We start from the raw sequence: 71,779 nt of genomic DNA, 5'->3' as shown, positions 1-71,779 counted from the left end.
GATTTATAAAGGAGTGCTAACACTTCACGTGATTTTGATTCTGTCCCTCGGTTTATACAACCAAGGAGACGTTAGCTCTTTTGGCCTCTGTTGGACTCCACTGCTTACTCCCCTCCATGTAGATGTAGTACCATTAACCATTGAGTCCAACGGTTACAAATCCATCTTCAATCCACCCCACAGTTTTCTACTTACCAAGAATTAGTTTGTGGTCTACTCTGTCGAATGCCTTGAGGAAGTCTAAATTATACTCTGTCCACAGCATTTCCCTTCAACTCCCAATGCCCCAGTAAGTGGGGCTGGCTGAGGAATTCTGGGAATTGAAGTCCACAAAAAGTTGCCAAGGTGGGTGACCACCTCTGGTCTACAGGGGTGCGAACACTGTGTGGCTTGTTGTCTATGGCTTGCAAAGTATCGTATACTCCAGCTGTCTGCAAGGAGTATAAATCCTTCCATTCTCCACATCCAGTCAGAGCTGATGAAGCTTCTTGGATGAGAAGTGAAACATCTTCAAAAGAAACACACAAAAAATTCCAGTTGCCTCCTGAAAAAGCACCTTTGGGACCACAAACTCTTTCGCGATGTGGTCTGCAGTGCACCAGTGGCGCATTCATAGAACAGCTTCCCAAGAGCTCTTGGAGAGGGGGCACCACTGATTAAGGGATGGACATCCACAGTTCTCACGAGGCATCAGTCAGTCTCTGCCTCCAGATGGTTCTTCTCTCTTTCAGGACAGCAGAAGTGTCAGCAACATGCAGGAGCTGAGCATAGCCATGGCAGAAGACATCCTTGATATCCCAGCCCTGGGCCGCCCCTTCAGCTGGGGATGCTGTACGACTGCCGCAAAGATGTCCTCATCCCAGGTAGGAGAGGGAGGAGAGGCCGATGGGTGGGCATCCGCTGAGGGATCTCGGAGAAATCTCTCTTGAGATCAATGTAGGCATAGCAATTCTCATTCCTCTCTACTCAGTGAAAACCTTTGGAGTTTGAGGGAGTTTGCAAAACTGGCCGGACAGAACAAATGAGGGAACCCTCCAAGGAAATTGACGTTCCAGCACCCTGGGGCTTCTCTATCCTGCTTGAGATTTTTTGAAGGTCTGTTTCGCCTTTACTGCCTATTTCCTTCTGTTCCATGCAGGAGTGACCCTTTGGGACTGCAGCTCTCCTCAGAAGGACCCGACCATCAAGCCACAGCCCACAACAGCCACTGAAAATCATTGCATCTGACAGCATAGATGACAAGGCCTCCGCCCTGGACATCTCAGCATCCCTCAAGGCCAGTTTCCTGGGACTGGTTGAAGTGGGAGGGTCAGCCGAATATCTTCATGACACCAAGAAGTCCAAGAAACAGGCCAGACTCACCCTTCAGTACAAAGCCACCACCAGGTATGAACATCTGACAATGAGCCACTAGGAATCCAGAATGTCTCTTACCCAGCCATCTTTGAGCAGGGCACAGCCACCCATGTGGTCATCGCCATCCTCTATGGAGCCCAGGCCTTTTTTGTCTTTGACCGAGAAGTTTCTCCAACGGAGACGGTGAAAGATATAGAAGGAAACCTCAAGTCTACACTCATAAAGGAAATATCTATTGGAGCAGAGGTCCAGCTGACTGAGGAGGAGAAAGCGAATGCTCTGAAGTTCAGATGCAAGATCCATGGAGACTTTTCTCTGGAAAGAAATCTAATCATTTCCAAGAACTATGAAAGTTTATGCAAGTCTACCAAAAATGTTAGGGAAAGAGAAGGCTGTTCCTATACGGGTCTGGCTCTCCCCACTGACCAGGTTGGACACCAGAGCAGCTAAGATGGTCCGTGAGATCAGTGTAGGGTTGGTCTTTGATGCTGAAAAGATCTTGGAGGATCTCAATGAAATAGAGATGCAAAGCAACGATCTAATCAACGATCCCATTGCTGAGACGTTCCCTGAATCAAGAGGAAGATCCAGAACTTCAAGGATCTGTGCAGGCAACACAGGAAGACTTTCCAGAAACAGCTGGCCACAGTGTTGCCTTCCATCCGGGAGGAGAGCTGGAGGAAGGACCCTGGTGACATCTTGAGGTCTGTCAACCAGATGCCCTTTAACAGTCAAAGGCTCCGTGAATTTCTGGACACCAAGAAAAGAGAAATTGAGATTGTCAGATCTTATCTGACTATTCTAAGTGAAATACCAGTTATCTCATCCAAGAAAAAGCTGGAAGAAATAGTTGTGCACCCCCAGAATGTATACGTGGTCTCCTTTGTATTCACCTCTTTACATGAAGAGGAGCCATTTCTGTTGACCTTAAAGGACTGTCTTCATGAGCGGTTCTTGCAACAATCTTCTAGCACTATTCCTGGGGTGAAGAAAGGCCTGGCCTGGTTTGAGAACAAGGAGACAACCCGTAATGCTTGCCACACTGTCAAATCCATGAAGGACTATTTCAGTATCAACCAACCCAATGAGAAGGTCCGCTTTGTTGTGGCTCACTCCCAGATGTGGACAACCCAGGAGCCTCAATATACCTTTATGAAAATGGAGAGCTGGTCAGCAAGAACTTTGAGTTGCCCTCAAAACCTCTTCCTCTCCTGATCAGTGAAATGACATGACAGCATTCGGCTGAGGTTTCAACCAGCGGAATATGGGAGGGCTGCCATCTCCAGCTATCTGATATGGTACAAGATTACAGGGGAAGAAAACTGGAAATCAGGAGGGTAGAAGGCACCAGGAAAACTTTCCTACTGAAAAATCTGGCTCCAAACACAGAGTACCAGTTCAAGTACACTGCTTGTTGCAAACTGGGCCTTAGTGAAACCAGTGACCTCAGCCTGCCCACAAAGACCCTTCCCACCAGCCCTCCTGAGAATTAAGAGAAATTGAGGCAACATCTTCTACCATCTCTCTGGCCTGGAACCGTCCCAGCATCGTTGCTTCCGGAGTTAAGGTCAAGGAGTACAAGGTGGAGTACAGAAGGGTGGAGGCTGATAATGAAAGTACCCATGGAGTGAAGTAAAGGCCCGTCATGTTAGGTATCCACTTGAAGGTCTGACGTACCAGACGGCATATAGAATACGGGTGTCAGCCGTGTGTAATAATGGAGTTCTGAGTGTCCCAGTGAGGAGGGACGATCTCCACATCACATTTTCTGAATTTTCAGCGGCTGTGGGATTGTTGTATCCTGTGATGCGGTAATGGTATCCTATTTTCTTCACTACATGTCAGCCTCTCTATCGCTAGCTTGCTATCGGCTGCCATAGTAACGGGGGAGGAGTTTTGGTATTTGGGAGGGGAAACGTGCTGGTGGAGATGTCTCTAAATGAAAAGGGAGTTTCGCTCTCTGCGCATGCTGAATGGGCTTGTTTAGGCCTGGTCAAGGTCAACCGTCTCTGCGTACCAGATGGGTGAAGCCACCTGGAGATGCACCCACGTGACACCATTGGGCGTTGGAGATTGGACATTCAGCTTGGGGTTGTTGGTGGGGGAGGGATTTGGGTAAACTTTTGATATGCAAAATGCACTCCTTAGCCTCAGACCTTGCTTTACTTTCGTTGCTATCAGTTCATATCCAGTAAAAGTACTTTTTCTCTAAAACCATGGAGTTGGCGGTTTCCTTTCTTGGGATTTGAAGGAGGCACATCTGACATTACCGCTTCGGTAGCAGGAACACAGCTAGGAACCTCCAGCAACCACAGCAGCATAAGTCACAGCTGATGAGTCATACACATTCCAATGGCTAACTGACTGGAGGAAGGGGAGGAGAGAAGTGGCCATCTTCCCTCTCCCCCACACCATCATCACTGTCCTTCCTCTTCCAGTTGTGAGCCTAAGCCAGGCTCCAGAGGAACAAAAACCCTGATTAGGTGGGGGAGCCTGAGACCTTTCTTGGGAAGGGGGGGCTGTGTGTACTCAGAAAAAGGAATCCAGACCTCGAAAGGATGGTTGGATTGGAAAGATGGATGGATGGATTAGAAAGAAGGAGGGAGGGAGGGTGATAGATGGATGTGAGTGGGCGGATTGAAAAGATGGATGAATGGATTAGAAAGAAGCAGGGAGGGAGGGATGATGGATGGATGGATGATGGTAGATTGAAAAGATGGATGAATGGATTAGAAAGAAGGAGGGAGGATGATGGTGGGTGGATTGAAAAGATGGATGATGGATTAGAAAGAAGGAGGGAGGGATGATAGATGGATGGATGAGTGGGTGGATTGGAAAGATGGATGAATGGATTAGAAAGAAGGAGGGAGGGAGGGATAATGGATGGATGGATGGATTGGAAAGATGGATGGGTGGAGGTTAGGAGGTCAGGAAGCAGAGAGGGATGGAGGGAGAGATGGAGAGAAAAAGATCAGGGAGTCCCAACATGCTGGCTGGAGAATTCTGGGAGTTGCAATCTTCAAGTCACAAAAGATGAGAAACACCCAGATGGATGGACAGATAGAGGGAGGGATGCGTGGATACACAAAGTGAGGCAGATCGGTGCTTCTCAACCTCCTGGCTGGGGCACACTGGGACTTGAAGTCCACCAACTTCCAAGCTGGAGAAACTCTGTCCTGGGGACTGTGAATCTGTGGGGTTCAGCCGGTTCGCACCTATTCGGGAGAACCAGTTGGTAACTTTCTAAGCAGTCCGGCTGTCATTAGGGCAGAGAACTAGTTGGTAAATTATTTGAATCCCACCACTGGACCCAGGTGTGTTGTGTGTGGGGAGAGGGGCCAGTGGGAATGGGGAGGGAGGAAGAAGGCCAGCTTTTCTGGAGGGTGGGGGGAGAGTTTTGTGGGAAGAGAGGAAGAGAGGATGGAGGGAGGGAGGAAGAAGAGAGGAAAAAGAAAGAAAAAAGGAAGGAAAGAGTGGAGGTGGATGGAAGAAAGAAGGGAGGAAGTAAAAAGAAAGGGGATAGGAGCGATGGAAGGAACACAGAGAAAAGAGAAAAAGGAAGAAAAAGGAAGGAAACAGGGCAAATGTGGAAGGAAAGAAAGAAGGAAATAGAAAGGGAGGGAGGATGCAAGGCAGAAGAAGGAAGGGAAGGAAGGAAGGAAGGAAGGAAGGAAGGAAGGAAGGAAAAAGAAAGGGGATGGAACAAGGAAAGAAAGAAGGACTGGGCAGTTTGGTGTTCTCTTGAGCTTGCTGGTTTCCTTCCAGAAATTTCATGACCTATCTAGGTAACATCATCAGTGCTAGAAAGGAGTCGAGTGTGTGGAGAGGAGGAGGAGGAGGAGGAGAGGAGGAGGAGGAGGAGGAGGAGGAGAAGGACGACGACTGTGGGGTCCTTGATGCTCTCTGAGCTTGGTTGTTTTCTTGCAGACATTTCATGACCCAACTATGTAACAACATCAGGGGTAGAAGATAGGGACGTTGTTTCCTACCTGGACATCGCACTAGCGCAGTGCTCCGTGAATTTTGAGAGGATTGAGAGTAGAGCCTGGTGCCTCCTCCACTGAGTGCTGTTGCAGAAGTGGTAGGGGGCCCAGGCCTACCTCCCGTCCCAGAATGAGTGATAAAAATCACCTGCTGGATAATGTGGAGGATGTGGGAGGGGTTATAGGGTCTTCGGTAGCGGGGATGGGCCGGAGCATTACGGTCACTATGGGGAGGAGCTGGTACGACGGGAACTTCAGGGCTAGCCATTACCGGGGAAGGAGGGTTCGCTACATCACAGAGATCCCTCCTTCCGGACCCGTTAGTTCCACTCCAGGGCCAGGTGGCGAGAATTGTCAGGGCCCTGGTCTCAGGCTGTTGTTGCTAAATGCCAGGTCTGTGGTTCACAAAGCTCCCCTTGTCTGGGACCTAATTTTAGACGAGGGGGCAGACCTGGCATGTATTACTGAACCTGGCTGGGCCCGGAAGGAGGAGTCCCCCTCACTGAAATGTGCCCAGAGGGTTTTCAGGTGCTTCATCAGCCACGACCCTGAAGGGGTGGGGGAGTGGCTGTCATCGTCCGAAGGTCTTTAGTTCCTCGTAGCATCCCTGCTCCGGAGCTTGTTGGGTGTAAGTCTCTGTTGATGAAGTTGGACCTTGGTGGTCAAGTGGGTTTGTTGCTAACGTACCTACCTCCCAACAGCGTTGCAATGGCCCTCCTTCGCTCCTCAAGTCAGTAGCCGAGTTGGTGGTAGAATTCCCCAGGCTTATGGTTCTGGGGGATTTCAACCTGCCTACACTTGGAGAACGTTCTGACGGGGCGCAGGAGTTCATGGCTTCCATGACAGCCATGGACTTGGCCCAAGTAATTCGGGGTTCGACTCATTCAGCTGGGCACACGCTTGACCTCGTATTTCTTTTGGAGTAGTGGAGATGTGATATAGAGTTGAAGGGCATTACAACCTTGCCCTTGTCATGGTCCGATCACTTCCTACTGAGGCTTGACTTTCGGAAACCAATCCCGCACTGTAGGGAGGAGGATCCGATTAGGTGGTTCCCCCAGGCACCTGATGGACCCTATGGGATTTCAGACGGCGCTTGGAGAAATACCTGACACTATCGTCCACAATCCGGTGGAGTCCTTGGTCGCTGCTTGGAATATAGCGGCGGCAGGGGCTCTAACCCGGATTGCGCCTTTGCGACCTCTCCGAGGCAGCGGATCCAGGAGGGCTCCTTGGTTTACTGAGGAACTCCGGGAGATGAAGTGACAAAAGACACCTAGAGCGCCGCTTGAGGGCCAGTAAATCTGAGTCAGACGAGCACTGATGAGAGCCGTTTCAGAGCCTATCTCGTGGCAATACAGGCGGCGAAATGTTCGCATTTGCCACCATTATTGCATCCGCTGAATCGTGCCCAGCCGCCTTGTTTAGAATAACCCGCTCCCTCTTGAAAGGGAGGGATGCAGATGACCCTTTACAAGGAAGAGCTGAGGAATTTGCTCAGTATTTGACGGATAAAGTCGCTCGGATTCGGACAAAACTGGACTCCAATTGCACGATACCGGGGGAAGGTCTTGAGCATACTTATGGATTGATTGAGTTTCAACGTGCTTCTTCTGAGGAAGTGGACAAGGCCATGGGAGCGGTGAGTGCCTCCACCTGTATACTGGACCCGTGTCCCTTCTGGCTGGTCTCGACCAGCAGGGAGGTGACACGCGGCTGGATCCAGACGATTGTTAACACCTCTCTTCGGGAGGGAACCTTCCCGCCCCTCCTAAAATGCGGGGTGAGACCCCTCCTGAAGAAACCGTCTCTGGACCCAGCCATTCTGAGCAACTATCGCCCAGTCTCCAACCTTCCCTTTGTTGGGAAGGTTGTTGAGAAAGTGGTGGTCTCTCAACTCCGACGGTCCTTGGATGAAGCCGATTATCTAGACTCCTTTCAGTCAGGCTTCAGGCCTGGCTACAGCACGGAAACTGCTTGGTCGCGCTGATCGATGATCTCTGGCGGGCCAGGGATAGGGTCACCCCTCTATCCTTGTGCTCCTTGACCTCTCAGCGGCCTTCGATACCATTGACCATGGTATCCTTCTGCGATGGTTGCAAGAGGTGGGAGTGGGAAGCACCGTCCTTCGGTGGTTCTCCTCCTACCTCTTGGACAGGTCGCAGTCGGTGTTGGTCGGAGGACAGAGATCGACCCCAAGGCCCCTCAACTACGGGGTGCCACAGGTTCGGTCCTCTCCCCCCTCCTATTTAACATCTACATGAAGCCGTTGGTGAGATCATATGCCAGCACGGGGTTAAGTACCACCAATATGCAGACGACACGCAGTTGTATCTGTCTGCCCGTGCCAACTCAGCGAAGCAGTAGAAGTGATGTGCCAGTGCCTGGAGGCTGTTAGGGTCTGGATGGGAGCAAACAAGTTGGCACTCAATCCAGACAAGACCGAGTGGCTTCTGATGTTCCCTCCCAATGATTGGCCAACTATTCCATCTCTCAGGCTGTGGGATGAAATTATACACCCCTCAGAGAGGGTTCGCAATTTGGGAGTCCTCCTGGATCCCCAGCTGACTTTAGAACACCATTTGTCTGCTGTGACCAGGGGGACCTTTGCCCAGGTTCACCTGGTGCACCAATTGCGACCCTACCTGGATCAGGAGGCCCTTCAGACAGTCACTCACGGCCTTGTGACCTCAAGACTGGATTATTGTAATGCGTTCTACATGGGGCTGCCCTTGAAGAGTGTTCGAAGACTTCAGTTAGTCCAGAACACAGCCACGCGAGCGATTGTGGGTGCACCCAGGTACACCCATGTCACACCAATCCTCCGTGATCTGCACTGGCTACCCATTAGTCTCCGAATCTGCTTCAAGGTGCTGGTCGCTACCTATAAAGCCCTACATGGCATCGGACCTGGGTACTGAGAAACTGCCTCCTGCCAATTACCTCCCATAGACTGATCAGATCTCACAGGTTAGGTCTCCTCCGGATTCCAATGTCGGCTGGTGACCCCCGGGGGAGCCTTCTCTGTCGCAGCTCCAGCCCTCTGGAATGATCTCCCTGTCGAGATCCGGACCCTTACGACCCTCCCGGCTTTCCGCAAAGCCACCAAGTCCTGGCTGCTCCAGCAGGCCGGGGGGCCTGTGAAACATCCAGCCCCGCGGAAATTGTGAATGTTGCGGTTTTGTTTTTAAAGTGTTGCCTTTGTCTAGTCTTTCCCTTTCCCTTGTCTATTGTGAGCCGCCCGGAGTCCTTCGGGAGTGGACGGCATACAAGACAAATAAATACTAAATACTAATACTGATCTGGAATGAGTTTAGTGGGCTCTGCTAATCTCAGTCTGAAGAGATGATGGGTATTGTAGTCAGACAGCCGGATTGGAACAGGCTGCCTTAACCTGAAAAGTTTCTCCAGCTGGCTGGTAAGGAGGGTGTTTTTCCTTTTTTGCAGGTACGTCGCTGTGGTCGTCCCGGATGTTACTCTCCATCGCAAATGCAACACCGGTTGACCAAGTAGAACCAGTGTGGGTTTCAATTTTTTTAGAACTATTCTGTAGGTGTGGCCTGTTTGTGGGAGTGGCTCAGCGGTCATGTGATCCATGTAGGCGTGGCCAATTTGAAAAATGTGCTGAAACTCACTTAACAACACTTTTGCTTAGTAACCAAAATTTTGGACTCAATTGTGGTCATAAGTCCTCTCTTTTTCTTTCTTTTTTCTTTTTCCTTTCTTTCTTTCTTCTTCTTTTCTTTTCTTTCTTTCTTTCTTTCTTCTTCTTTTCTTTCTTTCTCTCTCTCCTCTCTCTCTCTCTCTCTCGCTGTCTCTCTCTCCTTTCTTCCTTCTTCCTTTTTTTGTCTCTCTCTCTCTCCTTTTTCTTTCTTTCATCTCCCTCTCCCCACTTTCTTTTCTTTCTTTTTTCTTTCTCTTTCTTTCTCTCTCTCTGTCTCTCTCTCTCCCTTTCTTCCTTCCTTTGTGTCTCTCCCTCTCTCCCTTTATCTTTCTTTCATCTCCCTCTCCCACTTTCTTTTTCTTCTTTTCTTTCTCTCTCTCTCTCTTTCTCTCTCTCTCTCTGTATGTCTCTCACTCTGTGTGGCTCTTTGCCCACCAGACGACGCACCCGCCAGACAATGGCCACGTGACTGTGCCGAGTCAACCGTGCTGAGTCAGCAGCACTCAGCCAGATGCGCCAAGCTGGTCACACTTACCCAGTCACGCCCACTTGGCCGCCGCGAATCGTCCGCTTCCATTCCCTGCTAACCAACCCCACACCCGCCGTTTTGATCTTCCCTTCTGCAGATTGACGGTGCCGCTACTGAGGATGGCGAAGATGCTATTTGATGCGTGTCGATTCCGGCACACAAGTACGTCAAAGAGCCGAAGAGTGTAGAAGGGTTTCGGGATGGGTTTGCGGAGATTCAAAGGAGTTTCTTTTTATAAAAAAAGATACTAATTTGATTCAACGTTGAAATTGAAAAGGTAAAAGCTAATGCAAAATTTTTAAAATATGAAAAGAATACAAGGAAAAAACAGAAGGTGCGAGAGAGAAAAGAACAAATAGAGAAAGAAAGAGAGGAAGAAAGGAAATAGAAAAGAAAGAAACAAGACTATTGATTTATTGATTATATATTTGCTTTTATTGATTTTCTGATTTATTGATTTCCTGATTTATTGATTTTTGATTTATTGATTTACGGATTTATTGATTTACGATTTATTGATTTACTGATTTATTGATTTACAAATTTATTGATTTACAAATTATGATTTACGGATTATTGATTTACGGATTTACTGATATAGTTATAAATATATTGGCTGACCCTCTTACCTCAGAAAAAGCCTGGGCGGCTTACAACAATGAAAGATAAAAACTGAAGATAGTAAGGAAAATTGAAAAGAAATATATTTTTAAAAGTCTGTCTCTGTCTGTCTGTCTGTCTATGTATCTATGTATCTATGTGTCTATCTATCTATCTATCTATGTATCTATCTATCTATCTATCTATCTATCTAAACATCTATCTATCTATCAATCTATCATCTATATCTTCAGTAATTTATCATCCATTTAATCCATCTATATTTATCCATCCATCCATCATCTACCTCTCTCTCCTATCTACATGTCATATCTACAAATCACATCTATCTATCTATCTATCTATCTATCAATCTATCTATCTATCTATCTATCTATCTATCTTCGTCTGTTTGTCAAAATAACTTATCATCAATCATTTAATATCTATCCATCTATATTTATCCATCCATCTATCCATCATCCATGTCTATCTCTATCTGTCTGTCTGTCTGTCTGTCTGTCTGCTGTCTGTCTGTCTGTCTATCTATCTATCTATCTATCTATCTATCTATCTATCTATCTATCTGTCTGTCTGTCTGTCTGTCTGTCTGTCTGTCTGTCTGTCTGTCAGTCAGTCAGTCAGTCAGTCAGTCAATCATCAATCAATCAATCAATCATCTATCGGGATATGTTTGTATATAGATTATAGCAAAAGTGTAATTTTAGAGAATAACAGAGTTGGAAGGTACCTCAGAGGTCATCTAGATTCTAGCCCAACCCACTGCTCAAGTAGGAGACCCCAGACCAAGGGTGTCAAACTCAAGGCCTACATGGGGTGCTTAAATCTGGCCATGGGCCTGGCCTGCAAATATCAAGAGGAACCACCTGTGGTGCCTCTCCTGGCAAAATGGATGGCGGTGGCTGCGCAGTCTCTTTCTCGTGTGCTCCACAGACCCCAGTAACCACGATTTTGTAAAAGACTAATCATAAACACAGTCACACGCTAAACCAAGATCCTTGAAGGAAGCCTTGAATGTTGTGGGTTGTGAGTGGTCTGGATGAGGAAGAAACCCCTCCCCAACAGATAGACTATGCTTTGATCTGGCTGCTTTCAGGATCCCCCCCCCCCCCAGATCTTGACTGGTATCTTCCAACTTCTCCTTCCTTTTCCTGCAGGCTCTGGGCTCAAAGATCAGGACAAGGAATTCAACTCTGCTTCCCGAATTTTCTCCCAATAATCTGAGCTCATTCCCCATACAGGCAGTCCTCGACTTACAACAGTTCGCTTAGCAATGGCCCGAATGACGGGACCTGTGACCCCTTTCTCACCCTTACGACTTTACTCATGTGATTTGGATGCTTGGACAGCCGACTCACATTTATGACCCAGGGGTCACGCAACCCCCCCCCCCTTTTACAACTTTTCGACCAACAAAGTCAACAGGAATTCACTTAACGACTGGGTGACTTTCTTAACCACCGCTGGGATTCCCGGTGAGAAAAAATTCGGGAAAGGGATGAAATTCACTGAACCCGTTTCTCACTTAGCAACATGTGGGTGGGGCTCAACTGGGGTCATAAGTTGAGCACTAGCTGTATGGCGGAGTCTCCTCTTCCGGATATAAGCATGAAGACAAAAAAGAATCCGCATCTCAAATCAAGATTATGCTTTTTACAATCAAACAGTACTCAATGGACTGATTTCGCAAATAAAGAGTTGAAATTCTGAATTTTCACCCTTTCGCTTGTATCATTTACAAACATGGTTTAAATTTACTTCCTGTCCTGCTTAAATGAAGATTTCCAGAAAAACCTGTAGAAACTTTCTCTCTCTCTCTCTCGCCTCCCTCCCCGTCTCCCTCTCGCCATAATCCCTTCTGAGTATATTGAGGGCTTCCCTACATCTGGTATCTGAAATGGTCCACCTTTAGGTCTGGAGATAAAAGCAAATGAAGAAACCAAACCCGCTTTCTAGGTATAAGAGATCATGTTGACCATATTTGGGGTGAAGGGGTTAGCATCTTTCCATTCTTGAGGGCTGTCACAGAGAATAGGGGGTTTTCTCCGAAGCACTAGAAGGTAGAAGAAGAAGAAGCAATGGATGGAAACTCATTAAGGAGAGAAGCAACCTGGAATTAAGGAGGAATTTCTGGACAGGGAGGACCATTCACCAGTGGAACAGCTTGCCACCAGAAGTTGCAGGTGTTGCAACACTGAAGGTTTTCAAGAAGCGACTGAGCAATCATTTGTCTGGAATGGTATAAGGTGTCCTGCTCAATCGGGGGAGGGGGTTTGAGCTAAATGACGTCCAAGGTCCCTCTGTCAGACTAGAAGACCTCCAAGGTCCCTTTCAGCTCTTCCAATTCTGTAAGGGTTTCCTGCATGAGCTGTGGGTTGGACTAGATGACCTCAAGATTGTTTCCAACTCTATTATTCTATAATTCTGTAATTCGAGCAGGGGTTGGACTGGAAGACCTCCAAGGTCCCTTTCAAATCTATTATCTCTAATTCTGTAAAATTCTCCTGCTTCAGCAGGGGTCAGACTAGAAGACCTCTAAGGTTCCTTTCAGCTCTTCCAATTCTGAAAGGGTTTCCTGCATGAGCTGTGGGTTGGACTAGATGACAAGGTTCTTTCCAACTCTATTATTCTATAATTCTGTAATTCGAGCAGGGGTTGGACTAGAAGACCGCCGAGATCCCTTCCAGTTGTGTTCTGATGGAAGTGTTTGACAGGCAATAAAGGGCTGAATTTGACCCTGGAGGAGGGGGGAGGGGGCCATTGTAAAATAGCCAAGTCCTCTCTATGACCTCCCATCCTGCAGGGCGGCCATGGTGAGGGCAGCAGGGCAACCGTCCAATAATCCGGACCACCCAGTGCCAATGGAAGCGATGGAGACCTTACCGTTGGGTAGCCTCTCAGCTCTGGGCCGAGGGCTGATGAGTGTTTCGCCAGCAGGGAGTTAGCATGATAAACCTTATCAATTTGCCAATCAAAATTTCCCCCTGGCCTTCCCAACAGACTATCGAAAGCTTCTGAAAAAATCTGTTTCAAATTCTCCTGATGGTTTTCACACAAACCTCTTATTCTTAGTGCAGACTCCATTTGTCTATACTGTAACATAATAATTTCTTCTTCAGCATTTCCAACTTTTTGTTGCACCATGTCTATTTTCGATACCAAATTAGTATTGGCATCATTAAGGACATTGTGATTTACTTTACTACAAGAGACATGAGGAATATGATATTGCAAGTGTCCTATAAAACCAAGTTTCAAATTGGGGGTCAGGAAGTGATTGTTCTGAAAGAGATACCACCTCAAATGCTAAGATCCAGGAAAGACTATGCTTTTTTTGTTGAAGAGCTTAAACATCATCAGCTACAGTTCAGATGGGAGGCACCAGTTGGGCTAACATTCATCTTTGAAGGGCAAAGATACCGTCTTAAATCAGTTTGGGAAGCTCGAGATTTTTACCATAATATCCTGAAGGCTGGACATCCCGCCCCACCTGGACCTAGAGAAAGAGAACAAGAAGGACAAGATAGACAGCAAACTACGCAATTATCAACAAGGATGGATCATCTTTCTCCCTCAGAAGTACAAGGAGCCAAGGAACAAAGACAAACAGGGTGATTACCAGACGAATGGATCAACAATTAAAAAAACAACAATCTACTAATTCCCAATGATTTGTTTTCTAGGGTGAAGAAGATAAAGATATCTGCCAGAGTTTTATCAGATCATAATCTAGTTTGGATGGAGTTGGGATGGGTGACACAAGCAAGAAGGTCTTGGAGATTGAATGAAAATTTATTTAGACATGAGAAATATACTAACGAATGTAAAGATTGTTAGCAGAATACTTTGTTTTCAATATGAATAAGGGTACATCTATGGAATTGTATGGGATGCAAGTAAAGCGTATATGAGAGGAGCTTTGATAAATCTAAATAGATTACATAGACGTAAACAAGGGGGAAAGTGAACAGGACTGGAAGATGAAATTAGGATGATGCAAAAGTGTTTTTTTAAACTTTTAAAGTTTACTCCTCAGTTATTTTTGTTAGTGTATAATTACTGATTGTACAGCTGTAGAGATTAATTTGATTTTGCACTTAATAACTGCAGTTAGATTGTTGGGTGCGCCAATACTGGAGGAAGGAAGATTTGCCTACATTCAAGAATGGACACTGAAAGTCACAAATTTAGCCGAGATGGCTAAATATCTGCATATCTAAAACATCACTTAAACGAGAGATATAAGTGAGACTGGAAAAATGGATTGATTAATATACAAAATAAATAGGATAACGAGACGGGGAAAAATGGATTGATTCTATACAAAATAAATACGGGACTAGGAAATTCCAGATAGCTTATGATTAAGATCAGGAATGATATAAATTGTTTAAAGTTAGCTTAGCAAGGAGGAGCTAAGCTCAATGTAAAGGGTGAGGGAGGGAGTTTTGACGAGGGTGTTAGATTTAATGTAATATGATTGCACATGTATACTGTCTTCTCTATTTTTCTTTAAAACTAGGATATGTTAAGTATATTGTTATGGAAGTATAAATACCATCAACATAGATTGGAGTTTGCTCAGAAGCAGAAATACACCAATGAGAGGAAGAGTGGGAAACCGAAGGGAGACGAAAGACGGGAAGAGTCCTTTCCTAGGAGAGAGGGTAAGGGGGAAGATGAGGAGGATAAGGGAGTGGAATGTAGAGAGAGGAGAAGGAGAAAGGAAGGGGAAGTAGAGTAGGAAAGGATGATGGAGGGAAGAAAGGAGGTAGGAGAGAGGCAGAAGAAAGAGGTGTATGGAGACACAGAATAGCTAATAATGTTTTTAATATTTTGGTGTTGATGACAAGAAGAACTGATGTAATGCTATTAATGCAATAGGATACTGGCTATGTAATAGTATACATATGATTGTTTGTATGAAATGAAAATAAAAAAGTATATTTGAAGACCATGGTGAGGTGGGGCTGGGCTTCTATGGGGGCAACGCTGCTCCGCCCCACGGGTCTTCAGAGGGTGGCAACCTGGAGAACTGGTAGGGCGTGGATTTTGGGGTGGAACAGGGGATCAGGGATGGGTAGCTGGACTCCAAAGTTGCAGTTCTTGGACTGAAGGGGTCCTTGGGACGCTCTGAGCATGGTGTTTTCTTGCAGACATCTTGTGACCCAAATAGCTAACATCTCAGTGCTAAAAGGTGTGAGGGGTTTGCTCTTATTTTTCATATACCATCCACTCGGGTCCTCTCACTGTGGTTTGGGAATGGCGGCTCTCCGCTCTCAATCCTGTAGGACCCATGGAGCATCTCCTCCCCTGTCCTTTGGTCCCCAGAGTCCTCACAGGAGAAGAAGGCCCCCCCGCCAGGTGAGAGAAGCCAGTGCCAATGGACTCCCCCCCCTTCCTGTGCATTCTCAGACTCCAATTTTTGTAGTCTGAAGTAATGAATGAGGAGACCGGTCTACTAACAACGAAATGGTTTATTCAACAGAAACCTTAGTCAGTAACAGGCAACGAAAACCCCGCCTGACAGCTATTTATACAGCCAGCTGTCAGACGGGGAACCATGGGATACAGGGGTTTCTCCCACCAAGAGGGCAGGGCACGTCCTGGCCAATCAGAGGCGCCTTGCACAGCGCCATCTGCTGGCCAGGACACAACATCAATGACCCCACCCACAGCGGGCAAACAGGTGAAGCTTTCAGGCTTCCCCTGGGACTTTGGCTCATCAGACAGTCGCCAAACGGTCTCGCTGCGACCCCTGGCTATGACGGCTATAACCGTCATAAATATGTCTGTGGCAGAATCAAATTTTGATTACTTCACCAGGGGGGGGATTTTCGCAATGTTTTTAAGTGTGAAAAACAGTCATAAGGGGACTTTTTTTCAGTGCCATTGCAACTTCCAATGGTCAGTAAATGAACCGTTATAACTCGAGGACCAGCTGTCATCAATAATGCAGGCTTAATTTTGGCCAAGCTCTCGTGTCGCCTTAAACCATGGTTTGGCTTTCACTGCTGCAACGTCGTGAAAGTGGAAACTGATCCTGTCCCTTTTTTTCAGGGCTGCTGTAACTTCAAACAGTCACTAAATGAATATTGTAAGTCGAGGACTACCTATAAATCAACAACGCTGGGCGTAATCTTGGCAGCACTTGTGTTGCATTAAACCATGGCACGAAAGTTGCAAAAGGAGGCAAAACTCACTTAACAACTGTCTCAATTAGCCACACAAATTGTCAGTCGACTGGGGTCATAAGCCAAGGACTATCTGTGATCCTCTACAAGCAGCCCTCAACTTACGATGGTTCAGCTTAGTGACCATTTAAAGTTACAAACGGCCCTGAAAAAACTGACTTATACCTTTTTCACACTTACGACCATTGTGGCATCTCTGTGGCCGGGTGATCAAACTGAGATACTTGGCAACCAACTCGCATTTATGATGGTCGCAGCGTCCCGGAGTTCCACGATCCCATTTTGCGACCTTCCGATGAGCAAAATCAACAGGGAAGCCAGATTCACTTAATGACCATGTGTCTAACTTTAATAATTGTGGTGATTCACTTAATAATGGTGGTGAGAAACTCACTCAACAACCCAGACTAGAAGACCTCCAAGGGCCCTTCCCTTCTATGATTCTGTAAAGGTCTCTGCTCGAGCAGGGGGTTGGACTAGAGGACCTCCGAGGTCCCTTCCAGCTGTTATGATATGGTTCTCTAAGGTTCCTCTCTCCCTTGCATTTCTCTGATCCTTCTTCTTTGTCCTCAAAAGGAGCAACATTGTAGGTAGGAAAGTAGTAAGTGAATCAAGGCTTGGTGCGTCAGAGAAGTACGGAAGCAGATATCCAAGCAAACATCTCATTATCTCTTCACCTGAAGGGTGGGGTCCAGCAGGACATCCCTCCAAGTGGCTAATCATTGGCCAGAGACTGAAGGCCATTGCTCGGCCTTATGCTAACAATCCAGATGTGTCCACAATACCCCGTTAACGGGAAACCAGAAGACAAAGTCCAGCGACAGAGCGTAGACAACGCTGCGGGTTCTCAACTCAAGCGATCCTGCCTCGAATCTTGTGGAGACAGACGGCCATGAAGAAGCTTTGGTTGATCTCGGCCTTCCTCTTGGTTTGGTGGTTGAGACGGCGGTCAGCATTCCAGTGAGTCCACACTGCCCGTGGTTAACGGGGACGGCTGGGTGGGGTCCAGCTTAGAAGATTGTTCTTGTGGGTTAGGATTTAGGGTTAGGGGGCTCTTCCTCAGTGGTTTCCCTGCAAACGTTTCATGACCCAACTAGGAACAGCATCAGGGCTAGAAGGGAGTGGGGTTTGCGGAGAGGAGGAGGAGGAGGAGCAGGAGTAGGAAGAAGAGGAAAAAGACGCTGGGTTTTCCTCCTCTGTTTTCAACTGGCCAAGGGCTAGCAAAACAATCTGAAATCGAAACCAAAGGAGACACGTTTCCCCTTTGCATTTGAGCATGGAAGAAGGAGAAAGGGAAAGAAGAAAGACAAAGAAAACAGATGGGAAGAGAGCAAGGAAGGAAAATAAGGAGGGGGGGAAGGAAGAAGAAAGGAGGAGGGCAATGAAAGAGAGAGAGAGAATGCTTAGTGGGGGAAACTGAAAGTAAACCATCTAAGTCTGGCTCTCAGAGACTCCGCTTCAAGGCCGTTTTCCCCAGGAAAGGAATGGAGGCACAAGACAGCCTGCACTCAGAACGGCCGTTCCAAAAAGCATCTTCTTTGAACATGATTGGACAATGGAGTGGGGTGGAGGGAGCAATGATGGGATGTGCCTAAGACGGGAATGTTCCACCCAGGGATTTGCTGCCTGCGAACTTCAGTTCCGTCTTTGCTTTATCATGGTCCACTTGACCGTTAGTAGACTATAAACCTTTATCGACCAATGAAGTTAAGATCGTTTGGCTTAAAGGTTCAAGTTGGGGCAGGATTGACATCAGGCCTTGCCCAGCCTGTACAATGTTTATCTATTGTAAGAAAAAAATGCCTCCCGTTTTCATTTTATTTATAATTATTTATATTTTGCACTTCTTTTTACCGCCCACCTAGCTACTACTTAATGGCAGCGGGGTTCACTTAACAACTGGTGGCGAAAGAGGACGTAAAAATGAGGTACAGCTGAGTTTAGTTACCTAAAAATCCCGTCCCAATGGCTGCATACAGGTATGCAGCTATTCCTTGACTTATGACCAGAATTGAGCCCAACATTTCTGCTACTAAGCGAGACACTTGCTCAGTGCATTTTGCATTCTTTTACCCCCATTCCTGCCCCCGTTGTTAAACAAATCACTGCAGCCATTAAGCTGAAACACAGTTCTTAAGAAAATCTGGTTTCCTCACTGAGTTTGTTTGCCGGAAGGATTGAGTGACCCGGGGACACTTCAACCGTCATAAGTATGAGTCTGTTGCCAAGCATATGAATTTTGGTCCTGTGAACCCGGGTCACTGCGACCGTCATAAATACAAGTCCAGTTGCCAAGCGTTTATCATTGTGAAAAAGTCAAGGCCAAGTGAAGTAACACAAGAAGGGGCTTCGGAGCTCTGTGGTAGAGATAGTCCTTGATTACGGGTCACAATGGAGCCCCAACTTGATGTCATTAGGTGAGTCTTGCCCCGTTTTTACGACCTTTCTTGCCACGGTTGTTAAGTGAATCGCCACAGTTGATAAGTTAGTCAGCCGGTCACTAAGCAATCGAGCTCCCCCCCCCTTAACTGTGCTGGTCCGAAGGTCGCAAGAGAGGATCACACGATCCCCGGGAAATAGCAATGGTTGTAAAACCGAACCAGTGCCCAGGATTTGAATTTAAATCACAATGATCGGGATGTGAACGGATGTAAGTCGTAACTGTGAAAAATGGTCATAAGTCACCTTTTTTCTGGGCCGTTGCAACTTGGAACAGTCACTAAATGAACCATTGTATATGGCTCACTGGGGAAAGCTTTTCTGGAAGCTGTGGGAACTGGAGGTTTAAGAAGATGCACTTTTATAAAACGAGAATGAAGGAAGTTTGATGGACAAGGAAGCGGCCACACATCGAACGGAGGAATAACTTGGTTGACTCTTATCTTCGTCAGGAATGAGAACCAAAAGGCCAAACCAATATTTGAAGAAGCCACGACTTCCTTGAGAAGGTGGCAAAAACCAGAAGGTAGGATCGGATCAAGTTCAGGAGAACCTAAAAAAAAAAAGGACTTTCAAGAACATAACGCAGTTTACGAAGAGGTCCTGTAGATGTGGCATGGTTGGCCAGAAGTGCAACTGAGGGGCATGGCCGTAAAGTCAGAAGCCTTAATCGAATTCAAACTTCAGGGTAGAGTTGGAAGGGACCTCAGAGGTCTTCTAGTCCAGCCCCTGCTCAAGGAGGAGATCCTTAGAAGATCATAGAATTCACAGAGTTGAAAGGGAGCTTGGAGGACTTGCAGACTAGAAGACCTCCAAGGGGCCCTTCCCACTCTGTCCTTCTATGATTCTGTAAGGGTCCCTGCTCGAGCAGGGGTTGGACTAGAGGACCTCCGAGGTCCCTTCCAGCTGTTATGATATGGTTCTCTAAGGTTCCTCTCCTCCCTGCATTTCTCTGATCCTTCTTCTTTGTCCTCAAAAGGAGCAACATTGTATGTAGATAGGTAGGTAGTAAGTGAATCAAGGCTTGGTGCGTCCAGAGAGAAAGTACGGAAGCAGATATACCAAAGCAAACATCTCATTATCTCTTCACCTGAAGGTTTGGAGTCCAGCAGGACATCCCTCAAGTGGCTAATCATTGGCCAGAGACTGAAGGCCGTTGCTCGGCCTTATGCTAACAATCCAGATGTGTCCACAATACCCCGTTAACGGGAAACCAGAAGTCAAGTCCAGCGACGGAGCATAGACAACTCTGCGGGTTCTCAACTCAAGCGATCCTGCCTCGAATCTTGTGGACAAAGACGGCCATTGAAGAAGCTTTGGTTGATCTCGGCCTTCTCTTGGTTTTGGTGGTTGAGACGGCGGTCAGCATTCCAGTGAGTCCACACTGCCCGTGGTTAACGGGGACGGCTGGGTGGGTCAGCTTAGAAGATGTTTCTTGTGGGTTAGGATTTAGGGTAGGGGGCTCTTCCTCAGTGGTTTCCCTGCAGATGTTTTCATGACCCAACTAGGGAACAGCATCAGGGCTAGAAGGGAGTGGGGTTTGCGGAGAGGAGGAAGAGGAGGAGGAGCAGGAGGAGGAAGAGGAAAAAGACGCTGGTTTTCCTTCCTCTGTTTTCAACTGGCCGAGGGCTAGCAAAACAATCTGAAAGCAAAACCAAAGGAGAAACGTTTCCCTTTTGCATTTGAGCATGCAAGAAGGAGAAAGGGAAAGAAGAAAGACAAAGAAAAGATGGGAAGAGAGCAAGGAAGGAAAAATAAGGAGAGGGGGGGGGAGGAAGAAGAAAGGAGGAGGGAATGAAAAAGAGAGAGAATGCTTAGTGGGGGAAACTGAAAGTAACCAACCTAAGTCTGCCTCTCAGAGACTGCGCTTCAAGGCCATTTCCCCAGGAAAGGAATGGAGGCACAAGACAGCCTTTACTCAGAACGGCCGTTCCAAAAAGCATCTTCTTTGAACATGATTGGACAATGCAGTGGGGTGGAGGGAGCAATGATGGGATGTGCCTAAGACGGGAATGTTCCACCCAGGGATTTGCTGCCTGCGAACTTCAGTTCCGGCTTTGCTTTATCATAGTCCACTTGACCGTTAGTAGACTAAACCTTTATCGACCAATGAAGTTAAAGGTCAGTTTGGCTTAAAGGTTCAAGTTGGGGCAGGATTGACATCAGGCCTTGCCCAGCCTGTACAATGTTTATCTATTGTAAGAAAAAAAATGCCTCTCGTTTCATTTTATTTATAATTATTTATATTTTGCACTTCTTTTACCGCCCACCTAGCTACTTAATGGCAGCGGGGTTCACTTAACAACTGTGGCGAAAGAGGACGTAAATGAGGTACAGCTGAGTTTAGTTACCTAAAAATCCCGTCCCAATGGCTGCATACAGGTATGCAGCTATTCCTTGACTTATGACCAGAATTGAGCCCACATTTCTGCTACTAAGCGAGACACTTGCTCAGTGCATTTTGCATTCTTTACCCCCATTCCTGCCCCGTTGTTAAACAATCACTGCAGCCATTAAGCTGAAACACAGTTCTTAAGAAAATCTGGTTTCCTCACTGAGTTTGTTTGCCGAAGGATTGAGTGACCCGGGACACTTCAACCGTCATAAGTATGAGTCTGTTGCCAAGCATATGATTTTGGTCCTGTGACCCCGGGTCACTGCGACCGTCATAAATACAAGTCAGTTGCCAAGCGTTTATCATTGTGAAAAAGTCAAGGCCAAGTGAAGTAACACAAGAAGGGGCTTCGGAGCTCTGTGGTAGAGATAGTCCTTGATTACGGGTCACAATGGAGCCCCAACTTGATGTCATTAGGTGAGTCTTGCCCCGTTTTATGACCTTTCTTGCCACGGTTGTTAAGTGAATCGCCACAGTTGATGTTAGTCAGCCGGTCACTAAGCAAATCGAGCTCCCCCCCCTTAACTGTGCTGGTCCGAAGGTCGCAAGAGAGAATCACACGATTCCGGGAAATAGCAATGGTTGTAAAACCGAACCAGTGGCCCAGGATTTGAATTTAAATCACATGATCGCGAGTGAACGGATGTAAGTCGTAACTGTGAAAAATGGTCATAAGTCACCTTTTTTCTGGGCCGTTGCAACTTGGAACAGTCACTAAATGAACCATTGTATATGGGCTCACGGGGAAAGCTTTTCTGGAAGCTGTGGGAACTGGAGGTTTAAGAAGATGCACGTTTTATAAAACGAGGAATGAAGGAGTTTGATGGACAAGGAAGCGGCCACACATCGAACGGAGGAATAAACTGGTTGACTCTTATCTTCGTCAGGAATGAGAACCAAAAGGCCAAACAATATTTGAAGAAGCCACGACTTCCTTGAGAAGGTGGCAAAAACCAGAAGGTTAGGATCGGATCAAGTTCAGGAGAACCTCAAAAAAAAAAAAGGACTTTCAAGAACATAACCCAGTTTACGAAGAGGTCCTGTAGACGTGGCATGGTTTGCCAGAAGTGCAACTGAGGGGCATGGCATAAAGTCAGAAGCCTTAATCGAATTCAAACTTCAGGGTAGAGTTGGAAGGGACCTCAGAGGTCTTCTAGTCCAGCCCCCTGCTCAAGGAGGAGATCCTTAGAAGATCATAGAATTCACAGAGTTGAAAGGGAGCTTGGAGCACTAGCAGACTAGAAGACCTCCAAGGTCCCACTCTGTCCTTCTATGATTCTGTAAGGGTCTCTGCTCGAGCAGGGGGTTGGACTAGAGGACCTCCGAGGTCCCTTCCAGCTGTTATGATGTGGTTCTCTAAGGTTCCTCTCCTCCCTTGCATTTCTCTGATCCTTCTTCTTTGTCCTCAAAAGGAGCAACATTGTAGGTAGGAAAGTAGTAAGTGAATCAAGGCTTGGTGCGTCACAGAGAAAGTACGGAAGCAGATACCCAAAGCAAACATCTCATTATCTCTTCACCTGAAGGTGTGGGGTCCAGCTGGACATCCCTCCAAGTGGCTAATCATTGGCCAGAGACTGAAGGCCGTTGCTCGGCCTTATGCTAACAATCCAGATGTGTCCACAATACCCCGTTAACGGGAAACCAGAAGTCAAAGTCCAGCGACGGAGCGTAGACAACTCGGCAGGTTCTCAACTCAAGCGATCCTGCCTTGAATCTTGTGGACAAAGACGGCCATGAAGAAGCTTTGGTTGATCTTGGCCTTCCTCTTGGTTTTGGTGGTTGAGACGGCGGTCAGCATTCCAGTGAGTCCTCACTGCCCGTGGTTAATGGGGTCGGCTGGGTGGGTCAGCTTAGAAGACGTTTCTTGTGGGTTAGAATTAAGGGTTAGGGGGCTCTTCCTCAGTGGTTCCCTGCAGACGTTTCATGACCCAACTAGGGAACATCATCAGTGCTTGGAGGGAAGGGGAGAAGGAGGAGGATGGGGAGGAAGAATGTGAGATCCTTGGGGGTCTCTGAGCTTGGTGGTTGTCTTGTAGACATTTCACGACCCAACTTGGGGATATCATCAGTGCTAGAAGGAAGTGGGGTTTTTGGAGAGGAGGAGGAGAAACAAGGAAAGAAGAGGAGGAGGAAGGATGGATAGATGGACGGAGGACACAAGGAAGAAGGGAGGGAGAGAGGAAGAGGGGATGGGAGGGAGGGAGAAGAGAGGAAAAAGAAAAAAGGAAGGAAACAGTGGAGGTGGATGGAGAATGAAAGGAGGAAGTAAAAAGAATGGGGATAGGAGCGATGGAAGGAACACAGAGAAAGAAAGAGAAAAAGGAAGAAAACGGAAGGAAACAGGGCAAATGTGGAAGGAAGGAAAGAAAGAAGGAAGGAAATAGAAAGGAGGGAGGATGCAAGGCAGAAGAAGGAAGGAAGGAAGGAAGGAAGGAAGGAAGGAAAAGAAAGGGATGGAACGAAGGAAAGAAAGAAGGACTGGGCAGTCCTTGGTGTTTCTCTTGAGCTTGCTGGTTTCCTTCCAGAAATTTCATGACCTATCTAGGTAACATCATCAGTGCTAGACAGGAGTCGAGTGTGTGGAGAGGAGGAGGAGGAGGAGGAGGAGGAGGAGGGAGGAGGAGGAGGAGGAGGAGGAGGAGGAGGAGGAGTAGGAGTAGTGTGGGGTCCTTGATGCTCTCTGAGCTGGTTGTTTTCTTGCAGACATTTCATGACCCAACTATGTAACAACATCAGGGCTAGAAGACAGGGAGGTTGTTTCCTACCTGGACTGATCTGGAATGGGTTTAGTGGGCTCTGCTAATCTCAGTCTGAAGAGATGATGGGTATTGTAGTCAGACAGCCAGATTGGAACAAGGCTGCCTTAACCTGAAAAGTTTTCTCCAGCCGGCTGGTAAAGAGGGGTGTTTTTACTTTTTTGCAGCTACGCTGTGGTCATTACGGATGTTTCTCCGCCATCGGAAGCATAAAGATTGACCAGGTAGAATATAGAGCAGAACCATTTTGGATCTCACCAATGAGGCTGGGGTTTTGCCTTGGGAGCATAGGATCCATTCCCTGGGATCGAGTCCAGGGCACAGGGATGGAAAGCAGATTGAATCTGCATGGGATGAACACCGTCGAATCCGGCTGGTACCCCAATTCTGAAAGGATGACTTTGCCTTACAAAAATCACCCCCTTCTCCCCATAACCCTGCGATTTTGGGGCAAGGGTGTCTACAGGGATTGGTTAAAAAAGAAAGTCACAACAGTGGTGCAACCTGTAGGAGATGACCCGGTTGAGGTATCTATCACTCACACAGATGAAGCTGTGCACGCTTGCCCGCCACTCACATGGAAGCATCCTCTCCCCCCCCCCCTGGCCAGAAAGGTTGCGGGACTCCGGATTATTCCCCACTCTGAGCGTTTCTTATGCTGAGCAAAGACATTTTGCACCTTGGGAGGGGGGGCTGTCCCCAAGTTCTGCCTTCTAACGCCTGGTTTTCCCCCCAGGAGGAGGGCCGACCGAAATTTGACTTGGCCGAATTCCCGCCTCGTCAACCTGCTCTTCAGGTATGTGTCAAGCAGGGGTGGGTTTCAACCGGATCGCACCGGTCCCTGCGATCCGGTTGGTCGCCGAACCCGGAAGTAAGTAACTTCCGGGAACGGCGAAGCCCCCCCCCGCGCGCACGGCGCCCGCACACCCGCGCCCGCTTCCTTACCCGGTTTTTACAATTCTGCGCTTCCACGCATGCGCAGAACGCATACAGCGCCTGCGCGATCCTCCAGGAGCAGCTGGAGCATCGCGCAGACGCTAGTATGCACGCGCGCGCCACGTGCATGTGCGAGGACGCCGCATGCGTGCGCAAGGATGCCGCGTGCGTGCGCGAGGATGCCGTGTGCGTGCGCGAGGACGCCGCCGGCCTCGTTCCAACCGAACCGGTTGGAACAGGGCGAGAAACCCACCCCTGGTGTCAAGGTTCCGACTGACCAACCCAACTCAGCAAGCCTGCTCGAGATGATACAATCTCTGAACGCAAAATTTTATTTATTTATTTTTTAATGAAAATTTTGAAAACGAAAATTTTACAAATATTTACCTCCCTCCCCCCCCCCTCCCCTCCCAACCCTCTCCCACCTTCCCCCCCCCCCCGGATTCCCAGAACCAATACAGGGTATAAATATTTAACAAATCATTCTAAAACAAACTTTAAAAAAAGTTAATAATATCTTTCACTTGAGCTTTAACTCCTCCTTGCTAGACTAGCTCTATACAGATTATATCATTCCTTGTTTCTTCACTCATAAACTATCTGGAATTTCTTAGTCCCATATTTATTTTGAGTATAGTCAATCTATCTTCTCCATTCCAGTTTATATCTCTCGCCTAATCGATTCCACCTCCCTACAGTGGGGATTGGTTTTTGAAAGTCGAGCCTCAATAGGAAGTGATCTGACCATGACATGGGCAAGAGCTTAATGCCCTTTAAATCTAGATCACGTCTCCACTGCTCTGAGAGAAATACGAGGTCGAGCATGTGACCTGCTGTATGAGTCGGACCCTGAATTACCTGCTGTCATGGAAGCCATGAACTCCTGTGCTCCATCAGAGCGTTCACCGAGTGACGGCAAGTTGAAATCCCCCAGCCTAATAAGCTTGGGGAACTCAATTGCCAGCTCGGCTACTGACTCGAGGAGCACAGGTAGGGCTGTTGTAATGCAGTTGGGAGGTAGGTATGTTAGAAACAAACCCACTTGACCCCCAAGGTCCAACTTCACTAGAAGGGACTCACACCCAACAATCTCCGGAGCAGGGATCCTACGAGGAAGTAGTGACTCTCAGATGATGACTGCCACTCCCCCACCCCTTCAGTGGTGTTGCGGCTGGTGAAGCACCTGAAACCCTTCTGGGCACATTTCAGTGAGGGGGACTCCTCCCTCTTGGCCCAGCCAGGTTTCAGTAATACATGACAGGTCTGCCCCCTCATCTATTATTAGGTCCCGGACGAGGGGAGCTTTGTAAACCACAGACCTGGCATTTAGCAAAAGCAGCCTGAGACCAGGGCCCTGACAACTCTCGCCATCTGGTCCTGGAGTGGCGCTAACAGGGCCGGAAGTGGGGATCGCTGTGACGTAGTGAACCCTCCTTCCCTGGTAATGGCTAGCCCTATAACTCCTGTCAAACCTGCCTCTCCCAACCATGACCGGGATACACCGGCCCATCCCCAGTTCCAGGCTGCTGCATGGGCTAAGGAACGTCTGGGAGCGGCGTCCTTCCAAAGATTATCCAGGGAACCGGCTATCCAGGTCCCCTGAGTCTTACTCTGTTGCGGAGGCCCTCTTTTGCAAACCTCCGAACCGAGCCGCCGGTTTATTCCAATGTTTTTCTGCTCCCCCAGAACGGAGCAGAGAAAACCGGCGGCCATCTCCCACCTCGCACATGCGCAATTTTTGTGCAAATCAGTTGCAGGGACTGTACCGATCTGCAGAGCAGGGATTGGGGCATCCTGGATTAGACATTTTTTATAAGAGACTGGAAACCATTTGTGGGCTTTTTACGCATTAAATAGAATTACAGATGGTTAACAGAGGGATTTGAAGGAGTGGTGGCCTAGAGGTGGAGCTCTTGCTTCATAATCAGGAGGCTGTGAGTTCAATCCTAGATAGAGGCAGATATTCTCTCTCTGGGCACAATGAGAATATATCTGCAGAACAAAACTCTGTAATGGCAACAGGAAGGGCATAACAGTGGCGCAACCTGTAGGAGATGACCCGGCTGAGCCCAAAGCAGGGGTCAAAAATGTCACCTATTCTTATCTCCCACTCATTTCTCTTGACCATTAGTAGGCCAGATTCTTGTAGAGAGCTTAAGCTTGCAGTAAATCTTGATCCTCATTTGAACTGACTGAATCTCTCGGTTTCCCCAGTGCTTGACATAACCAAAGCTCGGCAGTGCAGTTAAAAAACGTAACCGGCGGCCAACAGCTTGACCTTTTTGACCTAGGAAGCCTTTTGTCTGGGACAAAATTCAGATTCTAACGGAATCCCTCAGATTCTGCAGCCACATCTCCTTGTCTCCTGGATCGCAGATGACGAAAAGGCAGTCTTTGCATCTTCTGTGTGAACCTCTGGAGACCCCTGCATCTTACATGGTCCTTAACTCTCCTTTGCTTAACGCTCCCCAATCCCCAGGCCGCAGCTCACTATCGGGCCCCAAGCCCTGTGGAACTGGGTTGCAGAAGTGACGGGCAAGCACGTGTGTGCATCCTCAATTGCGTGAGGAGCAAGCAAGCATGGGAGCACACGCTCCATTTGTGCAAACATGGGTGTGCGAGTGGCATGCGTGTGTGTCCATCACTCACACAAATGAAGCTGTGCACGCTTGCCCGCCACTCGCGTGGAAGCATCCTCTTCCCCCACTTGGCCAGAAAGGTTGGGGGATTCCATCTTCTTCCCCACTCTGAGCGTTTCTTATGCTACGCAAACATATTTTGCATCTTGGGAGTGGGGGGCTGTCCCCAAGTTCTGCCTTCTAAAGCCTGGTTTCCCCCCCAGGAGGAGGACGGACTGACATTTGACTTGGCCGAATTCCCGACTCTTCAACCTGCTATACAGGTATGTGTCAAGGTTCCGACTGAAGAACCCAACCCAGCAAGCCCGCTCGAGATGATGCAATCTCCGAACGCAAATTTTGTATATAATCAAAAGTGCAGAGACAAAAGATGACCTTGGGCTTCTAGGAAAGAATGACAAGAATGACATTCCACAATCCTACTCCTTCCTATTCCCCCCTCCCAACTACTACACTAAGGAAACAGCATAAGGCAATAAGAGAGAGAGGGTGGCAGGCCAAAGATCCTAAAAGGGATATAACTGCAGGCCTGACAGTGGTGGCAAGCAGTTCCACCGGATAATTGTCCTCCCAGTAAGAGGTTTCTTCTCAATTCCAGGTTGCTTCTCTCCTTGATGAGTTTCCATCAGTCGCTTCTCATCTTGCCTTCTGGTCCTTAGGACAATGACTCCCCCCTCTTCTTTGGGGCACCCCCCCCCCAAAATACTGGAATGCTGCTATAGTGTCCTTCTCTTCTCTAATCTGAGTCGCAGCCTTTCTCCTGGTTGGGAGACTTCCTTAGTGTCCTCTCCTTCCACAGAACCCAAGTGTCGAAGAATTCCCGTCAGACCTTTGGGAACGGCTACAGCGTATCAAGGTATGTTTGGGATTGAAGAGGTTCCGGGTTGGGTGGGGAGACTCGCCGCGCAACAAGTCGCACAGCCTAACTCGACATGGGGAGAACTTGGAACCCAGAAGTTCCTTGCCTCCTGCTTTGGCTCTGGGAAGGGGGGGGCAGAGGTGGTATTCAGCCGGTTCAGACTGGTTCACCCAAATTGGTGGTGGAAATCGTGGCTGGGCTGCCCAGCTCTATGTGATCCTATTTAGAAGGGCCTCTCCTTCCTCTGTGCAGAAAAGTCCCCAAACTCGGAATGGGGTGTGTGGGTGTTTGCGCGTGCTTGACTGTCGGTAGTTTGGTGGGGCGCTGAGTTGTTTCCACATCGAGTTGGCCAGTACGATTTGTTCTGTACTGACCCTGCTGCACCGAGTCAGCAGGTCCAAACCAGCTGCGCCCACCAGACGATGCACCCGCCAGACGACGGCCGCGTGGCTGTGCCGAGTCAACCGTGCTGAGTCAGCAGCACTCAGCCAGATGCGCCAAGCTGGTCACACTTACCCAGTCACGCCCACTTGGCCGCCGCGAATCGTCCGCTTCCATTCCCTGCTAACCCACCCCACACACCCCGTTTTGATCTTCCCTTCTGCAGATTGACGGTGCCGCTACTCAGGATGGCGAAGACGCGATTTGATGCGTGTCGATTCCGGCACACAAGTACGTCAAAGAGCCGAAGAGGTGTAGAAGGGTTTCGGGATGGGTTTGCGGGGATTCAAAGGAATTTCTTTTTTAAAAAAAGATACTAATTTGATTCAACGTTGAAATTGAAAAGGTAAAAGCTAATGCAAAAATTTTAAAAATATGAAAAGAATATAAGGAAAAAACAGAAGGTGCAGAGAAGAAGAAAGAACAAATAGAGAAAGAAAGAGAGGAAGAAAGGAAATAGAAAAGAAAGAAACAAGACTATTGATTTATTGATTTATATATTTGCTTTCATTGATTTGCTGAATTATTAATTTATTGATTTTATGATTTATTGATTTTATGATTTATTGATTTTATAATTTATTGATTTTATGATTTATTGATTTTATGATTTATTGATTTTATGATTTATTGATTTTATGATTTATTGATTTACGGATTTACTGATATATTTATAAAATATATTGGCTATATCAGCCAATATATTTTATCTTACCTCAGAAAAACCCTGGGCGGCTTACAATAATGAAAGATAAAAACTGAAGATAGTAAGGAAAATTGAAAAGAAATATATTTTTAAAAGTCTGTCTGTCTGTCTGTCTGTCTGTCTGTCTGTCTGTCTATCTATCATCTATATCTATCTATCATCTCTATCTATCTATCTATCTATCTATCTATCTATCTATCTATCTATCTATCTCTATCTATCTATCTATCTATCTATCTATCTATCTATCATCTATCTCTTCAGTAATTTATCATCAATCATTTAATATCCATCTATATTTATCCATCCATCTATCCATCATCTACCTCTCTCTATCCTATCTACATATCATATCATATCATATCATATCATATCATATCATATCATATCATATCATATCTATCTATCATCTATCTATCTATCTATCTATCTATCTCTATCTATCTATCTATCTATCTATCTATCTATCTATCTATCTATCTATCTATCTATCTACCTACCTACCTACCTACCTACCTACCTACCTACCTACCTATCTATCTATGTATCTATGTATCTATCTATCGATCTGATATTTTTGTATATAGATTATAGCAAAAGTGTAATTTTAGAGAATAACAGAGTTGGAAGGGACGTCAGAGGTCATCTAGCCCAACCTACTGCTCAAGTAGGAGACCCCAGACCAGGGGTGTCAAACTCAAGGCCTACATGGGGTGTTTAAATCTGGCCGTAGGCCTGGCCTGCAAATATCAAGAGGAACCACCTGTGGTGCCTCTCCTGGCCAAAATGGATGGCGGTGGCTGCACAGTCTCTTTCTCGTGTGCTCCACAGACCCCAGTAACCACGATTTTGTAAAAGACTAATCATAAACTCAGTCACACGCTAAACCAAGATCCTTGAAGGAAGCCTTGAAGGTTGTGAGTGGTCTGGATGAGGAAGAACCCCCCTCCCCAACAGATAGACTATGCTTTGATCTGGCTGCTTTCAGGATTCTCCCCCCCCTCAGACCCAGATCTTGACTGGTATCTTCCAACCTCTCCTTCCTTTTCCTGCAGGCTCTGGGCTCAAAGATCAGGACAAGGAATTCAACTCTGCTTCCAGAATTTTCTCCCAATAATCTGAGCGCATTCCCCATACAGGCAGTCCTCGACTTACAACAGTTCGCTTAGCAATGGCCCCGAATGACGGGACCTGTGACCCCTTTCTCACGCTTACCACTATACTCATGTGATTTGGATGCTTGGACAGCTGACCCACATTTATGACCCCGGGGTCACGCAATCCCCCCTTTTTCAACCTTTCGACCAACAAAGTCAACAGGAATTCACTTAACGACTGGGTGACTTTCTTAACCACCGCTGGGATTCCCGGTGAGAAAAAAATCGGGTAAGCGGACGAAATTCACTGAACCCGTTTCTCACTTAGCAACACGTGGGTGGGGCTCAACTGGGGTCATAAGTCGAGGACTAGCTGTATGGTGGAGTCTCCTCTTCCGGATATAAGCATGAAGACAAAAAAGACTCCACATCTCAAATCAAGATTATGCTTTTTACAATCAAACAATACTCAATGGACTGATTTTGCAAATAAAGAATTGATATTCTGAATTTTCACCCTTTCACTTGTATCATTTACAAACATGGTTTAAATTTACTTCCTGTCCTGCTTTCATAAAGATTTTTCAGAAAAACCTGTAGAAACCCCCCTTCTCTCTCTCTCTCTCTCTCACTCACTCACTCACTCACCCCCCCAGAGGTGGGTTTCTCGACCTGTTCCAATTGGTTCGGTTGGAACAAGGCCGCCGGCGTCCTCGCGCACATGTGCGGCATCCTCGCGCATGCATGCTCGCGCATGTGCATGGTGCATGTGTGCCCGCGCGCGGCGCACACATGCGTACTAGCATCTGTGCGATGCTCCAGCTGCTCCTGGAGGATCGCGCAGGCGCTGTATGCATCCTGCGCATGCGTGGAAGCGCAGAATTCATCAAAACCGGGTAAGGAGAGGGCGCGGGCAGGTACGGGGGCGGGGGGGGGGGCTTCGCCGTTCCCAGAAGTTACTTACTTCCGGGTTTGGCGACCAACCGGTTCGCAGGGACCGCCGTGAACTGGTTGAAACCCACCCCTGCCCCTCCCTCCCTCCCTCTCTCTCCCTCTCGCCATAATCCCTTCTGAGTATATTGAGGGCTTCTCCACATCTGGTATCTGAAATGGTCCACCTTTACATCTGGAGATAAAACCAAATGAAGAAACCAAACCCGCTTTCTAGATATAAGAGATCATGTTGACCATATTTGAGGTGAAGCCCCACACTCGAGGGGCTTTCACAGAGAATAGGGGGTCATTCTCCAAAGCACTAGAAGGTAGAAGAAGCAATGGATGGAAACTCATTAAGGAGAGAAGCAATCTGGAATTAAGGAGGAATTTCTGAACAGGGAGGACCATTCACCAGTGGAACAGCTTGCCACCAGAAGTTGCAGGTGTTGCAACACTGAAGGTTTTCAAGAAGCGACTGAGTAATCATTTGTCTGGAATGGTATAAGGTGTCCTGCTCAACCGGGGGGGGGGGTTGAGCTAAATGATGTTCAAGGTACCTCTGTCAGACTAGAAGACCTCCAAGGTCACTTTCAGCTCTTCCAATTCTGTAAGGGTTTCCTGCATGAGCTGTGGGTTGGACTAGATGACCTCAAGGTTCTTTCCAACTCTATTATTCTATAATTCTGTAATTCGAGCAGGAGTTGGACTGGAAGACCTGCAAGGTCCCTTTCAAATCTATTATTCTCTAATTCTGTAAAATTCTCCTGCTTCAGCAGGGGTCAGACTAGAAAACCTCTAAGGTCCCTTTCAGCTCTTCCAATTCTGAAAGGGTTTCCTGCATGAGCTGTGGGTTGGACTAGATGACAAGGTTCTTTCCAACTCTAATTATTCTATAATTCTGTAATTTGAGCAGGGGTTGGACTAGAAGACCTCCAAGATCCCTTCCAGTTCTGTTCTGATGGAAGTGTCTGCCAGACAATAAAGGGCTGAATTTGACCCTGGGGGAGGGAGGGGCCCTTGTAAAACAGCCAGGTCCTCTCTATGACCTCTCCATCCTGCAGGGCAAATAATCCGGACCACCCAGTACCAACAGAAGCGATGGAGACCTTACCGGTTGGGTAGCCTCTCAGCTCTGAGCCAAGGGCTGATAAAGACCATGGTGAGTGTTTCGCCAGCAGGGAGCGATAAACCTTATCAATTTGCCAATCAAAATTTCCCCCTGGCCTTCCCAACAGACTATCGAAAGCTTCTGAAAAAATCTGTTTCAAATTCTCCTGATTGTTTTCACACAAACCTCTTATTCTTAGTGCAGACTCCATTTGTCTATACTGTAACATAATAATTTCTTTTTCAGCATTTCCAACTTTTTGTTGCACCACGTCGATTTTCGATACCAAATTAGTATTGGCATCATTAAGGACATTGTGATTTACTTTACTACAAGAGACATGAGGAATATGATATTGCAAGAGTCCTATAAAACCAAGCTTCAAATTGGGGGTCAGGAAGTGACTGTTCTGAAAGAGATACCACCTCAAATGCTAAGATCCAGGAAAGACTATGCTTTTTTAGTCGAAGAGCTTAAACATCGTCAGTTACAGTTCAAATGGGATGCATCAGTTGGGCTAACATTCATCTTTGAGGGGCAAAGATACCGTCTTAAATCAGTATGGGAAGCTCGAGATTTTTACCATAATATCCTGAAGGCCGGACATCCCGTCCCACCTGGACCTAGAGAAAGAGAACAAGGACAAGAGAGACAGCAAACTACACAACTATCAACAAGGATGGATCATCTTTCTCTCTCAGAAGTACAAGGAGCCAAAGAACAAAGACAAAACCATGTGATTACCAGACGAATGGATCAACAATTAAAAAAACAACAAGGGAGGGAGTTTTGACGAGGGGTGTTAGATTTTAATGTAATATGATTGCACATATATACTGTCTTCTCTTATTTTTTCTTTAAAACTAGGATATGTTAAGTATATTATTATGGAAGTATAAATACCATCAACATAGAATGGAGTTTGCTCAGAAGCAGAAATACACCAATGAGAGGAAGAGTGGGAAACCGAAGGGAGAGAAAAGACGGGAAGAGAGGGATAGGAGAGAGGGCAAGGGGGGAAGATGAGGAGGATGAGTGGAATGTAGAGAGAGGAGAAGGAGAAAGGAAGGGGAAGTAGAGTAGGAAAGGATGATGGAGGGAAGAAAGGAGGTAGGAGAGAGGTAGAAGAAAGAGGTGTATGGAGAGCAGAAGAGCTAATAATGGGTTTTTATATTTTTGGGTGTTGATGGCAAGAGGAACTGATGTAATTGCTATTTAATACAAAAGGATAGTGGCTATGTAATAGTATACATGTGATTGTATGTTATGAAAATGAAAATAAAAAAGTATATTTGAAGACCGTGGTGAGTGGCCCTGGGCGCTTTGGGGGCAACGCTGCTCCTCCCACGGGTCTTCGGAGGGTGGCAACACGGGGAACTGGGGTGGAACCGGGCATCAGGGATGGGTAGCTGGACTCCAAAGTTGGCAGTTCTTGGACTGAAGGGGTCCTTGGGGCGCTCTGAGCATGGTGGTTTTCTTGCAGACGTCTCGTGACCCAACTAGCTAACATCACAGTGCTAGAAGGGCGAGGGGTTTGCTCTTATTTTCATATACCTCCACTCGGGTCCTCTCACTGTGGTTTGGGAATGGTGGCTCTCCGGCTCTCAAATCCTGGTAGGACCCTGTGAGCATCTCCTCCCCCTTCCTTTGATCCCCCCCAGAGTCTTCCGCAGAAGAAGACAGAAAAAGGCGCCCCCTGCCAGGTGAGAGAAGCCGTTGCCTATGGACCCCCCCCCCTTTCCTGGTGCATTCGCAGACTCCAATTTTTGTAGCATAATGACTGAGGAGACCGGTCTACTAACAACGGAATGGTTTATTCAACAGAAACTTAGTCAAGTAACAGGCAACGAAACCCCCTGCCTGACAGCTATTTATACAGCGAGCTGTCAGACAGGGAACCAATGGGCGTACAGGGTTTCTCCTGCCAAGAGGCCAGGACACAACACCAATGACCCACCCCACAGCGGGCAAAGAGGTGAGAGCTTTCAAGCTTCCCCTGGGGACTTTGCTCATCAGACAGTGCCAAACGGGCTCGCGCGACCCCTGGCTATGACGGCTATGACCGTCATAAATATGTCTGTTGGCAAGAATCCAAATTTTGATTACTTCACCAGGGGGGGGAATTTTCGCAATGTTTGTAAGTGTGAAAAACAGTCATAAGGGACTTTTTTCAGTGCCATTGCAACTTCCAATGGTCAGTAAATGAACCGTTATAACTCAAGGACCAGCTGTCAATCAATAATGCAGGGCTTAATTTTGGCCAAGCTCTCGTGTTGCCTTAAACCATGGTTTGCTTTCACTGCTGCAACGGTCGTAAGTGTGGAAACTGGTCCTAGGTCCCTTTTTTCAGGGCTGCTGTAACTTCAGACAGTCACTAAATGAATTATTGTAAGTCGAGGACTACCTATAAATCAACAATGCTGGGCTTAATCTTGGCCAAGCACTTGTGTTGCATTAAACCATGGCAAGAAAGGTTGTAAAAGGGGGCAAAACTCAGTTAACAACTCTCAATTAGCCACACAAATTGTCGGTTGATTGTGGTCATAAGTCAAGGACTACCTGTAATCCTCATACAGGCAGCCCTCAGCTTACAATGGTTCACTTAGTGACCATTTAAAGTTACAACGGCTCTGAAAAAAATGACCTTTTTTCACACTTACGACCATTGTGGCATCCCCGTGGTCGTGTGATCAAAACTGAGATACTTGGCAATCGACTCACATTTATGATGGTCGCAGCCTCCCGGAGTTCCACGATCCCATTTTGCGACCTTCCGATGAGCAAAATCAACAGGGAAGCCAGATTCAGTTAATGACCATGTGTCTAACTTTAATAATTGTGGTGATTCACTGAATGATGGTGGTGAGAAACTCACTCAACAACCCAGACTAGAGGACCTCCAAGGGCCCTTCCCTTCTATGATTCTGTAAGGGTCTCTGCTCGAGCAGGGGATTGGACTAGAGGACCACCGAGGTCCCTTCCAGCTGTTATGATATGGTTCTCTAAGGTTCCTCTCCTCCCTTGCATTTCTCTGATCCTTCTTCTTTGTCCTCAAAAGGAGCAACATTGTAGGTAGGAAAGTAGTAAGTGAATCAAGGCTTGGTGCGTCAGTGAGAAAGTACGGAAGCAGATATCCAAAGCAAACATCTCATTATCTCTTCACCTGAAGGTTTGGGGTCCAGCAGGACATCCCTCCAAGTGGCTAATCATTGGCCAGAGACTGAAGGCCGTTGCTCGGCCTTATGCTAACAATCCAGATGTGTCCACAATACCCCGTTAACGGGAAACCAGAAGTCAAAGTCCAGCCACGGAGCGTAGACAACTCGGCGGGTTCTCAATTCAAGTGCTCCTGCCTCGAATCTTGTGGAGAAAGACAGCCATGAAGAAGCTTTGGTTGATCTCGGCCTTCCTCTTGGCTTTGGTGGTTGAGACGGCGGTCAGCATTCCAGTGAGTCCACACTGCCTGTGGTTAACGGGGTCGGCTGGGTGGGTCAGCTTAGAAGACGTTTCTTGTGGGTTAGGATTTAGGGTTAGGGGACTCTTCCTCAGTGGTTTCCCTGCAGATGTTTCATGACCCAACTAGGGAACAGCATCAGGGCTAGAAGAGAGTGGGGTTTGCGAAGAGGAGAAGCAGGAGGAGGAAGAGGAAAAAGACACTGGTTTTCCTTCCTCTGTTTTCAACTGGCCGAGGGCTAGCAAAACAATCTGAAAGCAAAACCAAAGGAGAAACGTTTCCCCTTTTGCATTTGAGCATGCAAGAAGGAGAAAGGGAAAGAAGAAAGACAAAGAAAAAGATGGGAAGAGAGCAAGGAAGGAAAAATAAGGAGGGGGGGGGGAAGGAAGAAGAAAGGAGGAGGGAATGAAAGAGAGAGAGAGAATGCTTAGTGGGGGAAACTGAAAGTAACCAATCTAAGTCTGCCTCTCAGAGACTGCGCTTCAAGGCCGTTTCCCCCAGGAAAGGAATGGAGGCACAAGACAGCCTTCACTCAGAACGGCCGTTCCAAAAAGCATCTTCTTTGAACATGATTGGACAATGGAGTGGGGTGGAGGGAGCAATGATGGGATGTGCCTAAGACGGGAATGTTCCACCCAGGGATTTGCTGCCTGCGAACTTCAGTTCCGGCTTTGCTTTATCATAGTCCACTTGACCGTTAGTAGACTAAACCTTTATCGACCAATGAAGTTAAAGGTCAGTTTGGCTTAAAGGTTCAAGTTGGGGCAGGATTGACATCAGGCCTTGCCCAGCCTGTACAATGTTTATCTATTGTAAGAAAAAAATGCCTCCCGTTTCATTTTATTTATAATTATTTATATTTTGCACTTCTTTTACCGCCCACCTAGCTACTTAATGGCAGCGGGGTTCACTTAACAACTGTGGCGAAAGAGGACGTAAAATTAGGTACAGCTGAGTTTAGTTACCTAAAAATCCCGTCCCAATGGCTGCATACAGGTATGCAGCTATTCCTTGACTTATGACCAGAATTGAGCCCATCATTTCTGCTACTAAGCGAGACACTTGCTCAGTGCATTTTGCATTCTTTTACCCCCATTCCTGCCCCCGTTGTTAAACAAATCACTGCAGCCATTAAGCTGAAACACAGTTCTTAAGAAAATCTGGTTTCCTCACTGAGTTTGTTTGCCGGAAGGATTGAGTGACCCGGGGACACTTCAACCGTCATAAGTATGAGTCTGTTGCCAAGCATATGAATTTTGGTCCTGTGACCCCGGGTCACTGCGACCGTCATAAATACAAGTCAGTTGCCAAGCGTTTATCATGGTGAAAAAGTCAAGGCCAAGTGAAGTAACACAAGAAGGGGCTTCGGAGCTCTGTGGTAGAGATAGTCCTTGATTACGGATCACAATGGAGCCCCAACTTGATGTCATTAGGTGAGTCTTGCCCCGTTTTACGACCTTTCTTGCCACGGTTGTTAAGTGAATCGCCACAGTTGATAAGTTAGTCAGCCGGTCACTAAGCAAATCGAGCTCCCCCCCCCCTTAACTGTGCTGGTCCGAAGGTCGCAAGAGAGGATCACACGATCCCCGGGAAATAGCAATGGTTGTAAAACCGAACCAGTGGCCCAGGATTTGAATTTAAATCACATGATCGCGAGTGAACGCATGTAAGTCGTAACTGTGAAAAATGGTCATAAGTCACCTTTTTTCTGGGCCGTTGCAACTTGGAACAGTCACTAAATGAACCATTGTATATGGGCTCACTGGGGAAAGCTTTTCTTGAAGCTGTGGGAACTTATAAAACGAGAATGAAGGAAGTTTGATGGACAAGGAAGTGGCCACACATCGAACGGAGGAATAAACTTGGTTGACTCTTATCTTCGTCAGGAATGAGAACCAAAAGGCCAAACCAATATTTGAAGAAGCCATAACTTCCTTGAGAAGGTGGCAAAAACCAGAAGGTTAGGATCGGATCAAGTTCAGGAGAACCTCAAAAAAAAAAAGGACTTTCAAGAACATAACCCGGTTTACGAAGAGGTCCTGTAGATGTGGCATGGTTTGCCAGAAGTGCAACTGAGTGGCATGGCCATAAAGTCAGAAGCCTTAATCGAATTCAAACTTCAGGGTAGAGTTGGAAGGGACCTCAGAGGTCTTCTAGTCCAGCCCCCTGCTCAAGGAGGAGATCCTTAGAAGATCATAGAATTCACAGAGTTGAAAGGGAGCTTGGTGGTCTTGCAGATTAGAAGACCTCCAAGGGCCCTTCCCTTCTATGATTCTGTAAGGGTCTCTGCTCGAGCAGGGGGTTGGACTAGAGGACCTCCGAGGTCCCTTCCAGCTGTTATTATATGGTTCTCAAAGGTTCCTCTCCTCCCTTGCATTTCTTTTGATCCTTCTTCTTTGTCCTCAAAAGGAGCAACATTGTAGGTAGGAAAGTAGTAAGTGAATCAAGGCTTGGTGCGTCAGTGAGAAAGTACGGAAGCAGATACCCAAAGCAAACATCTCATTATCTCTTCACCTGAAGGTGTGGGGTCCAGCTGGACATCCCTCCAAGTGGCTAATCATTGGCCAGAGACTGAAGGCCATTGCTCGGCCTTATGCTAAAAATCCAGATGTGTCCACAATACCCCGTTAACGGGAAATCAGAAGTCAAAGTCCAGCCACGGAGCGTAGACAACTCGGCGGGTTCTCAACTCAAGCGCTCCTGCCTCGAATCTTGTGGACAAAGACGGCCATGAAGAAGCTTTGGTTGATCTCGGCCTTCCTCTTGGCTTTGGTGGTTGAGACGGCGGTCAGCGTTCCAGTGAGTCCACACTGCCCGTGGTTAATGGGGTCGGCTGGGTGGGTCAGCTTAGAAGACGTTTCTTGTGGGTTAGGATTTAGGGTTAGGGGGCTCTTTCTCAGTGGTTTCCCTGCAGACGTTTCATGATAGCAATAGCAGTAGACTTATATACCGCTTCATAGGGCTTTCAGGCCTCTCTAAGCGGTTTACAGAGAGTCAGCATATTGCCCCCAATAATCTGGGTCCTCATTTTACCCACCTCGGAAGGATGGAAGGCTGAGTCAACCCTGAGCCGGTGAGATTTGAACCGCTGACCTGCTGATCTAGCAGTAGCCTGCAGTGCTGCATTTAACCACTGCGCCACCTTGGCTCTTGACCCAACTAGGGCTCATGACCCAACTAGGGAACATCATCAGTGCTTGGAGGGAAGGGGAGAAGGAGGAGGATGGGGAGGAGGGATGTGGGATCCTTGGGGGTCTCTGAGCTTGGTGGTTGTCTTGTAGACATTTCACAACCCGACTTGGGGATATCATCAGTGCTAGAAGGAAGTGGGGTTTTTGGAGAGAAGGAGGAGAAAACAAGGAAAGGAAGAGGAGGAGGAAGGATGGATGGATGGATGGAGGGCAAAAGGAGGAAGGGAGGGAGAGAGGAAGAGAGGATGGGAGGGAGGGAGGAAGAAGAGAGGAAAAAGAAAGAAAAAAGGGAAGGAAACAGTGGAGGTGGATGGAAGAAAGAAGGGAGGAAGTAAAAAGAAAGGGGATAGGAGCGATGGAAGGAACACAGAAAAGAAAGAGAAAAAGAAAGAAAAAGGAAGGAAACAGGGGAAATGTGGAAGGAAAGAAAGAAGGAAGGAAATAGAAAGGGAGGGAGGATGCAAGGCAGAAGAAGGAAGGAAGGAAGGAAGGAAGGAAGGAAGGAAGGAAGGAAGGAAGGAAGGAAAAAGAAAGGGGATGGAACGAAGGAAAGAAAGAAGGACTGGGCAATCCTTGGTGTTCCCTTGAGCTTGCTGGTTTCCTTCCAGAAATTTCATGACCGATCTAGGTAACATCATCAGTGCTAGAAAGGAGTCGAATGTGTGGAGAGGAGGAGGAGGAGGAGGAGGAGGAGGAGGAGGAGGAGGAGGAGGAGGAGGAGGAGGAGGAGGAGGAGGAGGACCACTGTGGGGTCCTTGATGCTCTCTGAGCTGGGTTGTTTTCTTGCAGGGACATTTCATGACCCAACTATGTAACAACATCAGGGCTAGAAGACAGGGAGGTTGTTTCCTACCTGGACTGATCTGGAATGGGTTTAGTGGGCTCTGCTAATCTCAGTCTGAAGAGATGATGGGTATTGTAGTCAGACAGCCGGATTGGAACAGGCTGCCTTAACCTGAAAAGTTTCTCCAGCCGGCTGGTAAAGAGGGGTGTTTTTTCTTTTTTGCAGCTACGCTGTGGTCGTCACGGATGTTTCTCCGCCATCGCAAATGCAAAACCGGTTGACAAGGTAGAACCAGTGTTGGGTTTCAATTTCTTTTAGAACTATTCTGTAGGTGTGGCCTGTTTTGTGGGAGTGGCTCAGCGGTCATGTGATCATGTAGGCGTGGCCAATTTGAAAAATGTGCTGAAACTCACTTAACAACACTTTTGCTTAGTAACCAAAATTTTGGACTCAATTGTGGTCATAAGTCCTCTCTTTTTCTTTCTTTCTTTCTTTCTTTCTTTCTTTCTTTCTTTCTTTCTTTCTTTCCTTCCTTCTTTCTTTCTTTCTCTTTCTTTCTCTTTCTTTCTTTCTTTCTCTTTCTTTCTTTCTCTCTCCTTCCTTCCTTTTGCATCTCTCTCTCTCCCTTTATCTTTCTTTCATCTCCCTCTCCCACTTTCTTTTTCTTTCTCTCTCTCTCTCTCTCAGTTTGTCTCTCACTCTCTGTGTGGCTCTTTGCCTCTATCTCCCTCCCTCCCTCTGTGTCTCTCTCTGTCATTCTCTCTGTGTGTCTGTCTCTGTCTCTGTGCGTCTGTCAATCTCTGTCTCTCCCTCTGTATCTCCTCCCTGCCTCTGTGTGTATCTGTTTCCCACTCTGTGTGTCTGTGTGTCTGTCTGCCTGTCTCTGTCTGTCTCTCTCCCCCCCCCTCTCTCTCTGTAAGCCGCTGTCACACCTGTCGTCCTGGATCAGGCTGAGCTGCCTGTCCTTCTTCAACACCTCCTGGGGGGTGCGCATCCATCGTAAAATCCATCGGGTCGTCCAAAGTAGCGGGGCTCAGCAGGACCTTGGCTGAATGCGTGCAAACGCTCAAGTCCGCTGCTCGCCGCTCCACAACTAGTTGCAAAGTTCTCTCTGGAGATTCTGCCGGGTGGAGGAAGCGCTCCCCTCTCGAGCTTCGGTGAAGGGGATCTTTTTCTGCGGGAGGGAGCCTGATCCTGCTTGAAAAGGCTGCTGTGACGGAGCAAATGGTGCCCTGGCTGAGGATTCCCTCCTTCAGTGGGTCTCTGGAATCCCCCCCCTTTTTTTCTACAGAAGGAAAAGGTTTTTTGACTGGACAGCTCGACAGGATTAAGGCCGTTCTGCTCCTCCTTCGCGCTGCCCTCCTCTCTCTGATAGCTGCCTGGTTAAAAAGGAGGAGGAGCCCACCTGAAAGACCACCTCCTGCCATTTACCTCCCAGAGGCCAATAAGATCACACAGATTAGGCCTCCTCCGGGTTCCATCTGCCGGTCAATGTCGGTTGGCGACTCCCCGGGGGAGGGCCTTCTCTGTAGCTGCTCCAGCCCTATGGAACAATTTCCCCGTGGAGATCCGGACCCTTACTATTCTTCCGGCCTTCTGCAAAGCGATTAAGACCTGGCTCTTCCGGCAGGCCTGGGGCTGTTGATCAGCATCCAGCCCCACTCTAAGCTGTATGCATGTTGTGTAATTTTAATATTTGTTTCTTTTAATTTTTATATACGTCCCCCCGTTTTTATCTGTAAGCCGTCCAGAGTCTCTAGGGAGTGGGCGGCATACAAATGCTAATAAACCTTAAACCATCCAAGAAGACGAAGAACGCGATGGGGATCCCTGTCCCCATGGATGGGCTTTGGACCAGCGGAGCCTCCTCTTCCTCCTTTTTAACCAGGCGATCTTTTTAACCAGGCGATCTTCAGCTGCAGCATAAGCGCACGGGCCCTCTTCTCTCTGATAGCCACCTGGTTTAAAAGGAGGAGGCTGCTCCACTGGATCCCCCTCGCATTCCTCGTCTTCCCGGATGGGCTCCTCCTCCTTTTGAACCAGGCGGCTATCAGAGAGAAGAGGGCAGCAGTCGAATCCTCGCCTCCTGTTCTTCGGCTGCTGTACAAGCCCAAGGGCACGCGTTGCCCAGTTTGCTGAATTCAGCACGGCTTCAGAGAAAGAGCGTGCGAGAAAGCCGCCCCCCATCCCCGCAGCCTGAATGTTTGAATGAAGGAGGCTGCAGGCTCCCTTGTCCTCGGCTATGCGATTTCCTTTCGTTCTCTGCTGCCCGAACGAGTGAATGAGACGGAGGGAGAACGAAAGGAGATCGCGTCGGGTGGGGGAGGCGAACCAAGCATTCCGGTACATTCCGCCACCGGAGGAAGGGGTTCTAAAACGTACGCTCAATTTCACGAACGGGTTCTAGCGTACCGGTTAGGAAAGGCTGAAACCCACCCCTGCACTGCAACCAAACTGACCTGGAACAAGGAGCGACTGCTTCCTCCGCCCGCTTCTTCGAATGGCAGGCCTTAAACGCGGATCTTTCCTCGCCACTTTATGAGGTTGGGCCCGGACTTGCTTTCTGAGCACGGGGCTACTGGCGGTAGTTTGCATGGAAGCCCGGTGAAGTCCTTTGCTAGCAGGCAGGTTCTAGGACGCCTGCCGCCACCAACGGACCTTCCCAAAGTCGCTTTTTTGAGCACGGGGAAAACGGATGGTATTTTGTCCCTTCTGTCCCCATGTTGCTCAGAAAAGCAACTCCGGGAAGGTCCTTTGGTGGCGGCAGGCATCCTAGAACATGCCTGCTAGCAAAGGACCTTCCTGAAGTCGCTTTTTTGAGCAACGGGGAGCGAGAAGGGACAAAATACCGTCTAGCCGGGATGGGTATACAGGGCTGGGGGCAGGGCGGGCTTAATTCTGGGTCCGGTGACCAACCGGTTCACGAGAACTGGCGGGGACCAGCAGCAACCCACCCCTGAGCAGAACCAATCTGGATTCCGCCGATGAGGCTGGGGTTTGCCTCGGGAGCATAGGATCCATTCCCTGGGATCGAGTCCAGGGCACAGGGATTGAATGCAGATTGAATCTGCATGGGATGAACACTGTCGAATTTGGCTGGTACCCCAATTCTGAAAGGATGACTTTGCCTTACAAAATCACCCCCTTCTCCCCATAACCCTGCGATTTTGTGGCAAGGGTGTCTACAGTGATTGGTTAAAAATGAAAGTCACAACAGTTGTGCAACCTGTAGAAGATGACCCGGGTGAGCCCAAAGGAGGGGTCAAAAATGTCATCAGTTACGAGTCCCTGCACAGATAATTCCAGCCTGCCTTGAATTCCTTCTATTCTTATCTCCCACTCATTTCCTTTCACCATTAGTAGGCCAGATTCTTGTAGAGAGCTTAAGCTTGCAGTAAATCTTGATCCTCATTTGAACTGACTGAATCTCTCGGTTTCCCCAGTGCTTGACATAACCAAAGCTCGGCAGTGCAGTTAAAAAACGTAACCGGCGGCCAACAGCTTGACCTTTTTGACCTAGGAAGCCTTTTGTCTGGGACAAAATTCAGATTCTAATGGAATCCCTCAGATTCTGCAGCCACATCTCCTTGTCTCCTGGATCGCAGATGACGAAAAGGCAGTCTTTGCATCTTCTGTGTGAACCTCTGGAGACCCCTGCATCTTACATGGTCCTTAGCTCTCCTTTGCTTAACGCTCCCCAATCCCCAGGCCGCAGCTCACTATCGGGCCCCAAGCCCTGTGGAACTGGGTTGCAGAAGTGACGGGCAAGCACGTGTGTGCATCCACAATTGCGTGAGGAGCAAGCAAGCATGGGAGCACATGCTCCATTTGTGCAAACATGGGTGCGCGAGTGGCATGCGTGTGTGTCCATCACTCACACAAATGAAACTGTGCACGCTTGCCCGCCACTCGCGTGGAAGCATCCTCTCCCCCCACCTGGCCAGAAAGGTTGGGGAACTCCGGCTTATTCCCCACTCTGAGCGTTTCTTATGCTGAGCAAAGACATTTTGCACCTTGGGAGGGGCTGTCCCCAAGTTCTGCCTTCTAACGCCTGGTTTTCCCCCCAGGAGGAGGGCCGACTGATAGATGACTTGGCCGAATTCCCGACTCGTCGACCTGCTCTTCAGGTATGTGTCAAGGTTCCGACTGAAGAACCCAACCCAGCAAGCCCGCTCGAGATGATACAATCTCCGAACGCAAAATTATGTTGAGTACCTCATTTCAGCACGGCGGAAGCCAAACCAACTCTGGCTAATTCCCACGCAATCCACCAGAACTTGCCACCAGAACTTGTGGATGTTCCATCACTGGAGGCTTTTAAGAAGAGACTGGGCAACCATTTGTAAGGGTCACGTGCATGAGCAGGGGGTTGGACTAGAAGACCTCCGAGGGCCCTTCCAACTCTGTAATTCTGTCAGGGTCTCCTGCTTGAGCAGGAGGTCGCACTAGATGAGCTCCAAGGTCCCTTCCAGCTCTATTCAGCAGCTTGGTATGCAACTCCCTCTTTCTTCTCCCAGCTGGATGACCCTGAGGCAGCATCGAGAGAAGGTGCAGTCTCTACTTTCGATTCCCCAAGCGTGTCTCTCCTCATCCTCCCTCCGTAGTCCTGGCCTCTGGGCTATGGACCAAAGAGAGATTGTTGGTGGCATCTGTCGTTGCCTGAGAGCGTAGGATAGAAATCCTAAAGTGAGAGCTATCAGATAGATCAGGGGCTGCTCAAGTTCCCCTCCGTTCTCCAGGAGAGCAGTTCTTAATTGGCGTCTGCCTTCTCAACCCATCCATCAGAATAGAGCTGGAAGGGATCCTGGAAGTCTTCTAGTCTAGCCCACTGCTCAAGCAGGAGACCCAATACCATTGCAGGCAAGTGACTGACCAGTCTCTTCTTCCAAACCTCCCGTTGATGGAGCACCCACAACCTCTGGTTGTTAGCGTTCCAAGTATCATGCAGAATTAGGCAAAACAACCCTTAAAGTTCCAATTTAATAAGTCAGACATCTTGGCACATCTGTGGAACCCCAATTCTGAAAGTTACCTAGGATTCCCACCCAGTTGAAAGTTCGTGATCTTGTCCCCACACCCACAAATCCATCACATGGTCCAATCTTCTTCTTCCACGCTGGCATCTCCACCCAGCTGGTTCCGGTCAGGTGTAAAAGTGCAGAGACAAAAGATGACCTTGGGCTTCTAGGAAAGAATGACAAAAATGACATTCCACAATCCTACTCCTTCCTATTTCCCCCTCCCAACTACTACACTAAGGAAACAGCATAAGGCAATAAGAGAGAGAGGGTGGCAGGCCAAAGATCCTAAAAGGGATATAACTGCAGGCCTGACAGTGGTGGCAAGCGGTTCCACCGGATAATTGTCCTCCCAGGTTGCTTCTCTCCTGGATGAGTTTCCACTTGTCACTTCTCATCTTGCCTTCTGGTCCTTAGGACAATGACTCCCCCCTCTTCTTTGGGGCACCCCCCTCCCCAAATACTGGAATGCTGCTATAGTGTCCTTATTTTCTCCAATCTGAGTCGCAGCCTTTCTCCCGGTTGGGAGACTTCCTTAGTGTCCTCTCCTTCCACAGATCCCAAGTGTCGAAGAATTCCCGTCAGACCTTCGGGAACTGCTCCAGCGTTTCAAGGTATGTTTGGGATTGAAGAGGTTCCGGGTTGGGTGGGGAGACTCGGCGCGCAACAAGTCGCACAGCCTAACTCAACATGGGGAGAACTTGGAACCCAGAAGTTCCTTGCCTCCTGCTTTGGCTCTGGGGAGGGTGGTGTAGAGGTGGTATTCAGCCGGTTCAGACTGGTTCACCCAAATTGGTGGTGGAAATCGTGGCTGGGCTCTATGTGGTCCTATTTAGAAGGGCCTCTCCTTCCTCTGTGCAGAAAAGTCCCCAAACTCGGAATGGGGTGTGTGGGTGTTTGCGCCTGCTTGGCTGTCGGTAGTTTGTAGGGCGCCGAGTTGTTTCCACATCGAGTTAGCCAGTACAATTTGTTCCGTACTGACCCTGCCGCGCCGAGTCAGCAGGTCCAAACCAGCTGCGCCCACCAGACGACGCACCCGCCAGACAACGGCCGCGTGGCTGTGCCGAGTCAACCGTGCTGAGTCAGCAGCACTCAGCCAGATGCGCCAAGCTGGTCACACTTACCCAGTCACGCCCACTTGGCCGCCGCGAATCGTCCGCTTCCATTCCCTGCTAACCAACCCCACACCCACCATTTTGATCTTCCCTTCTGCAGATTGGTGGTGCCGCTACTGAGGATGGCGAAGACGCGATTTGATGCGTGTCGATTCCGGCACACAAGTACGTCAAAGAGCCGAAGAGGTGTAGAAGGGTTTCGGGATGGGTTTGCGGGGTTCTAGGGGGTTTCTTTTTTTTAAAAAAAAGATACTAATTTGAAGGTGCAGAGAAGAAGAAAGAACAAATAGAGAAAGAAAGAGAGGAAGAAAGGAAATAGAAGAGAAAGAAACAAGACTATTGATTTATTGATTTATATATTTGCTTTTATTGATTTGCTGAATTATTGATTTATTGATTTTATGATTTATTGATTTTATGATTTATTGATTTTATGATTTATTGATTTTATGATTTATTGATTTTATGATTTATTGATTTACGGATTTATTGATTTACGGATTTACTGATATATTTATAAAATATATTGGCTATATCAGCCAATATATTTTATCTTACCTCAGAAAAACCCTGGGCGGCTTACAATAATGAAAGATAAAAACTGAAGATAATAAGGAAAATTGAAAAGAAATATATTTTTAAAAGTCTGTCTGTCTGTCTGTCTGTCTGTCTGTCTGTCTGTCTGTCTATCTATCATCTATATCTATCTATCATCTATATCTATCTATCTATCTATCTATCTCTCTCTCTCTATCTATCTCTATCTATCTATCTATCTATCTATCTATCTATCTATCATCTATCTCTTCAGTAATTTATCATCAATCATTTAATATCCATCTATATTTATCCATCCATCTATCCATCATCTACCTCTCTCTATCCTATCTACATATCATATCATATTATATCATATCATATCATATCATATCAATCAATCTATCTATCTATCTATCTATCTATCTATCTATCTATCTATCTATCTATCTATCTATCTATCTACCTACCTACCTACCTACCTACCTACCTACCTACCTACCTACCTATCTATCTATCTATGTATCTATGTATCTATGTATCTTTCGATCTGATATTTTTGTATATAGATTATAGCAAAAGTGTAATTTTAGAGAATAACAGAGTTGGAAGGGACGTCAGAGGTCATCTAGCCCAACCCACTGCTCAAGTAGGAGACCCCAGACCAGGGGTGTCAAACTCAAGGCCTACATGGGGTGTTTAAATCTGGCCGTGGGCCTGGCCTGCAAATATCAAGAGGAACCACCTGTGGTGCCTCTCCTGGCAAAAATGGATGGCGGTGGCTGCGCAGTCTCTTTCTCGTGTGCTCCACAGACCCCAGTAACCACGATTTTGTAAAAGACTAATCATAAACTCAGTCACACGCTAAACCAAGATCCTTGAAGGAAGCCTTGAAGGTTGTGAGTGGTCTGGAGGAGGAAGAAACCCCCCCCAACAGATAGACTATGCTTTGATCTGGCTGCTTTCAGGATTCCCCCCCGCCCTCAGATCTTGACTGGTATCTTCCAACCTCTCCTTCCTTTTCCTGCAGGCTCTGGGCTCAAAGATCAGGACAAGGAATTCAACTCTGCTTCCAGAATTTTCTCCCAATAATCTGAGCGCATTCCCCATACAGGCAGTCCTCGACTTACAACAGTTCACTTAGCAATGTCCCCGAACGACGGGAACTGTGACCCCTTTCTCACGCTTACCTCTATACTCATGTGATTTGAATGCTTGGAAAGTCAACTCACATTTATGACCCCGGGGTCACGCAATCCCCTCCCCCTTTTTACAACCTTTTGACCAACAAAGTCAACAGGAATTCACTTAACGACTGGGTGACTTTCTTAACCACCGCTGGGATTCCCGGTGAGAAAAAAATCGGGTAAGCGGACGAAATTCACTGAACCCGTTTCTCACTTAGGAACACGTGGGTGGGGCTCAACTGGGGTCATAAGTCGAGGACTAGCTGTATGGCGGAGTCTCCTCTTCCGGATATAAGCATGAAGACAAAAAAGACTCCACATCTCAAATCAAGATTATGCTTTTTACAATCAAACAATACTCAATGGACTGATTTTGCAAATAAAGAATTGATATTCTGAATTTTCACCCTTTCACTTGTATCATTTACAAACATGGTTTAAATTTACTTCCTGTCCTGCTTTCATAAAGATTTTTCAGAAAAACCTGTAGAAACCCCCCTTCTCTCTCTCTCTCTCTCTCACTCACTCACTCACTCACCCCCCCAGAGGTGGGTTTCTCAACCCGTTCCAATCGGTTCGGTTGGAACAAGGCTGCCGGCGTCCTCGCGCACATGTGCGGCGTCCTCGTGCATGTGCGTGGCGCATGCATGTTCGCGCATGTGCATGGTGCATGTGTGCCCGCGCGCGGCGCACACATGCGTACTAGCATCTGTGCGATGCTCCAGCTGCTCCTGGAGGATCGTGCAGGCGCTGTATGCGTCCTGCGCATGCGTGGAAGCGCAGAATTCATCAAAACCGGGTAAGGAGAGGGCGCGGCAGGCATGGGCGCGGGGGGGGGGGGGCTTCGCCGTTCCCGGAAGTTACTTACTTCCAGGTTCGGCGACCAACCGGTTCGCAGGGACCGTCGTGAACTGGTTGAAACCCACCCCTGCCCCTCCCTCCCTCCCTCCCTCCCTCCCTCCCTTCCTCTCTCTCCCTCTCGCCATAATCCCTTCTGAGTATATTGTGGGTTTCTCCACATCTGGTATCTGAAATGGTCCACCTTTAGGTCTGGAGATAAAACCAAATGAAGAAACCAAACCCGCTTTCTAGATATAAGAGATCATGTTGACCATATTTGAGGTGAAGGGGTAGCATCTTCCCACACTCGAGGGGCTTTCACAGAGAATAGGGGGTCATTCTCCAAAGTACTAGAAGGTAGAGGAAGCAATGGATGGAAACTCATTAAGGAGAGAAGCAACCTGGAATTAAGGAGGAACAGGGAGGACCATTCACCAGTGGAACAGCTTGCCACCAGAAGTTGCAGGTGTTGCAACACTGAAGGTTTTCAAGAAGAGACTGAGTAATCATTTGTCTGGAATGGTATAAGGTGTCCTGCTCAATCGGGGGAGGGGGGGTTGAGCTAAATGACGTCCAAGGTCCCTCTGTCATTCTGTAAGGGTCTCCTGCTTGAGCAGAGGTCAGACTAGAAGACCTCCAAGGTCCCTTTCAGCTCTTCCAATTCTGTAAGTGTTTCCTGCATAAGCCGTGGGTTGGACTTGATGACCTCAAGGTTCTTTCCAACTCTATTATTCTATAATTCTGTAATTCGAGCAGGGGTTGGACTGGAAGACCTCCAAGGTCCCTTTCAAATCTATTATTCTCTAATTCTGTAAAATTCTCCTGCTTCAGCAGGGGTCAGACTAGAAGACCTCTAAGGTCCCTTTCAGCTCTTCCAATTCTGTAAGGGTTTCCTGCATGTGCTGTGGGTTGGACTAGAAGACCTCCAAGGTCCCTTCCAGTTCTGTTCTGACGGAAGTGTCTGCCAGACAATAAAGGGCTGAATTTGACCCTGGTGGAGGGAGGAGGCCGTTGTAAAACAGCCCTCTCTATGACCTCTCCATCCTGCAGGGCAGCGATGGTGAGTGGAGCAGGGTAACTGTCCGAATAATCCGGACCACCCAGTACCAACGGAAGCGATGGAAACCTTACCGTTTGGGTAGCCTCTCAGCTCTGAGCCGATGGCTGATGAAGACAGTGGTGAGTGTTTCGCCAGCAGGGAGCGATAAACCTTATCAATTTGCCAATCAAAATTTCCGCCTGGCCTTCCCAACAGACTATCGAAAGCTTCTGAAAAAAATCTGTTTCAAATTCTCCTGATTGTTTTCACACAAACCTCTTATTCTTAGTGCAGACTCCATTTGTCTATACTGTAACATAATAATTTCTTTTTCAGCATTTCCAACTTTTTGTTGCACCACGTCGATTTTCGATACCAAATTAGTATTGGCATCATTAAGGACATTGTGATTTACTTTACTACAAGAGACATGAGGAATATGATATTGCAAGAGTCCTATAAAACCAAGCTTCAAATTGGGGGTCAGGAAGTGACTGTTCTGAAAGAGATACCACCTCAAATGCTAAGATCCAGGAAAGACTATGCTTTTTTAGTTGAAGAGCTTAAAAATCGTCAGCTACAGTTCAGATGGGAGGCACCAGTTGGGCTAACATTCATCTTTGAGGGGCAAAGATACCGTCTTAAATCAGTATGGGAAGCTCGAAACTTTTACCATAATATCCTGAAGGCCGGACATCCCGCCCCACTTGGACCTAGAGAAAGAGAACAAGGAGGAGAAGATAGACAGCAAACTACACAACTATCAACAAGGATGGATCATCTTTCTCCCTCAGAAGTACAAGGAGCCAAGGAACAAAGACAAAACAGGGTGATTACCAGACGAATGGATCAACAATTAAAAAAACAACAATCTACTAATTCCCAATGATTTGTTTTCTAGGGTGAAGAAGATAAAGATATCTGCCAGAGTTTTATCAGATCATAATCTAGTTTGGATGGAGTTGGGATGGGTGACGCAAGCAAGAAGGTCTTGGGGATGGAATGAAAATTTATTTAGACATGAGAAATATACCAGCGAATGTAAAAGATTGTTAGCAGAATACTTTGTTTTCAATATGAATAAGGGTACATCTATGGAAATTGTATGGGATGCAAGTAAAGCGTATATGAGAGGAGCTTTGATAAATCTAAATAGATTACATAGACGTAAACAAGGGGGAAAGTGAACAGGACTGGAAGATGAAATTAGGATTATGCAAAATGTTTTTTTTAAACTTTTAAAGTTTACTCCTCAGTTATTTTTGTTAGGTATAATTACTGATTGTGCAGCTGTAGAGATTAATTTGATTTTGCACTTAATAACTGCAGTTAGATTGTTGGTGGCGCAATACTGGAGGAAGGAAGACTTGCCTATAATTCAAGAATGGACACTGAAAGTCACAAATTCAGCCGAGATGGCTAAAATATCTGCATATCTTAAACATCACTTAAACGAGAGATATAAGTGAGACTGGAAAAAATGGATTGATTATATACAAAATAAATATGGATAAACGAGAGGGAAAAAATGGATTGATTCTATAAAAAATAAATACGGGACTAGGAAATTCCAGATAGCTTATGATTAAGATCAGGAATGATATAAATTGTTTAAAGTTAGCTTAGCAAGGAGGAGCTAAGCTCAATGTAAAGGGTGAGGGAGGGAGTTTTGACCAGGGGTGTTAGATTTTAATGTAATATGATTGCACATGTATACTGTCTTCTCTTATTTTTTCTTTAAAACTAGGATATGTTAAGTATATTGTTATGGAAGTATAAATACCATCAACATAGATTGGAGTTTGCTCAGAAGCGGAAATACACCAATGAGAAGAAACCAAAGGGAGACAAAAGACAGGAAGAGAGGGATAGGAGAGAGGGTAAGGGGGGAAGATGAGGAGGATAAGGAGGAGTGGAATGTAGAGAGAGGAGAAAGGAAGGGGAAGTAGAGTAGGAAAGGATGATGGAGGGAAGAAAGGAGGTAGGAAAGAGGTAGAAGAAAGAGGTGTATGGAGAGCAGAAGAGCTAATAATGGGTTTTTATATTTTTGGGTGTTGATGGCAAGAGGAACTGATGTAATTGCTATTTAACACAATAGGATAGTGGCTATGTAATAGTATACATGTGATTGTATGTTATGAAAATGAAAATAAAAAAGTATATTTGAAGACCGTGGTGAGTGGGGTTGGGCGCTTTGGGGGCAAGGCTGCTCCTCCCACAGGTCTACAGAGGTTGGCAACCTGGGGAACTGGTAGGGCGTGGATTTTGGGGTGGAACAGGGCATCAGGGATGGGTAGCTGGACTCCAAAGTTGGCAGTTCTTGGACTGAAGGGGTCCTTGGGGCGCTCTGAGCATGGTGGTTTTCTTGCAGACGTCTTGTGACCCAACTAGCTAACATCTCAGTGCTAGAAGGGTGAGGGGGTTTGCTCTTATTTTCATATACCTCCGCTCGGGTCCTCTCACTGTGGTATGGGAATGGCGGCTCTCCGGCTCTCAAATCCTGGTTGGACTCTGTGAGCATCTCCTCCCCATTCCTTTGGTTCCCCCCAGAGTCCTCTGTAGGAGAAGAGAGAAGAAGGTGCCCCCCGCCAGGCGAGAGAAGCCAGTGCCAATGGACCCCCCCCCTTCCTGGTGCATTCTCAGACTCCAATTTTTGTAGTCTGAAGTAATGACTGAGGAGACCGGTCTACTAACAACGGAATGGTTTATTCAACAGAAACTTAGTCAAGTAACAGGCAACGAAAACCCCCGACTGACAGCTATTTATACAGCCAGCTGTCAGACGGGGAACCAATGGGAGTACAGGGTTTCTCCCACCAAGAGGCAGGCACGTCCTGGCCAATCAGAGGTGCCTTGCACAGCGCCATCTGCTGGCCAGGACACAACATCAATGACCCACCCCACAGCGGGCAAACAGGTGAAAGCTTTCAGGCTTCACCTGGGGACTTTGCTCATCAGACAGTCGCCAAACGGGATCGCGTGACCCCTGGCTATGAGGGCTATGACCGTCATAAATATGTCTGTTGGCAAGAATCCAAATTTTGATTACTTCACCGGGGGGGGGGATTTTCGCAATGTTTGTAAGTGTGAGAAACAGTCATAAGGGACTTTTTTCAGTGCCATTGCAACTTCCAATGGTCAGTAAATGAACCATTATAACTCGAGGACCAGCTGTCAATCAATAATGCAGGGCTTAATTTTGGCCAAGCTCTCGTGTCGCCTTAAACCATGGTTTGCTTTCACTGCTGCAACGGTCGTAAGTGTGGAAACTGGTCCTACGTCCCTTTTTTCAGGGCTGCTGTAACTTCAAACAGTCACTAAATGAATTATTGTAAGTCGAGGACTACCTATAAATCAACAACGCTGGGCTTAATCTTGGCCAAGCACTTGTGTTGCATTAAACCATGGCAAGAAAGGTTGCAAAAGGAGGCAAAACTCACTTAACAACTGTCTCAATTAGCCACACAAATTGTCGGTCGATTGGGGTCATAAGTCAAGGACTATCTGTGATCCTCATACAGGCAGCCCTCAACTTACGATGGTTCACTTAGTGACCATTTAAAGTTACAACGGCCCTGAAAAAACTGACTTATGACCTTTTTTCACACTTACGACCATTGTGGCATCTCTGTGGCCGTGTGATCAAAACTGAGATACTTGGCAACCAACTCGCATTTATGATGGTCGCAGCGTCCTGGAGTTCCACGATCCCATTTTGCGACCTTCCGATGAGCAAAATCAACAGGGAAGCCAGATTCACTTAATGACCATGTGTCTAACTTTAATAATTGTGGTGATTCACTTAATAATGGTGGTGAGAAACTCACTCAACAACCCAGACTAGAAGACCTCCAAGGGCCCTTCCCTTCTATGAGCCAAGGTGGCGCAGTGCCACCTAGAGCCAAGGTGGTGCAGTGGTTAAATGCAGCACTGCAGGCTACTGCTAGATCAGCAGTTCAGCGGTTCAAATCTCGCCGGCTCAGGGTTGACTCAGCCTTCCATCCTTCCGAGGTGGGTAAAATGAGGACCCAGATTGTTGGGGGCAATATGCTGACTCTCTGTAAACCGCTTAGAGAGGGCTGAAAGCCCTATGAAGCGGTATATAAGTCTACTGCTATTGCTATTGCTATGATTCTGTAAAGGTCTCTGCTCGAGCAGGGGGTTGGACTAGAGGACCTCCGAGGTCCCTTCCAGCTGTTATGATATGGTTCTCTAAGGTTCCTCTCCTCCCTTGCATTTCTCTGATCCTTCTTCTTTGTCCTCAAAAGGAGCAACATTGTAGGTAGGAAAGTAGTAAGTGAATCAAGGCTTGGTGCGTCAGAGAGAAAGTACGGAAGCAGATATCCAAAGCAAACATCTCATTATCTCTTCACCTGAAGGTGTGGGGTCCAGCAGGACATCCCTCCAAGTGGCTAATCATTGGCCAGAGACTGAAGGCCATTGCTCGGCCTTATGCTAACAATCCAGATGTGTCCACAATACCCCGTTAACGGGAAACCAGAAGTCAAAGTCCAGCCAAGGAGCGTAGACAACTCTGCGGGTTCTCAACTCAAGCGATCCTGCCTCGAATCTTGTGGAGAAAGACGGCCATGAAGAAGCTTTGGTTGATCTCGGCCTTCCTCTTGGCTTTGGTGGTTGAGACGGCGGTCAGCAATCCAGTGAGTCCACACTGCCCGTGGTTAACGGGGTCGGCTGGGTGGGTCAGCTTAGAAGACGTTTCTTGTGGGTTAGGATTTAGGGTTAGGGGGCTCTTCCTCAGTGGTTTCCCTGCAGATGTTTCATGACCCAACTAGGAAACAGCATCAGGGCTAGAAGGGAGTGGGGTTTACGGAGAGGAGGAGCAGGAGGAGGAAGAGGAAAAAGACGCTGGGTTTTCCTTCTTCTGTTTTCAACTGCCCGAGGGCTAGCAAAACAATCTGAAAGCAAAACCAAAGGAGAAACGTTTCCCCTTTTGCATTTGAGCATGCAAGAAGGAGAAAGGGAAAGAAGAAAGACAAAGAAAAAGATGGGAAGAGAGCAAGGAAGGAAAAATAAGGAGGGGGGGGAAGGAAGAAGAAAGGAGGAGGGAATGAAAGAGAGAGAGAGAATGCTTAGTGGGGGAAACTGAAAGTAACCAATCTAAGTCTGCCTCTCAGAGACTGCGCTTCAAGGCCGTTTCCCCCAGGAAAGGAATGGAGGCACAAGACAGCCTTCACTCAGAACGGCCGTTCCAAAAAGCATCTTCTTTGAACATGATTGGACAATGGAGTGGGGTGGAGGGAGCAATGATGGGATGTGCCTAAGACGGGAATGTTCCACCCAGGGATTTGCTGCCTGCGAACTTCAGTTCCGGCTTTGCTTTATCATAGTCCACTTGACCGTTAGTAGACTAAACCTTTATCGACCAATGAAGTTAAAGGTCAGTTTGGCTTAAAGGTTCAAGTTGGGGCAGGATTGACATCAGGCCTTGCCCAGCCTGTACAATGTTTATCTATTGTAAGAAAAAAATGCCTCCCGTTTCATTTTATTTATAATTATTTATATTTTGCACTTCTTTTACCGCCCACCTAGCTACTTAATGGCAGCGGGGTTCACTTAACAACTGTGGCGAAAGAGGACGTAAAATTAGGTACAGCTGAGTTTAGTTACCTAAAAATCCCGTCCCAATGGCTGCATACAGGTATGCAGCTATTCCTTGACTTATGACCAGAATTGAGCCCAACATTTCTGCTACTAAGCGAGACACTTGCTCAGTGCATTTTGCATTCTTTTACCCCCATTCCTGCCCCCGTTGTTAAACAAATCACTGCAGCCATTAAGCTGAAACACAGTTCTTAAGAAAATCTGGTTTCCTCACTGAGTTTGTTTGCCGGAAGGATTGAGTGACCCGGGGACACTTCAACCGTCATAAGTATGAGTCTGTTGCCAAGCATATGAATTTTGGTCCTGTGACCCCGGGTCACTGCGACCGTCATAAATACAAGTCAGTTGCCAAGCGTTTATCATTGTGAAAAAGTCAAGGCCAAGTGAAGTAACACAAGAAGGGGCTTCGGAGCTCTGTGGTAGAGATAGTCCTTGATTACGGATCACAATGGAGCCCCAACTTGATGTCATTAGGTGAGTCTTGCCCCGTTTTACGACCTTTCTTGCCACGGTTGTTAAGTGAATCGCCACAGTTGATAAGTTAGTCAGCCGGTCACTAAGCAAATCGAGCTCCCCCCCCCTTAACTGTGCTGGTCCGAAGGTCGCAAGAGAGGATCACACGATCCCCGGGAAATAGCAATGGTTGTAAAACCGAACCAGTGGCCCAGGATTTGAATTTAAATCACATGATCGCGAGTGAACGGATGTAAGTCGTAACTGTGAAAAATGGTCATAAGTCACCTTTTTTCTGGGCCGTTGCAACTTGGAACAGTCACTAAATGAACCATTGTATATGGGCTCACTGGGGAAAGCTTTTCTTGAAGCTGTGGGAACTGGAGGTTTAAGAAGATGCACGTTTTATAAAACGAGAATGAAGGAAGTTTGATGGACAAGGAAGCGGCCACACATCGAACGGAGGAATAAACTTGGTTGACTCTTATCTTCGTCAGGAATGAGAACCAAAAGGCCAAACCAATATTTGAAGAAGCCATAACTTCCTTGAGAAGGTGGCAAAAACCAGAAGGTTAGGATCGGATCAAGTTCAGGAGAACCTCAAAAAAAAAAAAGGACTTTCAAGAACATAACCCGGTTTACGAAGAGGTCCTGTAGATGTGGCATGGTTTGCCAGAAGTGCAACTGAGTGGCATGGCCATAAAGTCAGAAGCCTTAATCGAATTCAAACTTCAGGGTAGAGTTGGAAGGGACCTCAGAGGTCTTCTAGTCCAGCCCCCTGCTCAAGGAGGAGATCCTTAGAAGATCATAGAATTCACAGAGTTGAAAGGGAGCTTGGAGGTCTTGCAGATTAGAAGACCTCCAAGGGCCCTTCCCTTCTATGATTCTGTAAGGGTCTCTGCTCGAGCAGGGGGTTGGACTAGAGGACCTCCGAGGTCCCTTCCAGCTGTTATTATATGGTTCTCAAAGGTTCCTCTCCTCCCTTGCATTTCTTTTGATCATTCTTCTTTGTCCTCAAAAGGAGCAACATTGTAGGTAGGAAAGTAGTAAGTGAATCAAGGCTTGGTGCGTCAGTGAGAAAGTACGGAAGCAGATACCCAAAGCAAACATCTCATTATCTCTTCACCTGAAGGTGTGGGGTCCAGCTGGACATCCCTCCAAGTGGCTAATCATTGGCCAGAGACTGAAGGCCATTGCTCGGCCTTATGCTAACAATCCAGATGTGTCCACAATACCCCGTTAACGGGAAACCAGAAGTCAAAGTCCAGCCACAGAGCGTAGACAACTCGGCAGGTTCTCAACTCAAGCGATCCTGCCTCGAATCTTGTGGAGAAAGACGGCCATGAAGAAGCTTTGGTTGATCTCGGCCTTCCTCTTGGTTTTGGTGGTTGAGACGGCGGTCAGCATTCCTGTGAGTCCACACAGCCCGTGGTTAACGGGGTTGGCTGGTTGGGTCAGTTTGAAGATGTTTCTTGTGGGTTAGGATTAAGGGTTAGGGGGCTCTTCCTTGTGAAGTACCCGTGGTTCGTCCATGAAGCCAATGTTGAGAAAAGACACGGACACGAGCTTTCTCAGGATGGAGCGACCCAGATTGGGGGTCTGGGAGCCCCTTTTATTGAGATAGGACAAAGGCAGGAGGAGCAATCAGCATGTGATTTAAGACAGCCTGTCAAACTACAATTGCTAATCTACTGCTCAGGGCAGTTCTGTCTATATATGGTCAAATCCTGGGTATCTTTGGGTAAGGCACATTTAGAGTGAACTATCAGGATGTTATGTTATGAACTATCAGGATGTTATGTTCTTTAGGAGTTTGTTTTTTCCTATGTGGTTCAGTGTGGCTGCGCATGCCCTGTTATGCACTGTGCCATGGGTGACCCACACCTACACAAGGAGTTATATCACAACACTTCCTCAGTGGTTTCCCTGCAGATGTTTCATAACCCAATAGAGAACAGCATCAGGGATAGAAGGGAGTGGGGTTTGCGGAGAGGAGGAGGAGGAGCAGGAGCAGGAGTAGGAAGAAGAGGAAAAAGACGCTGGGTTTTCCTTCTTCTGTTTTCAACTGCCCGAGGGCTAGCAAAACAATCTGAAAGCGAAACCAAAGGAGAAACGTTTCCCCTTTTGCATTTGAGCATGCAAGAAGGAGAAAGGGAAAGAAGAAAGACAAAGAAAAAGATGGGAAGAGAGCAAGGAAGGAAAAAGAAGGAGAGGGGGGAAGGAAGAAGAAAGGAGGAGGGAATGAAAAAGAGAGAGAATGCTTAGTGGGGGAAACTGAAAATAACCAACCTAAGTCTGCCTCTCAGAGACTGCGCTTCAAGGCCGTTTCCCCCAGGAAAGGAATGGAGGCACAAGACAGCCTTCACTCAGAACGGCCGTTCCAAAAAGCATCTTCTTTGAACATGATTGGACAATGGAGTGGGGTGGAGGGAGCAATGATGGGATGTGCCTAAGACGGGAATGTTCCACCCAGGGATTTGCTGCCTGCGAACTTCAGTTCCGGCTTTGCTTTACCATAGTCCACCTTTCTTGCCCCCGTTGTTAAACAAATCATTGCTGCCGTTAAGCTGAAACACAGTTCTTAAGAAAATCTGGTTTCCTCATTGAGTTTGTTTGCCGGAAGGATTGAGTGACCCGGGGACATTTCAACCATCATAAGTATGAGTCAGTTGCCAAGCATATGAATTTTGATCCTGTGACTCCGGGACACTACGACCGTCATAAGTACAAGTCAGTTGCCAAGCATTTTTCATATTAGGTCCTGGACGAGGGGAGCCGTATGAACCACAGACCTGGCATTTAGCAACAGCAGCCTGAGACCAGGGCCCTGACTACTCACGCCATCTGGCCTCGGAGTGGAACTAATAGGGCCGGAAGGTGGGATCGCTGTGATGTAGTGGACCCTCCTTCCCCGGTTATGGCTCGCCCTGAAGTTCCCGCCATACCTGCCCCTCCCTGTCATGACCGTAATGTTCCGGCCCATTCCCTTGTCCGTAGTCCCCCCCCCCCATAGCTACCGCATCCTTCGGCAGGCCATTTAATTCAGACATTCTAAGGCTGGGATTAAGCCTGGGCCCCCTTAACACTTCTGCAGAAGCACTCAGTGCTGGAGGCGTCAGATTATGGTCCCAGCCTTCTCAGACACACACAGCCATACTATTAAGCAATCCCCACAGAACAATTTAAAAACACAATACAACAAAATGGTAATAAAAGTGGGTACAATCAATCAACCATATTCATGCCACATACACTCACCATGCCATTTAAAAGCTGCACAATAGTACAAAATGGAAATTGTTCAGAATTGTCCTAGTATGGGTCTTGAGGCCGTTAGGGACTGGATGAGGGCTAACAAGCTTGTACTCAACCCAGAAAAGACTGAGTGGCTGTTGTGTTTCCCTCCCAATAATTTGGTTAGTGTTCCATCGCTCAGGCTGGGGGGCCAAATTTTACACCCCTCAGACAGGGTTCGCAACTTGGGAGTCCTCCTGGATCCACAGCTGACCTTTGATTACCACCTGTCGGCTGTGACCAGGGGGGCATTTGCCCAGGTTCGCCTGGTGCGCCAGTTGCGACCCTACCTGAATCGGGAGGCTCTCACAACAGTCACTCGCGCTCTCGTGACCTCTAGGCTGGAATACTGCAACCTGCTCTACATCGGGCTGCCCTTGAAGAGCATCCGGCGGCTTCAGCTAGTCCAGAATGCGGCCGCGCGAGTGATTGTGGGTGCACCTCGGTTCACCCACATAACACCTATCCTCCGCGAGCTGCACTGGCTACCTGTTGATCTCCGTGTGCGCTTCAAGGTGCTTCTTACCACCTACAAAGCCCTTCATGGTAGTGGATCTGCGTACTTGGGAGACCGCCTCCTGCCAATCACCTCCTCTCGACCCATAAGATCTCACAGATTAGGCCTCCTCCGAGTGCCATCTGCCAGCCAGTGCCGGCTGGCAACTACGCGGAGGAGAGCCTTTTCAGTAGCAGCTCCGACCCTCTGGAACGATCTCCCCATGGAGATTCGTACCCTCACCACCCTTCAGACCTTCCGCACAGCCCTCAAGATCTGGCTATCCCGTCAGGCCTGGGGGTAAAGAGTATAATCCGCCCCCACCCAAATGTTGAATGAATGTTGCTCGATTTTAATTATACATTGTGTCTACATGTTACTGTATGTTTTCCCCCTCCCATACAAGTTGTTAGCCGCCCTGAGTCTCCTCAGGGAAAAGGGCGGCCTATAAATAAACTCAACTACAACTACAACTATGGAAGAGGAAAGTTAATGTCCGAATCCTCTCCCACAGGGGGCGCAAGGTCCAAGAGTTTGAGATAAACAGTATGATAGCAACAGCTGGAGGGAGGGGGAAAGCACACTCCCAGACCACGTCCTCTATGTCCCTTGCCCTCTCTTTCTGCCGGGATGGAAACGCAGAATGATCGGCAGGGGCACAAACGGGGGTCCCAAAGGGGCCGGAGATAGGATCGAAAGTCTCGGTTCACTCCCTGATGATGATCCGGAGGACAAAGGCAGGGGGAGGGATGACTGGAAGGCTAGCAAGCCATAGGTGGCAGCAGATATAAGAGTCACAAAGCCAGTCATGGTTGACGGCTAGCCGGTATGACAATAATCAGAGCATGGCCTCCGCAGCAGACAGGAGAAGCCAAAGGACTTCCTCCACATTGGACAAAAAGACTGCAACCACGATGGAGGAGGGGGGGAGAGGAGGGGGGACCCCTCTCACAGCTGAGCCGTGACGCTGTCAAGCGGCGACAGCGAGCCAGCAGGCCATCATGGTAGCAACCCCACCCCCACGCCTCACCATAACCCTAGCCCTAACCCTAAACCTAAAGAGGCCCTAACCCTAACCCTAAACCTAGCCCTAACCCTAACGCTAACCCTAACTCTAATCAGATCTAACCCTGACCCTAATCCTAACCCTAGCCCTAACTCTGTCCCTAGCCCTAACCCCGCAACAGCACACCAGCGGTTGAAGAGTCAGGCAACCAACACAGGGGTCACCCCCCCCCAAAGACAGGCCTCCAGCAGCTGACACCACAATGGTCAGTGGCGGTCCCAGTAGGATCGGGCCCCCTCAGCAGGCTCTTCCAGGCTCCACAGCCTCAGTAGTCACGTGGCTCTTGGGTGGCCTCAGTCAGCTTCGGCGTTCTCCCGTGGGTGGGCCGCGCAATTCACGCAGCCTCAATGTCTCCCACGGGTGGGCCGAGCAGTTCCTGATAGTCTCGGCGGTCTCTAGCCGATCTCTGGCCGATCTCCAGGCGCAACACTCAGAGGCGTCCTCGGCGTCCTCAGCGTTCGGACCGCGGTACTCTTAATTTAGCCCGGGTGCTCCCAGCGACCGCAGCAAAGGCCGCGCAGTTCCCTACGGCTACGGCTATCTCAAGCCACGGAGCTCTCAATCGCTGTTGATGGGGAGGGGGGGAGCCCATCCCACAGGCCGCTCGACGCCGCTTGCCCACACTGTAATAGTGTTCAAGCCGCAAGATTGTTCAAAGCGGCAGCGGCAGTCTGCAGCAGCAGCGGCAGCAGCGGCAATTCAAAGCGGCAGCAGCACTTTCCAAGGACTTTCCAAGCACTTTCTGAGGTAACAAGCAAAGCGTCGTCCCGTACTCAGCCAGCGCCGTCCCCAGCTCGTTACCCACTGGGAAGGTGCCGTCCGTGTGAGGGGAGGGGGGGAGGGCGCCGCCCGACAACGCCGAAGGCCGCTCAAGACCGTCCAAGAACGCTGAAGCCCGTCCTCGAGCCTCCAGGGCAGCGTTGCCCAAAATAGTCAACTCTCCAGGTTCGTCTCAAGATCTCCTCCTGCAATCCCGCTCTGCTAGAGGTCGAGCGTTCAGCGGGGGCTCAATTCTGAGCGATTCCAGCTCTCTTCCAGCTGGAGCGAAAAGCTCAGTCAGCCATCTTCCCTGCGCAGGCGCGTTGGAATACAGTCACTAAATGAACCATTGTATATGGGCTCACTGGGGAAAGCTTTTCTGGAAGCTGTGGGAACTGGAGGTTTAAGAAGATGCACGTTTTATAAAACGAGAATGAAGGAAGTTTGATGGACAAGGAAGCGGCCACACATCGAACGGAGGAATAAACTTGGTTGACTCTTATCTTCGTCAGGAATGAGAACCAAAAGGCCAAACCAATATTTGAAGAAGCCACGACTTCCTTGAGAAGGTGGCAAAAACCAGAAGGTTAGGATCGGATCAAGTTCAAGAAAGGAGGAAGTAAAAAGAAAGGGGATAGGAGCGATGGAAGGAACACAGAGAAAAGAAAGAGAAAAAGGAAGAAAAAGGAAGGAAACAGGGCAAATGTGGAAGGAAGGAAAGAAAGAAAGAAGGAAATAGAAAGGGAGGGAGGATGCAAGGCAGAAGAAGGAAGGAAGGAAGGAAGGAAGGAAGGAAGGAAGGAAGGAAGGAAGGAAGGAAGGAAGGAAGGAAAAAGAAAGGGGATGGAACGAAGGAAAGAAAGAAGGACTGGGCAATCCTTGGTGTTCTCTTGAGCTTGCTGGTTTCCTTCCAGAAATTTCATGACCGATCTAGGTAACATCATCAGTGCTAGACAGGAGTCGAGTGTGTGGAGAGGAGGAGGAGGAGGAGGAGGAGGACGAGGACGAGGACGAGGACGAGGACGAGGACTGTGGGGTCCTTGATGCTCTCTGAGCTGGGTTGTTTTCTTGCAGACATTTCATGACCCAACTATGTAACAACATCAGGGCTAGAAGACAGGGAGGTTGTTTCCTACCTGGACTGATCTGGAAAGGGTTTAGTGGGCTCTGCTAATCTCAGTCTGAAGAGATGATGGGTATTGTAGTCAGACAGCCGGATTGGAACAGGCTGCCTTAACCTGAAAAGTTTCTCCAGCCGGCTGGTAAGGAGGGTCTTTTTCCTTTTTTGCAGATACGAGAGCGAATCAGAAGAGCAATTATTGTATACTGCCGTCGTCCCGATGATTACTCCTCCATCCTCGCAGATGCAAAACCGGTTGACCAGGTAGAACCAGTGTTGGGTTTCAATTTTTTTTAGAACTATTCTGTAGGTGTGGCCTGTTTTGTGGGAGTGGCTCAGCGGTCATGTGACCATGTAGGCGTGGCCAATTTGAAAAATGTGCTGAAACTCACTTAACAACACTTTTGCTTAGTAACCAAAATTTTGGACTCAATTGTGGTCATAAGTCCTCTCCTTTCTTTCTTTCTTTCTTTCTTTCTCTCTTTCTCTTTCTCTGTTTTTTCTTTCTTTCTCTTTCTTTCTTTCTCTTTCTTTCTTTCTTTCTTTCTCTTTCTTTCTTCCTCTTTCTTTCTTTCTCTCTCCTTTCTTCCTTCCTTTTGCATCTCTCTCTCTCCCTTTATCTTTCTTTCATCTCCCTCTCCCACTTTCTTTTTCTTTCTTTCTTTCTCTCTCTCTCTCAGTTTGTCTCTCACTCTCTGTGTGGCTCTTTGCCTCTATCTCCCTCCCTCCCTCTGTGTCTCTCTCTGTCATTCTCTCTGTGTGTCTGTCACTGTCTCTATGCGTCTGTCTCTCTCTGTCTCTCCCTCTGTATCTCCTCCCTGCCTCTGTGTGTATCTGTTTCCCACTCTGTGTGTCTGTGTGTCTGTCTGTCTCTGTCTCTGTCTCTCTCCCCCCCCCCTCTCTCTGTAAGCCGCTGTCACACCTGTCGTCCTGGATCAGGCTGAGCTGCCTGTCCTTCTTCAACACCTCCTGGGGGGTGCGCATCCATCGTAAAATCCATTGGGTCGTCCAAAGTAGCGGGGCTCAGCAGGACCTTGGCTGAATGCGTGCAAACGCTCAAGTCCGCTGCTCGCCGCTCCACAACTAGTTGCAAAGTTCCCTCTGGAGATTCTGACGGGCAGAGGCAGCGCTCCCCTCTCGAGCTTCGGTGAAGGGGATCTTTTTCTGCGGGAGGGAGCCTGATCCTGCTTGAAAAGGCTGCTGTGACGGAGCAAAGGGTGCCCTGGCTGAGGATTCCCTCCTTCAGTGGGTCTCTGGAATTGTTCCCCCTTTTTTTTTTCTACAGAAGGAAAAGGTTTTTTGACTGGACAGCTCGACAGGATTAAGGCCGTTCTGCTCCTCCTTCGCGCTGCCCTCCTCTCTCTGATAGCTGCCTGGTTAAAAAGGAGGAGGAGCCCACCTGAGAGACCACCTCCTGCCATTTACCTCCCAGAGACCAATAAGATCACACAGATTAGGCCTCCTCCGGGTTCCATCTGCCGGTCAATGTCAGTTGGCGACTCCCCGGGGGAGGGCCTTCTCTGTAGCTGCTCCAGCCCTATGGAACAATCTCCCGGTGGAGATCCGGACCCTTACTACTCTTCCGGTCTTCTGCAAAGCGATTAAGACCTGGCTCTTCCGGCAGGCCTGGGGCTGTTGATCAGCATCCAGCCCCACTCTAAGCTGTATGCATGTTGTGTAATTTTAATATTTGTTTCTTTTAATTTTTATATACGTCCCTCCGTTTATAATCTGTAAGCCGCCCAGAGTCTCTAGGGAGTGGGCGGCATACAAATGCTAATAAACCTTAAACCTTAAACCGTCCAGGAAGATGAAGAACGCGAGGGGGATCCCTGTCCCCGCGGATGGGCTTCGGACCAGCGGAGCCTCCTCTTCCTCCTTTTTAAGCAGGCGATCTTCAGCTGCAGCATAACCGCACAGGCCCTCTTCTCTCTGATAGCTGCCTGGTTTAAAAGGAGAAGGCTCTCCACTGGATCCCCCTCGCATTCCTCGTCTTCCCGGATGGGCTCCTCCTCCTTTTGAACCAGGCGGCTATCAGAGAGAAGAGGGCAGCGCCTGCCCGTGGGCTTGTGCAGCAGCCGAATCCTTGCCTCCTGTTCTTCGGCTGCTGTACAAGCCCAAGGGCACGTGTTGTCCAGTTTGCTGAATTCAGCGCGGCTTCAGAGAAAGAGCGTGCGAGAAAGCCGCCCCCCATCCCCACAGCCTGAATGTTTGAATGAAGGAGGCTGCAGGCTCCCTTGTCCTCGGCTATGCGATTTCCTTTCGTTCTCTGCTGCCCGAACGAGTGAATGAGACGGAGGGAGAACGAAAGGAGATCGCGTCGGGTGGGGGAAGCGAACCAAGCATTCCGGTACATTCCGCCACCGGAGGAAGGGGTTCTAAAACGTACGCTCAATTTCACGAACGGGTTCTAGCGTACCGGTTAGAACAGGCTGAAACCCACCCCTGCACTGACCTGGAACAAGGAGCGACTGCTTCCTCCGCCCGCTTCTTCGAATGGCAGGCCTTAAACGCGGATCTTTCCTCGCCACTTTATGAGGTTGGGCCCGGACTTGCTTTCTGAGCACGGGGCTACTGGCGGTAGTTTGCACGGAAGCCCGGTGGAGTCCTTTGCTAGCAGGCAGGTTCTAGGATGCCTGCCGCCACCAACGGACCTTCCCAAAGTCGCTTTTTTGAGCACGGGGAAAACGGATGGTATTTTGTCCCTTCTGTCTCCCTGTTGCTCAGAAAAGCAACTCCGGGAAGGTCCTTTGGTGGCGGCAGGCATCCTAGAACCTGCCTGCTAGCAAAGGACCTTCCCGAAGTCGCTTTTTTGAGCAACGGGGAGACAGAAGGGACAAAATACCATCTAGCCGGGATGGGTATACAGGGCTGCGGGCAGGGCAGCCTTACTTCTGGGTCCGGTGACCAACCGGTTCATGAGAACCGGCCGGGACCGGCAGCAACACACCCCTGAGCAGAACCATTCTGGATCCCGCGATGAGGCTGGGGTTTGCCTTGGGAGTGTAGGATCGATTCCCTGGGATCGAGTCCAGGGCACAGGGATGGAATGCAGATTGAATCTGCATGGGATGAACACCGTCGAATTCGGCTGGTACCCCAATTCTGAAAGGATGACTTTGCCTTACAAAATCACCCCCTTCTCCCCATAACCCTACGATTTTGGGGCAAGGGTGTCTACAGTGATTGGTTAAAAAAGAAAGTCACAACAGTGGTGCAACCTGTAGGAGATGACCCGGCTGAGCCCAAAGGAGGGGTCAAAAATGTCATCAGTTACGAGTCCCTGCACAGATAATTCCAGCCTGCCTTGAATTCCTTCTATTCTTATCTCCCACTCATTTCTCTTGACCATTAGTAGGCCAGATTCTTGTAGAGAGCTTAAGCTTGCAGTAATGGAATCCCTCAGATTCTGCAGCCACATCTCCTTGTCTCCTGGATCACAAATGACGGAAAGGCAGTCTTTGCATCTTCTGTGTGAACCTCTGGAGACCCCTGCCTCTTACATGGTCCTTAACTCTCCTTTGCTTAACGCGCCCCAATCCCCAGGCCGCAACTCGCTATTGGGCCCCAAGCCCTGTGGAACTGGGTTGCAGAAGTGACGGGCAAGCACGTGTGTGCATCCACAATTGCGTGAGGAGCAAGCAAGCATGGGAGCACATGCTCCATTTGTGCAAACATGGGTATGCGAGTGGCATGCGTGTGTGTCCATCACTCATACAAATGAAACTGTGCACGCTTGCCCGCCACTCGCGTGGAAGCATCCTCTCCCCCCACCTGGCCAGAAAGGTTGGGGAACTCCGGATTATTCCCCACTCTGAGCGTTTCTTATGCTGACTAAAGACATTTTGCACCTTGGGAAGGGCTGTCCCCAATTTTTGCCTTCTAACGCCTGGTTTCACCCCCAGTTGGAGGACCGACTGATACTTGACTTGGCTGAATTCCCGACTCGTCAACCTGCTATACAGGTATGTGTCAAGGTTCCGACTGACGAACCCAACCCAGCAAGCCCGCTCGAGATGATACAATCTCCGAACGCAAAATTATGTTGAGTACCTCATTTCAGCACGGCGGAAGCCAAACCAACTCTGGCTAATTCCCACGCAATCCACATACTTCAAATATAGCATTCCCCCTCCCACTATTAGAGCAGGTCACACTGTCCAATTAAAGGTCAGGGTATTGTTATGAGAAAATGCCCCTGGGGTTTGGGAAAGACCTGCGTAAGTGTCCTTGGTTCTCAGGACTCGTCTTCTTGATGTCTGGAGGTTACGTTCCATTTCCCCCATTCCTCTCCCTCCCCCCCAGTTCATTGGCAAGTTGAGAAGCGAAAGTGGTTGCAACAGCATAAAGTGCGCTTCAAACAAACCGGCAAAACAATTAACCAGTGGAACTGCTTGCCACCAGAACTTGTGGATGCTCCATCACTGGAGGCTTTTAAGAAGAGACTGGGCAACCATTTGTAAGGGTCACGTGCATGAGCAGGGGGTTGGACTAGAAGACCTCCGAGGGCCCTTCCAACTCTGTAATTCTGTCAGGGTCTCCTGCTTGAGCAGGAGGTCGCACTAGATGAGCTCCAAGGTCCCTTCCAGCTCTATTCAGCAGCTTGGTATGCAACTCCCTCTTTCTTCTCCCAGCTGGATGACCCTGAGGCAGCATCGAGAGAAGGTGCAGTCTCTACTTTCGATTCCCCGAGCGTGTCTCTCCTCATCCTCCCTCCGTAGTCCTGGCCTCTGGGCTATGGACCAAAGAGAGATTGTTGGTGGCATCTGTCGTTGCCTGAGAGTGTAGGATAGAAATCCTAAAGTGAGAGCTGAGAGATAGATCAGGGGCTGCTCAAGTTCCCCTCCGTTCTCCAGGAGAGCAGTTCTTAATTGGCATCTGCCTTCTCAATCCATCCATCAGAATACAGCTGGAAGGGATCTTGGAGGTCTTCTAGTCCAGCCCACTGTCCAAGCAGGAGACCCGACACCATTGCAGGCAAGTGACTGACCAGTCTCTTCTTCCAAACCTCCATTGATGGAGCACCCACAACCTCTGGTTGTTAGCGTTCCAAGTATCATGCAGAATTAAATCAGAGTCCAAGGCAAAACAACCCTTAAAGTTCCAATTTAATAAGTCAGACATCTTGGCACATCTGTGGAATCCCAATTCTGAAAGTTACCTAGGATTCCTACCCAGTTGAAAGTTCGTGATCTTGTCCCCACACCCACAAATCCATCACATGGTCCAATCTTCTTCTTCCACGCTGGCATCTCCACCCAGCTGGCTCCGGTCAGGTGTAAAAGTGCAGAGACAAAAGATGACCTTGGGCTTCTAGGAAAGAATGACAAAAATGACATTCCACAATCCTACTCCTTCCTATTCCCCCCTCCCAACTACTACACTAAGGAAACAGCATAAGGCAATAAGAGAGAGAGGGTGGCAGGCCAAAGATCCTAAAAGGGATATAACTGCAGGCCTGACAGTGGTGGCAAGCGGTTCCACCGGATAATTGTCCTCCCGGTAAGAGGTTTCTTCTCAATTCCAGGTTGCTTCTCTCCTGGATGAGTTTCCATCAGTCGCTTCTCATCTTGCCTTCTGGTCCTTAGGACAATGACTCCCCCCTCTTCTTTGGGGCACCCCCCCCCAAAATACTGGAATGCTGCTATAGTGTCCTTCTTTTCTCTAATCTGAGTCGCAGCCTTTCTCCCGGTTGGGAGACTTCCTTAGTGTCCTCTCCTTCCACAGAACCCAAGTGTCGAAGAATTCCCGTCAGACCTTTGGGAACGGCTACAGCGTTTCAAGGTATGTTTGGGATTGAAGAGGGTCCGGGTTGGGTGGGGTGACTCGGCGCGCAACAAGTCGCACAGCCTAACTCGACATGGGGAGAACTTGGAACCCAGAAGTTCCTTGCCTCCTGCTTTGGCTCTGGGGAGGGGATGGGCAGAGGTGGCATTCAGCCGGTTCAGACTGGTTCACCCAAATTGGTGGTGGAAATCGTGGCTGGGCCTGCCTGGCTCTATGTGGTCCTATTTAGAAGGGCCTCTCCTTCCTCTGTGCAGAAAAGTCCCCAAACTCGGAATGGGGTGTGTGGGTGTTTGCGCCTGCTTGGCTGTCGGTAGTTTGTAGGGCGCCGAGTTGTTTCCACATCGAGTTAGCCAGTACCATTTGTTCCGTACTGACCCTGCCGCGCCGAGTCAGCAGGTCCAAACCAGCTGCGCCCACCAGACGACGCACCCGCCAGCCAACGGCCGCGTGGCTGTGCCGAGTCAACCGTGCTGAGTCAGCAGCACTCAGCCAGATGCGCCAAGCTGGTCACACTTACCCAGTCACACCACTTGGCCGCCGCGAATCGTCCCCTTCCATTCCCTGCTAACCAACCCCACACCCGCCGTTTTGATCTCCCCTTCTGCAGATTGACGGTGCCGCTACTCAGGATGGTGAAGACGCGATTTGATGCGTGTTGATTCCGGCACACAAGTACGTCAAAGAGCCGAAGAGGTGTAGAAGGGTTTCGGGATGGGTTTGCGGGGATTCAAAGGAGTTTCTTTTTTAAAAAAAGATACTAATTTGATTCAACGTTGAAATTGAAAAGGTAAAAGCTAATGCAAAAATTTTAAAAATATGAAAAGAATACAAGGAAAAAACAGAAGGTGCAGAGAAGAAGCAAGAACAAATAGAGAAAGAAAGAGAGGAAGAAAGGAAATAGAAAAGAGAGGAACAAGACTATTGATTTATTGATTTATATATTTGCTTTTATTGATTTGCTGAATTATTGATTTATTGATTTTCTGATTTATTGATTTTCTGATTTATTGATTTACGGATTTACTGATATATTTATAAAATATATTGGCTGACCATCTTACCTCAGAAAAACCCTGGGCGGCTTACAATAATGAAAGATAAAAACTGAAGATAGTAAGGAAAATTGAAAAGAAATATATTTTTAAAAGTCTGTCTGTCTGTCTGTTTATCTATCTATCATCTATATCTATCTATCTATCTATCTATCTATCTATCTATCTATATCTCTCTCTCTCTCTCTCTCTCTATCTATCTATCTATCTCTATCTATCTATCTATCTATCTATCTATCTATGTATCATCTATATCTATCTATCTATCTATCTCTGTCTGTCTATCTATATCTATCTCTATCTATCTATCTATCTATCTATCTATCTATCATCTATATCTATCTATCTATCTATCTATCTCTATCTATCTATCTCTATCTATCTATCTATCTATCTATCTATATCTCTCTATCTCCATCTATCTATCTATCTATCTATCTATCTATCTATCTATATCTATCTATCTATCTATCTATCTATCTATCTATCTCTATCTATCTCTATCTATCTATCTATCTATCTATCTATCTATCTATATCTCTCTATCTCCATCTATCTATCTATCTATCTATCTATCTATCTATCTATCTATCTATCTCTATCTATCTATCATCTATATCTATCTATCTATCTATCTCTGTCTGTCTATCTATATCTATCTCTATCTATCTATCTATCATCTATATCTATCTATCTATCTATCTCTATCTATATCTATCTATCTATCTATCTATCTATCTATCTATCTAATCTCTCTATCTCCATCTATCTATCTATCTATCTATCTCTATATCTATCTATCTATCTATCTATCTATCTATCTATCTATCTATATCTCTCTATCTCCATCTATCTATCTATCTATCTATCTATCTATCTATCTATCTATATCTATCTATCTATCTATCTATCTATCATCTATATCTATCTATCTATATCTATCTATCTACATCTATCTATCTATCTATCTATCATCTATATCTATCTATCTATCTCTATATCTATCTATCTATCTATCTATCTATCTATCTATCTATCTATCATCATCATCTATCTCTTCAGTAATTTATCATCAATCATTTAATATCCATCTATATTTATCCATCCATCTATCCATCATCTACCTCTCTCTATCTACATATCATATCATATATCATATCATATCTATCTATCTATCTATCTATCTATCTATCTATCTATCTATCTATCTATCTATCTATCTATCTACCTACCTACCTACCTACCTACCTACCTACCTACCTACCTACCTATCTATCTATCTATCTATCTATCTATCTATCTCTATCTCTCTATCTCCATCTATCTATCTATCTATCTAGCTAAACCAAGATCCTTGAAGGAAGCCTTGAATGTTGTGTGTTGTGAGTGGTCTGGATGAGGAAGAACCCCCCTCCCCAACAGATAGACTATGCTTTGATCTGGCTGCTTTCAGGATTCCCCTCCCCCTCAGACCCAGATCTTGACTGGTATCTTCAAACCTCTTCTTCCTTTTCCTGCAGGCTCTGGGCTCAAAGATCAGGACAAGGAATTCAACTCTGCTTCCAGAATTTTCTCCCAATAATCTGAGCGCATTCCCCATACAGGCAGTCCTCGACTTACAACAATTCGCTTAGCAATGTCCCCGGACGACGGGACCTATGACCCCTTTCTCACGCTTACCACTATACTCATGTGATTTGAATGCTTGGACAGCCGACTCACATTTATGACCCCGGGGGTCACGCAATCCCCCCCCCCTTTTTACAACCTTTCGACCAACAAAGTCAACAGGAATTCACTTAACGACTGGGTGACTTTCTTAACCACCGCTGGGATTCCCGGTGAGAAAAAAACTGGGAAGGGGACAAAATTCACTGAACCCGTTTCTCACTTAGCAACACTTGGGTGGGGCTCAACTGGGGTCATAAGTCGAGGACTAGCTGTATGGCGGAGTCTCCTCTTCCAGATATAAGCATGAAGACAAAAAAGACTCCGCATCTCAAATCAAGATTATGCTTTTTACAATCAAACAATACTCAATGGACCGATTTCGCAAATAAAAAGTTGAAATTCTGAATTTTCACCCTTTCGCTTGTATCATTTACAAACATGGTTTAAATTTACTTCCTGTCCTGCTTAAATGAAGAATTTCCAGAAAAACCTGTAGAAACTTTCTCTCTCTCTCCCCTCCCTCCCCGTCTCCCTCTCGCCATAATCCCTTCTGAGTATATTGAGGGCTTCTCCACATCTGGTATCTGAAATGGTCCACCTTTACATCTGGAGATAAAAGCAAATGAAGAAACCAA

At 47.7% G+C, this 71,779-nt stretch overlaps 2 long non-coding RNA genes across 2 annotated transcripts; one reads left to right on the top strand and one right to left on the bottom strand.

Moving 5' to 3' along the window:
- Positions 1-19,110: 19,110 nt before the first annotated feature.
- Positions 19,111-38,627, bottom strand: LOC116520613. Its single transcript, XR_004256810.1, has 3 exons — positions 37,908-38,627; positions 33,065-33,068; positions 19,111-19,144 (listed from the first exon to the last, which is right to left on the bottom strand). It is a non-coding gene; the product is annotated as an uncharacterized LOC116520613 (long non-coding RNA).
- LOC116520612 lies at positions 31,603-49,176 on the top strand. Its single transcript, XR_004256809.1, has 2 exons — positions 31,603-31,813; positions 49,068-49,176. It is a non-coding gene; the product is annotated as an uncharacterized LOC116520612 (long non-coding RNA).
- The last annotated feature ends 22,603 nt before the right edge of the window (positions 49,177-71,779 follow it).

The sequence above is a fragment of the Thamnophis elegans genome, chromosome Z (assembly GCF_009769535.1).
Source record: "Thamnophis elegans isolate rThaEle1 chromosome Z, rThaEle1.pri, whole genome shotgun sequence".
In the NCBI taxonomy this organism is placed as follows: domain Eukaryota; kingdom Metazoa; phylum Chordata; class Lepidosauria; order Squamata; family Colubridae; genus Thamnophis; species Thamnophis elegans.
This window is presented reverse-complemented; position numbering and strand designations above follow the sequence as displayed.